This window comes from Magnolia sinica, chromosome 3 (genome assembly GCF_029962835.1).
Source record: "Magnolia sinica isolate HGM2019 chromosome 3, MsV1, whole genome shotgun sequence".
Classification (NCBI taxonomy): Eukaryota; Viridiplantae; Streptophyta; class Magnoliopsida; order Magnoliales; family Magnoliaceae; genus Magnolia; species Magnolia sinica.
In genome coordinates, this window is record NC_080575.1 from 82,181,291 (window position 1) to 82,253,379 (window position 72,089).

The window sequence follows — 72,089 nt, forward strand, 5'->3', positions numbered from 1 at the left end:
CTCTGATCTCTCTCTTGCGGACCGTTGTCGAATGCCCTACCCACACACAGATTTAGTTTGGTCCAGCACGAGGGCCATCTATGTGGAATCCCACCATGATGTATGGGTTTTAATCCTCACCGTCCATCTTCACATATTTAGTTTTGCGAGGCTTGTTGTGTCCCATAATGACTTGCTTTCTTCTACAGAACTCGTGTTGATTAGAACATATCAAATGTTAAACCCTGGGTCAGATGATGGTTTCTTCTACCATGTTAAACCCACGTTTTCTGTGGCTTTCAGATCTCCCATGTAATGTGTCTCACTTATATATGCATGAGAATTCATCTTTATATGCTGTATTTTTTTTATTCTCATGGATTGCATGATGAGGCATGCTCTTTTATCCATCAATGGATGGTAAATGAAAAATTTTATACTGCATTTGTCTGCTGGGCTATGATGTGTTGCCTCTGTAATTCATAGTTTCATTACTCACATCTACCAATGATGAGGTTATGTACTCATTGTGGTTAATTAGTGCTCTATTACCTTTGAACCATTTTTTATGAATTATGTTTTCTGATTTTTTCTTTTTATAAATGAAAATGGTCCAGCATATGAGATAATGACACTTATTTTTGAAGCAAATGAGAACTTAACTACTCTAGCTGCATCTATTGAAGAAATTCACCTTGAAACAAGGTCAAGAGATCCTTCAGCTGTTGCAGGAGCCTCGATATTGGCATATCTATCAAATCTTAGAGAAGATTTGAAAGTTCTTCCCTCAGAACCCACCCCAAACAATGAGGATTTCCAATAAGAATTGGAAAGGGCTTCCCTACCTTTCGCACGTATAGCATCAGATAGCTATATGAAAGCATCACTCAAGGAAGATAGCTATTTGATTCGTCGCTTAGCTTCTTCCCAAATTCTTCAACACATCATTTTTTATTAGATGACCATCACTTGCATTTTCAATGATTTATACATGCCTCTATGTTTAATGCCATGATGTCGCATCTTAGTGTTGAGATGAGATTCAATGATTTGATTTTGTCTTGAAATTGGATGCAATGCATGGGCACTTCAGCATATGGACATAAAATGATATCTCAAAATGATATCTCAGTTGGATGAAATGTTTTCACACAGACCTAGACCTGAAGGTTTTTAATGGTTGATGCTCATTCAACAGTGTTTCCTATAATGTGGTCCAGTTGAGGTTGGGATATACCTCAATTTTTTTCTCATACCATGAAATGATATGGAAAAATAGATGGACAGTAGGGATGAAACACATACATCAAGGTGGGGCCCACAGAGCACCGACCACCAGCCATTGGCTGGTGTGAGGACGAGTAGCCAATCCATTTCCATCATCAAGAGACTTCTTGTCTCCCTCTCTCTCTCTCTTTGTCCTCTCTCACTCTCGCGGCCTCTCTGTCTCTCTGTCTCTCTCGGTCCTCTCTCACTCTTGTGCATCCTCTCTCTCTCTCTAGGTCCTCTCTCTCGCGCATCCCCTCTCTCTGTCTCTTTGTCTCTCTTGGTCCTCTCTCTCTCTCATGCAGTTGAGATTTGGGGATTTGGGGATTTAAGGATTTAGGGATTTGGGGATTTAGAGAAAATTACACAACTGCATGCCACTTATATTCACTCATCATTTTCTTTATTTCAATACCCATATGGATTTTTTTTCCTTGCTTACTTGCACTTGCAATTGGTTAGGCTGGTAGCCATGTTTGTATGAGCCTTGTGTAGCAATGTTACATCTTTGCACAGAATACAACAATTTTGAGTTTCAGTTTTGAACAAGGATTATATTCGTAGCAAAAAAATTGTTACACCACTAGAAATTGACGGTCTTATAAGGGACGTTTTGAGGCCCACCACAATATATTTGTTCAATCTAAACCGTTTATCTATTTTGAAATATAATTGTAGAGTATCATCACAAAAAATTAGGTATATCAAAGGCTCAAGTGGACCACATGGTAGGAAACAATAGAGATTAAATCACACGTGATTCATATGGTGTGGTCCTGTTTGGTCTTTAATATACCTTATTTTTGACATCGTTCCCTAAATATATGTATAAAAATAAATGGACGGAGTGGATAAACCATATACATTCTGGTGGGCCCTACGTAGGTACCCAATCCATGCCCAAAATAATTGGGCGCGTCCTCAAAACAGAGCTGCGCGCCCAAATGTTCTTACGGCCTTTCTCACTGGCGCTCTCTCTCCGCCCAAAATGGACTGTCCCTCTTTGTGCCCAAAACCCTTTCTCCCTTGCTCCTTTTCTCTCTCAATCATCCTGTTTTCAAAGCCCTAGCATTTTCTCTCTCACCATCTTAACGCACTACAAGAAAACGAGGCATCCCTAACGCTTGGGGGAATTCTTTGCTAGTAGAATCATCTTCTCTAAAAAATCACTTTTTACTGCAACTCTAGCAGCTACCCACCGCAGTGCTCTCTCTTAATCGAGCGGCGAAGCAACCACCCTAGCGCAAGCATTCTCTCTCTCTCTCTCTCTCCCTCTCCTTCTCTTTGTCGATCTCGTGCTCAATCTCTCTCTTGAGATCGTGCATCTTCAATGTTGAAACCCTAATAAGGGTTTTACAATGGTGAATTCCTAATTAGAGATTTACAATGTTGAAATTCTAATTAGGGATTTAAAATGTTGAAACCCTAATACCCATTTTTTCTAGTGATGATAATCAGGATGTTGGTTCATCATGTGATTCTTTTTGGAAAATCCATCCTTTTGTTTAGTGTTAAAAATCCTATGATTTTTTTTTTCCAATTTTCATTATTGAAAGGTTCTTATATGAGGCACTCAGGAAATGGAATGACATAGGTTTTAGGTTTCATGACTGTTTAACGATCTTAAAGTTCATTGGATCTTATAGGCTACAGGGATATGATATTGAAACATATATTTATAAGTACCTTGTTCCATTGTCTGATTGGTTTGAACATTGGACAATTGACATGCTTTGGTATTGGAAATGCCTCCTGAGTGGTTTAATTATTATTAAAATTTAATTTGAATTATTTTTTTGATGAGGGTGGAATTTCTGGAACTATCGTTTTGATTCAAATGTTGTCTTCAAAACGTTGTCTTTTTGTAAATAATTTTTATTGAAATGTTTAAACAGTCTATCAATTAGCAACAATAGGTGTTATTGATATGCATCTTTCTTTTCTCTGTTTAATTATTTGGCATCTCCTCTCTTAGTATTTGGAGAAAAAAATGCAGACAAGTTGTTTGTTAAAATGCCAAAGAGATGTGATTTGTGGAAAATGGTATGCTTTCAGTTTGGTCTTTCTTTTTTCCATTGTTTATATGGCTGCTTGTATATATGCATGATCAACAATGTATGCATGCTTGTAAAATGATGGACAAATGTGTTAATGGGGTTTCTCTAAGCACACACGCAAGTGGGAAAAAAAAAACAGTGCTAGAAGACTGTCTTTGAAAATCGTATTGTTCCTCTCCCTCTAAATCCTCCATAGGATCCCAAAGAAAACCAATCCCCAAATGAGGCATTGAAGATCCAGTTGATTTCAAACCTTAGAAGCAATTCCAATCAGACTTGGCCATAGCACAGTGAATAAAAATATGATCAATTGATTCCAGTTTTGAATTGCATATAATGCATCTATCAGGAATCATCATGCTGCATTTTCTCATTGCGGTTTTTTTTTTCATAATAAGGACATTGGCATGTTATGCCAATGTTGTGAGTAATTGACGAGGGTCGAATATTGCATATCAAACCCCAATTATTACCTAATTTTACGTACATGATAATGTTTAACGGAGTATTTTAATTGTATTTTTGTTGCAGGATGAAATCAGGAGCGTTGATGGAAAAAGAATACTACAAGCATGAATTTGATACTCCGAAGTCACCAGAGTAAGGGATGCACTCCAGGGAACTAAGACTGAAGAATTTACATGCCAGGGACCCGAGAAAATCAAGCCGTTCATATTAAAAAGGCCCGAAAATGGTCCAGAATGCAAGATCACATGGTTTCCGCCATCCGATTGACTCGAAACTTCATACATGGGATGGGGGGCATAAATAAACCATACACATAAAATTTCAACCATTTCATATCTCGGGAAGTGGCCCAACGGTCAGATCAGCCCTTTAATTCCTTAAGTGGGGCCCACCTGATCCCTGGATATGGCTCATCTTTGGTATCAATGCTTTAAATTATATGGAGAACCATATGGATGGAGGAGATTTGGTGCATACATCATGATGGACCTCACATGTGCACTACATGCACATAGTGCGGACGCACACCAGCAGTGCATCCATACACTCAAGGTCGGTCAGGAGGCGCTGACCGACAAAATTTTTTTTAAAAAAGAAACTGCCGTTTTCGGCTTCGCAAAAACGGAAACAGGGACTTGCGGTCCCCTGTTGTGGGCCACCATCACGACTTGTAGGTCCAATTTGGACCGTCTATTAGACCATAATGGCCCATATTACCATCGCCTAGGTGGCGTTATTTCAAATGGCAGTAGAGATCGGTTTTCAACCATTCAAAAGCAGAATGGATGGCAAGAAGCGAAATCACGTGGGTCGCATCAGTAGATAGTGAAAACAGTCCATTCTCAACCAAAATTTTGTGCTGCATCCAATGGATGGCTTGGATTTATCTATATAGCAATGAAGTGGGCCCCACCAACGTCGCAGCGCGATCAGTGCAATCCCTATTTTCGCGTCCGCACGCAGACCGGCTTGCGGGCTGTTCTGTGATCTCAATGACGATCAGATGCATGATCCAGCCCGTTAAGAAGATTCATTAGGAGGCCAATACCGTATCCTAGGTGTCCAAATCAAGTTCGGAACGTGCACCATCTCGAAAACTCATTTCAAACAGAAACAGAAACTTTTTGCACACGGTTGCGGAAGACCTTCCGCTGTTGCTGCGAAGATAGCTGTCCAGTCCTCCACCAGTTGCTATTTTCATGCACAGTTCTCCACCGCACCTAAGAGCTATAAAGGAGGAAAGGCTCGTTTGAGAGAGGTAGCTCGTTTTGGGAGAGAAGAAAGCAAAAGAGAGAAAGCAAGAGGGAAGAAAGGCTGGTTTTTGGCTGGACGTGGAGCTGAGAACACAGAGAGAGGAGGGATTACAAGGAAGAGGCTCATTTTGAGGAAGAAGCTCAGAAAAAGAGAAGAAAGCAGGGAGAAAAGGATGGAGTTTTTCTTTTATAAATGTTATTTTTCCGTCTTCCTACTTGATTCCATGAGTTGCTAATCTTTTAGCTAGGGCTGAGATGAAGCCCATAATTTGAATAACTTTTGTATGTGTTGATTTTATCTGAATTTGATTGGATTGTTTCTTTCTCTAGTGTGATTAACCGAAATCTCCGTACTTCTCCATTCTACGAGCTTAACCAAAGTCTAGTTATGGATGTTGTTTGGAATATTATTCGAGGTGCTTGTGTCTGACCATGAACAGGTTCCTATAGAGGAAGAAACAGGAATCTACATCTCTCCATGCTTGACCATGGATGGAAAAATGTGTTCCATATGCTTTAAGGAATTATATATTCTGTTTCCCCGACCAAGGACATAGAGTGCGCTTTATTTATTTTGATATCAATCTAAATTAGGGTGAATCAACAGGTAAAACAAGGTTTATGATAATTAGGGGTGGATTCGAAAGTCCTAGTCTTCTCCTTGATTGAGTTTTCCTTATTGCTCTTGATTATTTTTCCATTGATTTTTATTTAGTTTACTCAATTACTATTGCAAATATTTGTTGGATTAGTTAAGAAGAGTCTTTAATTTTGAATTGTGACAACCAGTCCTCGTGGGAACGATCTCGTAATACGTACCATATTTACATTTGATTCGTATACTTGTGAGTTTAAAATCATTTAAATCAGGTTGATTTAAATAAAACATCAGTAATTCACTAGAGTACGGGTGTTGCTGGCTTGTTACCTGTTAGTAGTTAGTATGTAACATGAAGCTAAGTTAGGTTAGACACCACATATTATCTTCACCCGTAAGAGTGCATGTTGCTCTTTGGGCATGACACGGAAGAGGGGATTGATATTCATGAAAATTGCCCAGTGTTTTACACTTGATCCTAGGGAGGTGAATGAGGAGACCAATTACCTTACTAAAATGGGGGCTCTCAGCTCGTCTCTGGATATCTGTTATGAGATAGTTGTGTTACTTCTGTTTTGTTTGTCTTTCGGGCCTCTATGCTAGCCTTTGGTTTTATCTTGCTTTTGTATCTACAAGTCTGCGTAGTTGTCCCTGTTTGTGTTTTTTTTTTTTTCTCTCTTTAATAAATTTCCAATTCATAAAAAACGGTCACATTTATAATGGCTGTGATTGTCCATGATAATGTGTTTTAACAAGGTAGTTCTTTTATACCAAGGTGAGGATGTGCTGTGCAAACACATTCTTGTTAACGTTTGTGTTTATCCTGATTTTACTAGTTATTCCTAAGCACCTAATGTTTTTTTTTTTTTTAATTTAGAAAATTGGAAAAATGTGGTGCATAAAAAGAGTTTGCTAAAACTGAAGATGATTTGAAGTCTCTTCAGAGTGTTGGGCAGATCATTGGAGAAGTTCTTCGTCCTCTCGACAATGAGCGATGTAAATACTCTTCCAAATATTTCTGACTCACACCTTGAAATTCATTTGATCTCAACTGTGTATTTAAAAAACTGATGATTAATTGTCAAGATGAAGTTAGTTTTCTCTCATTTAGTTTTGTTATAAATTATACCATGTCACAAAGTGTTTAAAAGTTATATAGTGCACATTCTATACAGTGGTTCCTTGTTTGGAGTCAACTGCAATTCAATCTACCTTACTCAAAAAATTAAGAAGAGATTCATTTGAACTTGATGATGATCTGTATGTTTTAATTCCAGGTTGATCCAGTTGTGTACAACGTGCTTCATGAAGATCCTGGCAATGTTAGCTACTCTGTTGTGGGTGGCTTGTTTGATCAAATCTGGGAACTCAGGGAATCTATCAAGTTGCCTCTCATGAATCCTGAACTCTTCATTAGAGTAGGGATCAAACCGCCGAAGGTAACCTTTTGATGGTGACATTCTCTATAGATATGGTTTGTTAGTTCTTAGGTTGCACTGCCTAACTAAATCAGAGGTTAACCAATTTAAATTGAGATGAAATTATATGTATTTGTTTAGAGTCATAGACCATAGAAAGCATTCGGATAATCGATCTTAACCACTACTATTTTTTTAGGGTGTTCTCCTTTATGGCCCTCCTGGAACAGGCAAAACACTATTAGTTAGAGTCTTCAGTGCCCTTATCCTGTGGTTTTTAAGAATTACTTGCTTTAGATCAACATAAAGATATTAGAAAACATCGAAACAAACATATTTAATTGGAGAAGGGAGATAGTTGTTGTCTTTCTTATTTTCATTTTCATTTTCTTTTTAGTTCTGTCTGCAGAATTGAACTAAATATTTTCGTGGAAGTTAGGTTCTCTCATATTCATATGTTTTAGTTTTATTGTTGTTGCTGTTGGATTTCTTGTTCATGGATTTAAATTTTTGTGAGAATCTTTACTCAGAGCATTTATATGATCCTCATATGCATACTCTAATTTTGTTTTGAACAAGATGGTCCATTATCCAATGGTCTAGACCATTGGTACATGAGGTGCCAACATAGACATGAACCATGCCTTGGAAATGTCTTAGATTGGAAGACCCCAGCCATATGGAACCATTAATCATGCAAACAGTATCATAATTAGTTGTGTTTTCCCTTCATTCATGTCTGTGTGAGCTTATGAATGGAGCTAAGCTAATAGTTCTGTTTTCCCTTCATTCATGCTTATGTGAGCTTATGAACAAGTTAGATAAGAGATGCTATTAGCACACAGAAATATTAAAACAAGTTCCAGCCATATGGAACCATTAATCATGCAGTATGATACATTTCAAGTGATTTCTTCTTCTTCTTTGAATTTTGTCTTCTAAGTTGTAATTTTTAATTTTATAAATGTTGAATTCCTGTAGAATGGGTATTGTTTCTTGTGTGGATGGCCTGATGAATAGTTTGGAAGATTGGATTTCATTTGTTACTAAATAGTTGTATAGATGAAATATTCCATTGTAGGGGCTGCCTGATGAATAGTCTGGAAGATTGGTTCTCATCCAGAAAAAAAATAGATGCCTAGCTTGTTTTTAAATGTATTAGCTCGAAATTGATGGAGCAGACCCGGATGTCCGTTGGAGCTATCCGGATGTTGAGCGGGGGTCTGTGGAAGGTGGGAACCGCTGTTATGACCATGATGAAGCTGTCCATTTCCTATAAACAGCATTGGAGTGACCTGACCATTTGGACAGGCCCGTGTTTATGTATTAGTACGAAATTGATGGAGCAAACCCAAGTATAACCCTAAACCTAAACCTACACCTAAAACTAATACCTAAAACTAAACATCATGGTGGGGACAGTGCCCCCGACCGTTGATTCCTTCCTGGGACCCACCATGGTGGTTATTTGAGACCCAACTGGTTACTAAGGCCACACAGACCTAGACCTGAAGAAGGAATAACACAAATATCAGCTTGATCGAAAACATTTGTGGCCCCAATTCATTTCGAGGTCTACTTGAGCTTTGGATTTACCCTAAAACCTAAACCTAAACCTAAACCTATTCTCAAATCCCAAAACCTATAACCTAAACCTAAACCTTAACCTAAGCCTAAACCTATAACCTAAACTTAAACCTTAACCTATAACATAAACCTTAACCTATAACAAATAACTTATAACAAATAACCTATAACCTATAACCTAAACCCAAACATAAACCTATAACCTTAACCTAAACCTATAACTTAAACCTAAACCAAAACCTAAACCTTAACCTATAACCTAAACCTATAACCTAGAACCTAAAACCTAACCTCAAACCTAAACCCGATCCCGAACCCGAACCCGATTTCCTAAACCTAAACCTTAACCTATTCTCAATTCCCTAAAGCTATAACCTATAACCTAAACCTAAACCTATAACCCTAACCTAAACCTAAAACCTAAACCTAAACCTAAAACCTAAATGTATTCTCAAATCCCTAAACCTAAACCTACACCTAATCCGAATCTCAACTCCTTGACCTAAACCTAAACTTGAAAACCCCAACCTAAACCTGAACCCGAACCTGATTTCCTAAACCTAAACCTTAACCTATTCTCAATTCTCTAAACCTTAACCTATAACCTAACCTAAACCTAAACCTATAACCTAAACCTGTAACCTTAACCTAAACATAAAACCTAAACCTAAACCTAAAACCTAAACGTATTCTCAAATCCCTAAACCTAAACCTAAACCTAAACCTATAACCTACAACATTAACATAAACTTATAAACTAAACCTATAACCTACAACATTAAACTAAACCTATACTTATTAGCTAAACCTATTCTCAAATCCTAAAACCTATAACCTAAACCTAAACCTATAACCTATAACCTAAACTCAATTCCCTAAACCTTAAACTATAACCTAACCTAAACCTAAACCTAAACCTGTAACCTATAACCTTAACCTAAATGTAAAACCTAAACCTAAACCTAAGACATAAATGTATTCTCAAATACCTAAACCTAAACCTAAACCTAAACCTATAACCTAAACCTATAACCTACAACATTAACATAAACTTATAATCTACAACATTAACATAAACTTATAACCTACAACATTAACCTAAACCTATACTTATAAGCTAAACCTATTCTTAAATCCTAAAACCTATAACCTAAACCTAAACTTAAACCTATAACCTAAACATAAACCTTAACCTATAACCTAAACCTTAACCTATAATGTATAACCTATAACCTAAACCTATAACCTATAACCTAAACTCAATTTCCTAAACCTTAACCTATAACCTAACCTAAACCTAAACCAATAACCTACACTTACAACCTAAACCTAAACCTATAACCTAAACCTAAAACCTAAAACCTAAATGTGTTCTCAAATACTTAAACATAAACCTACACCTAATCCTAATCTCAACTCCTTACCCTAAACCTAAACTTGAATACCCAAACCTAAACCTGATCCCGAACCCGATTTCCTAAACCTAAACCTTAACCTATTCTCAATTCCCTAAAGCTATAACCTATAACCTAAAACCTAACCTAAACCTATAACCTTAACCTAAACTTAAAACCTAAATGTATTCTCAAATCCTTAAACCTAAACCTACACCTAATACCTCAACTCCTTAACCTAAACCTAAACTTGAAAACCCAAACCTAAACCCTATCCCGAACAAGAACCTAATTTCCTAAACCTAAACCTTAACCTATTCTCAATTCGCTAAAGCTATAACTTATAGCCTAAACCTAAACCTATAACCTTAACCTAAACCTAAACCCTAAACCTAAACCTAAAACCTAAATGTATTCTCAAATCCCTAAATCTAAACCTACACCTAATCCGAATCTCAACTCCTTAATCTAAACCTAAACTTGAAAACCCAAACCTGAACCCGAACCTGAACCCGATTTCCTAAACCTAAACCTTAACCTATTCTCAATTCCCTAAACCTTAACCTATAACCTAACGTGAACCTAAACCTATAACCTACACTTATAACCTAAACCTAAACCTATAACATAAACCTGTAACCTTAACCTAAACGTAAAACCTAAACCTAAACCTAAAACCTAAATATATTCTCAAATCCCTAAACCTAAACCTAAACCTATAACCTACAACATTAACATAAACTTATAACCTAAACCTATAACCTACAACATTAACTTAAACCTATACTTATAACCTAAACCTATTCTCAAATCCCAAAACCTATAACCTAAACCTAAACCTTAACCTAAACCTAAACCTATAACCTAAACCTAAACCTTAACTTATAACCTAAACCTTAACCTATAGCCTATAACCTATAACCTATAACCTAAACCTATAACCTATAACCTAAACTCAATTCCCTAAACCTTAACCTATAACCTAACCTAAACCTAAACCTATAACCTACACTTATAACCTAAACCTAAACCTAAACGTAAAACCTAAACCTAAACCTAAACCTAAAACATAAATGTATTCTCAAATCCCTAAACCTAAACCTAAACTTAAACCTATAACCTACAACATTAACATAAACTTATAACCTACAACATTAACCTAAACCTATACTTATAACCTAAACCTATGCTCAAATCCTAAAACCTATAACTTAAACCTTAACCTATAACGTATAACCTATATCCTAAACCTATAACCTAGAACCTAAACTTAATTCCCTAAACCTTAACCTATAACCTAACCTAAACCTAAACCTATAACTTACACTTATGACCTAAACCTAAACCTATAACCTAAACCTATAACCTAAAACTAAACCTAAAACCTAAATGTATTCTCAAATCCCTAAACTTAAACCTATACCTAATCCTAATCTCAACTCCCTAACCTAAACTTAAACCTAAACTTGAAAACCCAAACCTAAACCCGATCATGAACCCGAACCCGATTTTCTAAACCTAAACCTTAACCTATTCTCAATTCCCTAAAGCTGTAACCTATAACCTATAACCTAAACCTAAACCTTAACCTAAATCTAAACCTTAACCTATAACCTACAACCTATAACCTAAACTTATAACCTATAACCTAACCTTAACCTTAGCCTAAACCTAAACCTAAAACCTAAACCTAAAACCTAAAACCGAAAACCTAAAACCTAAATGTATTCTCAAATCCCTAAACCTGAACCTACACCTAATCCTAATCTCAACTCCCTAACCTAAACCTAAACCTAAACTTGAAAACCCAATCCTAAACCTGATCCCGAACCCGAACCCGATTTCCTAAACCTAAACCTTAACCTATTCTCAATTCCCTAAAGCTATAACCTATAACCGATAACCTATAACCTAAACCTAAACCTAAACCTATAACCTAAACCTAAACCTTAACCTAAACCTAAACCTATAACCTTAACCTAGACTAAAACCTATAACCTAAACCTTAACCTATAACCTATAACCTAAACTTATAACCTATAACTTAACCTTAACCAAAACCTAAAGCCTAAACCTAAACCTATAACCTAAACCTATAACCTAAAACCTAAACCTAAACCTAAGACCTAAATGTATTCTCAAATCCCTAAACCTAAACCTACACCTAATCTTAATCTCAACTCCCTAACCTAAACCTAAACCTAAACTGGAAAACCCAAACCTAAACTCGATCCCGAACCCGAACCCGATTGATGTAATAATGTATCCCAATCACATGGCAACAAACAAGAAAATCTTGCTTTGTTGGCAAGCATACTCGAACTCAAGCATCACAATGCATCTTTTTCCATCTCCACTATCTCTTATAGCATAGATTATTTGAGATTTGAATTTATCTCATTTTTTAGAGTCATGTCCTAACACAATATGATAATATTAATAGACAAGGTGGATTTGTCACCAACATTATTCTAAGACCCATATAACTTCTCCTTATAGGAAGTTGGGTAGGGCACATGCAGCTTGAATCCATCAAAGGACATAAGGATCACCTCTCATATGTTCTCTCTCTTTTCATTTATTTTTTTCCATAGGATTATTTATTTTATGGTGTCTGCTCAAATATAGGTACAACATTTTATCATGTTAATATAATTATAAGTGGCCTAATCTCTCCTTTCTAAAAACAACTGATAGAAATTTTTACCTAATGAGAAATCACCAAGTACCATTAGGCTCAACCCAAAAGATAAATCAGCATTTTCTTTCTTTCTTTTTCTTTTAACACACACTCACACACCAGAGTCACTTACGGCCACAATGGGTACTTGAACTCGTGACCTTGTATTGAAACTATTTTGAATCTACCATGAAGGCATGAGTAAGGACTTAGGTGTGTGTGCATAGTCGGCGATGTGTTCACCACACTGAATTTTGTGAGCCCCACCAGGAAATAGGCTCTGAATAATTTTTTGTATTTTATTTATGATGTTAAACTTATATGTATTTATGCATGGATGCTATGAATAATTTTTTGTATTTTATTTATGATATTAAGCTTATATTTATTTATGCATAGATGAATGTGTTGTGGATAAGATTGTTTGTGTTTAGATGGATGTAGTTTATGTTTGGATGAATGTAGTTTATGGTATAGATGGATTTACATAGTTTGGGTTTAGATGGATGTGAATGTGAATGTGAATATGACGAAATATATTATATAACAAGTGTAAATTAGCAAGAATATGATGAAATATATTGTAATAGGTGTATATTAGGAATTTTGTGTTGGAATATTAAAAAAAGAAGAAGAGACTTTTACCTATGAAATATTTTGTAGGTAAAAGTCTTTGAAAGTTTTTTACTTATTTTGTACCGACGAAACAATTCGTTGGTAAAAGTTTTGTAAATATTTTAACTACGAAAATTTTTGTCAGTAAAAGTTTTTTACTTATTTTTTATTGATGAAACAATTCGTTGGTAAAAAATTTTTAAATATTTTTACTTACGAAACAACTCGTCGGTAAAAGTTTTTTACTTATTTTTTACCTATTTTTTACAGATGAAACAATTCGTTGGTAAAAGTTTTTTAAATATTTTTACCTACGAAACAACTCGTCTATAAAAGTTTTTTACTTATTTTTTACCGACGAAATAATTCGTCGATAAAAGTTTTCTACATATTTTTACCTACGAAAAGAATCGTCGGTAAAAGTTTCGTACTTATTTTTTACCGAAGAAAAAATTCGTCGGTAAAAGTTTTATAAATATTTTTACCTACGAAAAAATCGTTGGTAAAAGTTTTTTTACTTATTTTTTACTGACGAAAATATTCGTCGGTAAAAGTTTTGTAAATATTTATACCTACGAAAAAAATCGTCGGTAAAAGTTTTTTACTTATTTTTTACTGACGAAAAAATTCGTTGGTAAAAATCTTGCCTTTGCCGATGAATCAAAAATTTCATCGGTAAAAGCCTTTTGTGACGATGTTTTATCGTTGAATTTGCTGGCAAAAATTTTCGTAGGTAAAACTTTTTACCTACGAATTTGGCTTTTAGCGACAAAAATTTTCGTCAGTAAAAGTGGGATTTCTTGTAGTGTGTAGAGAACAAAATCTCTCTGAATCAGATAATGTTGCCAATGTCGTAACACTTGAAACACTGCGTACAACTCAAGTTCATATGTTGACCACTTCTTTCGGGTTTCATTGAGCTTCTCGCTATAGAAGGCTATCTGCTTGCCTTCATGTGATAAGACTTCTCTAGTTCTGACATATGGGGCGTCAGACATAACTTGAAACATCTTATCAAAACTGAGAAGAACCAAGATTGGTGTAGTGTGTCATCAATGCATGATTTCACTAAAGCTCTAGTCGGCCTCATTGCTCCACTGAAACAGGCCTTTTTCATGCAATCTATAATGGGTGTGACTATAATGCTAAAATTCTACATGAATCGACGATAAAAGGTCGTCAACCCATGGAAACTCATTGATATCTTGCACCTTTCATCATCCACACAGATGCCCGTGGACGTCATAACAAATCAAAAGAACAACATGTCATCTATTAAAAAACTGCACTTCTTTAAAATGAGGTACAATTTTTTAATTAACAGGACTTAAGATATTCCATGTGCTCCGTCTCACCCTGGCTATACATGAGGATGTCATCAAAATATATTACCATAAACCGGATAGTGAACGTCTTCAACACTTGATTCATCAGAAGCATAAAAATGCTTGCTATGTTCGATAGATCAAAGGCCATGACCAGCCATTCATACAACCCTTCATTGGTCTTAAGTGTCATTTTTTCACTCATCACCTGGCCAAATACGAATCTGATGGTAACCGCTCCTCAGATCTATTATAGAGAACATCTTGACACCTTCTAACATATCGAGTACTTCGTTCAACCATGGTATTGACAACCAATATTTAATGGTAATCTTGTTAATTGCCTGGTTGTTGACACACATGCATCAGTTCCCATCTTTCTTAAACATCAAGAACGCTGGCACGACACAAGCTCATGCTCTCTTTTAGAATACCCTTACGGATCAATTCTTCTAACTGTCCCTAAAGTTTCTCACACTCTTTCGGAATCATCCGATAGTGGGGGTAGTTGGGCAAGCTATCCCTAAGGATGATGTATAAGTGATGTTGGATGTTCCGCATGGGAGCCAATCCATCGAGTAACTCTCTGGGCCAGATTTCTTTGAATTCATTCAGCATTGGCCTTAAACTTAGAGGAATGACTAAGGACTCTAATTCCTCTCCATTTACCACCATGGCAGACACCTTGTCGGTTTCCTTAAATTTTGTATCCTCCTTGATGGGTTGCATCATGGTCTGATTGTCATGGTCAACCAAATAACATATAACATGCTTCCATGTCCACCACGTCACAAAGTACTTGATCCTTATAATTCCTACAAATTGAAAATGAGATAGTGTATTATTTGGTTATCTTGTCTTGTTCACGGTTTTTATTCAGCCAATTGAGTAACGGGAATGACGCTTTGTCATATGTAGTCGCAACTTGTCCAGCATCACCTTCAAGACAATGTTCTCACTACTACCACTATTTATGATTACATCACATACCTTGTCATTAATGGTATACTGCATACGAAATATATTATGTCATTATGGGTGCACCTCCTTCCTTGGAGTGTACAATAATTGCCACTGCAATGTTGAATTCACTGAGCTCAAGTGCCTATTTCATGAGTCTCCTTGACACCTCGGGCTTTTGGAGCACATGGCAGACGGGTTGGTTGGTCGGGACTATAATTGTATGGGCCTAGAAGTAAGGTCAGAGGCGGCGTGATGACACAACGAAAGCTAGGGCGAGCTTCTCTACATCTGGATACCTGGTCTCAGCAGAGACCAAGGCTTTATAGATGTAGTACATTGGTAGTTGTTTCCCTTCATTATCCGAGATAAGGGTCGAGCTGACCGCTGCTGTCGAGATTGCCAAGTATAATAGTAGCGGCTCTCCTTGCTCGGGCTTTAAGAGTGGCAGGGGCGAACCTAAGTACTATTTGAGCTATTAGAAGGCAAGCTCACAGTCCTCGTTCCACTCTATCTTCTATTTTCCTTTCAACTATTTAAAGAAAGGGAGACACTTGTTAGTAGCTCGGGAGACGAAACTATTGAGGGCGGCAACTCTCCCTGTGAAGCACTGAATTTCCTTCATTGTTGTGGGAGAGCTCATGTCTAAAAGAGCTCGGATCTTGTCAAGGTTCACCTCTATCCTGATCTAGCTGACCAATAAGCCAAGAAATTTTCCTGAGCTGACGTCGAAGGTGCATTTGCTCAGATTCAGTTTCATCTGGTACTTTTGTAGGATTGTGAACATCTCCTCAAGGTTGGCGGTGTTCCCTATAGCTTTGATGCTCTTAACTAGCATGCCTTCAACGTAGACCTCCATGGAATGTCCGATCTGCTTAGCGAACATTCTATTGACAAGTCACTGGTATGTGGCCCAAACGTTCTTCAACTTAAATGGCATGACCTTGTAGCAGTTAAGCCCCTTGTTAGTGACAAAGGTCGTCTTCTATTTGTTGTAGGGATGCATGACGATTTAGTTATAGATCAAATAAGTATCCATGAAGCTTAAGAGCTCATGCTCGGTCGTGCTGCAGACTAGTTGGTCAATCCATTGAAGGGGAAAACTGTCCTTAGCGAAGGCTTTGTTCAGGTCGCTGTACTCAACATAAACCCGTCACTTCCCATTGAACTTTTCCATTAAGTGGATGTTGGTGATCCAGTTAGGATAGTAGATCTCTTCGATAAAACCTACTTCGAGGAGCTTGCTAACCTCTTCATCGATGATGGCGTAGCATTCTGGTTCAAACGCCAGTCGCTTCTGTTTCACTAGTCGGTGGTCGGGGTCAACATTCAGTTTATGGACCATCACTTTTAGGTTGATGCTGAGCATATCTCGATGGGACCAGGTGAATACATTGGTGTGTCGTCGGAGGAGGCCCATGATCTCATCCCGTAGAGCTAGAGCAAGTGATGAGCTGACCTATACTGTTCGGGTTAGTTCAGATTCACTGAGGGGGGATGGTGACAAGGTGCTCCATTGGAGACCCTCTCCCGATCGATTCTTCCCGAGGATTAAGGGAGGTGATGGCCATCATGGGGTGTTATGTCCTTAATGTCGTGGAGTAACACTGGCGAGCTTCCTGCTGATCTCCTCTGACCTTTTTGACTTCATGCTCGGTCTAAAATTTCATTGCGATGTGGTAAGTCAATACCATCGCTTGTAAAGCGTTGAGGGATGGTCATCCAAGTATGACATTGTAGATGAAAGGGTGGTCGAATATAAGGAAGTCAATCATGGTCATCATCTGGTTCTACCCTTCTCCCACTGTGACTGGAAGTTGTATGGATCCCTACGAGGTGATTTTGTCCCCTGTGAATCCAAGTAGAGGAGTTTTGATAGGTTGTAGTCGAGACCTTCTGACTCCCATTTTATCGAAGGTGTCGATGAAGAGGATGTCAGCTGAGTTGTTGGTGTCCACTAAGATTTGAAACACTTTACTATTGGCCATGGTCATGGCCACCACTAGTGAATCATCGTAGGGGTGGTGGACACGTCGGACGTCGTCCTCATTGAAGGTCAGTTCGCAGGAGGCCACTTTCTGTTCTTTTGAAAGTCTGCAGGTGAGGTAGATTTGATATTCTGAGCTATTGTGGTTAATGCTCTGGACATGGGCCCTGAGAGCTTGGTTTGAGTCTCTTTCTCTGGGAGGCCTGTCAAAGATGGTACAGATCTCTCCCATAGCCTCAGTGTTATTGTCGTTGATGGGCTGCTCGTTCTTCCGATCTGACCGTTCTCCTCTCTTACTGACATATTCTCCCAGATGTCCGTAGCAGATGCGTGCTTCAATTTCTTCCTTAAGGTCGAATCAATGGTTGGTGGAGTGGTCGTGGTGTCACGCCCCAAACTCGGAAACCGGGCTTTCAAAATTCACGATCGCTGAATCCGGTGCCAACAGCCTCCGTAGTACCCCATTCTCGGCTCTCAGCGTCTATATGCCAAATTTCGATCCCTACAAGGAGGATTTTTCAACGTACATTTCTCGTAATAAGCATAACCACAAGTTTACCTAAATCACAAAGGCAACATCATCATCACATATCCACTAATATAAACATTTGAATACAATTTTGAAAAGGAAATACATATGGAAATATCAAAGAAAACTCCAGAAGCTCAACTGCACGCTCCTACCTCAGCTCGGCTGCATCATAATGTCACCTGCACGCATCTATCATGCATAAGTTTATAGAAAGCTTAGAGGGTGGTGTAAGTGTGTGAGCAGTATATGCGTGCTCAAGATGTAATATCAGAGTAAACAGAGATACTGATAAGTCCACAAATCATACAATATTAGAGTAAGAAAAAATACTGACAAGTCCATGAGTCGTATAATATCAGAGTAAGCAGAAATACTGACAAGACCATGAGTCATATAATATCAGAGTAAGCAGAAATATTGACAAGTCCATGAGTCATATAATATCAGAGTACGCAATACAAATCAGCTATGGAAATGAGGAGTCAAAGGGAGCCAAATATTAGATGCCGAGGGTGCAATGCAATATGTAAATCCTGCTAAGTCCATCTAGGCCATATAAGTGTAGAAACATAGCAACCTAAAATTCCATATGTCTGTGGATATAATACATTATGCGATGCGAATGAAATGACCAAGATGGAGTATGAAGTCGGGATGATAATACGTAGTATCGCAGGCTATGGGGTCCATCACAAGGGACTTCTATCCAAACAAGTCTCATACCTAAATTTGGATAGTCTGAATCAATGTGGTAAACTCTTGATCTCAGGTTAGTCGCGCGCCCCAACTGAAATCCTGGCCATTGCGAAGGTACATGTAACGAATAGTTGCGCACTACTAGCCCGAGTGGATAGTGAATGAATGAATGAGTATGCAACTCCTGCTCAATAAGTCCACATATCAGTACCGTACATCTCTGGGATCATCACCGGGGTCTAGTACACTCTAAGCTAGCTATCGCCCTAGCTGGCCGCATAGCCCAGCGAGTGGAAAAGACCTCACTATCCGCCTGCCAGTAGTATACCAATGTCTACTCGGCTAGTCGATAGCAGACCCATTTGGGAGCTGGTCAAACTTAGTCTAGCTTACAGCCCCCTCACTCAGGTGGATAAGGCCACATCCCCTCCCAACTGACCACGACACAGTGGGAGAGGCGGCCAACTGGTATTCGGCACTCGGGCGCTCATGTATCCACTCGGTCTAAACGATGGGGCATCTCCTAGCCTTGGAGGTTTAGGGACTTTCACCCAAGGACATCCAACGTGCCCAGATGTTCGAACCAAACATTTTCGGTGTCCCATTTGGCCATCCACGACATGCCTGTGGAGGTCACAGCCCCGATGTCGATAGGGCGTACAGTAATCACAATCGCACAATGCAAGATGCATGAGTCATGTAGTCCAATCATGCATCAATCCTGCACATACCGTGCACTCGCGTGGGATAACTCCACTTATCAGGGAGTCCCATAAACCATCTGTACTATAGCATATGCAATGGTCAATCACATTTCATAATAAACATGCAGATGATGTGTATGGGCATGTATCATAATGTTATGCTGTCTCATACTCATAATCAGTATCAATAACTGACATCGACAATCGACCTCGACAATGTGGACATTTAACCAACATTACCCCCAAGGAATGGCCCACATAGAGCCTAACATATAGTGGACCCATGGCCTCACATAAGGGCCAAATATACAACACCATGGGCCTCACTCAAGAGCTTAATACACATCACGACATGGGCCTAACATCACAATGGGCTCCATCACCTGGCCCTCAAATGCGTCACAATGGGCCTCATCACATAGGTCTTATATACATTACATTGGGCCTTAAACATGGGCTGAATACACATCACAATGTGCCTCAAATATGGATCGCATATACATCACATTGGACCTCCAAAATCGGCCTCGATATCTGGCCTCGACAATCGGAATCGAGCTTGATAATTGACTTCGACAATCAGCCTATATAATCGGCTTCAATATTTAGAATTGACCTCGACAATCAGAATCAGAATTGACCTCAGCAATCGGCCTCGACAATCGGAATCGAATCGGCCTCAACAATCAACCTCGACAATCGGAATCGGTATCAATAATCAGAATCGGCCTTAATAATCGGTGTCAACAATCAAAATCAGCCTCGACAATCGAAATTGGAATCGGCCTCGACAATCGGCCTTGACAATCGGAATCGAAATTGACCTGAACAATCGGACTTGACAATCAGAATCAGATTTGGCCTCAACAATCGACCTCGACAATCGGAATCAACCTCGATGATCGACCTCAACAATCAGAATCAGAATCGAAATCGGCCTCAATAATTGGCCTCAACAATTGGAATCGGTATCGACAATCGGAATTAGCCTCGATGATCGGAATCGGCCTCGATAATCGGTGTCAACAATCAGAATCGTCCTCGATAATCGGAATCGGCTTCGACAATTAGAATCGGAATCAGCTTCAACGATTGGCCTCGACAATTGGAATCGAAATCGGCTTTAACAATCAGAATCGAAATCGGCCTCAACAATCGGCCTCGATAATCGGAATCGGTGTCGACAATCAGAATCGACTTCGATAATCGACGTCAACAATTGGAATCGACCTCGACAATCAGCGAGAATAGGCCTAACAAGGCCTAAGGGAAGGTCACAATGTGGACATCCAACCATTATTTCCCATCAATGTGGACATTTAACCAACATTGCTCCCAAGGAGTGGCCCACATAGGGTCAAACATATACTGGGCCCAAGGCCTCACACAAGGGCCTAATACACATCACAATGGGCCACATTCATGGGTCAAAAATACATCACAATGGGCCTCATCATATGGGCCGAAAATACATCATAATGGGCCTTACCAATTTGGATAAAAATACATCTCAATGGGCTCAATGGGCTACGACATATGGGCTGTAAATACATGATAGGTGGGCCTTAAATATCCAAAAGGTGGGCCTCAAATTACCAACAGGTGGGCCTTAAACATACATCACTGCAAGTGGGCCTACTCATCACAACTGGGCCTACCAGCGGTCCAGCCGAAGAACGGCCTGGATAACATACACATCATGGTGGGTCGCATCATTGAGTTGCACCAATGGGCCTCATATACAAAAAGTGGGCTCTATCAATGGGCTGCACAAATGGGCCTCATACACATCAAGTGGGCTCCATCAATGGGCTGCACTAATGGGCCTCATATACAACAAGTGGGCTCCATTAATGGGCCGCACTAATGGTCCTCATAGATGGGCTATAAATATATCAAGGTGGGCCTCACAGATGGGCTACAAGTATATCAAGGTGGGCCTCATAGATGGGCCACAAGTATATCAAGGTGGGCCTTACAGATGGGCCACAAGTATATCAAGGTGGGCCTCACATATGGGCCACAAGTATATCAAGGTGGGTCCCAAGTTGACAAAGCAGGTGGACGGCTATGGATATCAATCCCACAGGACTGTTGATGTCATCACAGCAGTGGGTCACACCGTTTGGATGTTTAGGATGAATCACATACATCAAGGTGGGGTCTCCACAGCCCGTCTAAATGTACGGCGTGGAATATAAAACATACATCAAGGTAGGGTGTGAGACCTGTCCTGAGTTCGCATGTGTGCATTTGTGTGTGTGAGTATGCATCTCATGTATTTTGGTCCCGCGGTCCTACCGGTCAAATTTCAACGACCCGCGACCTTCGGATAGTGATTGCGGTCACCCTCAAGTTTGGTCATGTAGACCCAACTCGGATTGACCCAAGACCTATGCCATTCCGACCGCATCGTCGCCGCGATTCCAGTGCCGCGTCTCATGCGTAAATCCGGCATGTCCATCAAAAGTTATGGGCCGCGCATTATTTGGACCGTTGATTGCATTTTTGGTGGGACCCACCTGATTGCACATTTCCCCATGTGCACTATTCCCAATGTAAGCCACCTTTAGCCTAGCAATGATGGCTTCTTTTCTCAAGAAAACCATGATGAGATTAGCTTCTCTAGGCAATGATGAGCCACCTTATCCCATGAGCAATGATTATTTCTCTTTTCAAAAATTCATCTTTTTCTAAGAAAGCAATCATTTCAACCTTAGAAACTCTCTCATCTCCCTCTCTCTTTCTTCATTTCTCTCTTCTCCTCTTTGCAAATGTCCTCCATTGCTGAATTTTTCCAGCCCTCTATCCTCTTCTTCTCCCCTAGATCTAACCATCAAAGATCCATCATCACCATTGAACCTCCTTCCTTGTAGCTTAAGGAGCATGGTGGTTGAAGAATCTTGAAGATCCAACAAGTGGGTGAGCATGTAGGATAGATTGCATGATTCTTATTGTCATAGATCTTTTGTTGCTTCATATGGAGAGTGTAGGACTCACCACATCAATGGTGAAGGTCCACCACTCCTTGGATAAGGTCTTTTTAGCCATCACTTGCATGCATGTGATCTTGATGGGGCCATTCTCCATGGACCCCATCTTGATGAGATTTCCTTTATTCTTCTCTTCTCCACTTTCTATGGTTTGGATGTAATGATTATGTGGCCCACCTGATGTGCCATGCAACCAGAATTTTTAAATTTTGGGACATCCAGGCCCAAGTTGTTGGACACCCAGGCCCAACTGTGCTGCCTAGTTTTGCTGCTTGATTTGGAAAGCCTTTGGGCCTGATTTTATGGATTTTCTTGGGGAGGTACTGGGCCTAGGAGTTGTGTGACACATCAGGGTGGAACCCACCTTATGGAATCTATGATTTATTTCCCATTTATTAAATTTTGGGGCTGATCTAGACAGCAACATGTTGCTGTCCAGATTGCTGGAATTTTTTTATGCTGTAATGTATGTGTTGTAGGCCTTGTTTGTGGTCTCATTTTTCCTGATTTCTTAGACTTCTCTTTGAGGTATGGACCCCACCTAAAAGTATGCTAAACCTCAACTTCAAATGTCCCTATTTGATCACCCAAAAGGGTGGGCCAAGGAGGGTGGACGGTCCAGATTTTTCTGGACTGTCCAGCTACACTGTTTGCTGGAGACTCATAAATATCAGCCTGATTTTAAAATGCTGGGCCACCTTTGTGGACCCCACCTTAATGTATACTTGTATAGGAAGGTTGTCCTTGTATTTTTCCAAACTTACATAGACCTGGGCCCACTCCAATGGGGTGCTAAAGTCAGGGACAGCAGCATTGCTGCAGCAGGAAAATAAAAATCTGGACCTTGCTGTCCATAAATTGCATGAGTTAAATAAAATATTTTTACTATCCCAAAAATCTTAAATTTTTGTAGGGAGGTGTCCCACCCATAGTAGGACCTATCCACAAAATTTCAGGGCCAAGGAATCCTATTTGGGCATCCAAAAGGGTGGGCCAACATACTGGACTGCCAGAAATTTCTGCTGTGCAGTCCAGCAGCATAGTCCCATAAAAATAATATTAAAAAAATAATTTCTAAGAAGGTGGGCCATATTTCTGGATGTCAACTTGTTTTATGCTTGATGAGGGACCTGGGGTCCAAATTTCAGGAATTTTGGAGGCCCAGAACCCACCCATTGGATGGCCCAAATTCAGGACAGTTATATTCCAGCAATATTTCACCCTGGATAGATTGTATTCTTTAAATTAATTTAAATACTTCTGAGTATCCTAAAATCATGAAAATTTACAGAGAGGTGGTCCACCCATGGTGGGACTCACCTAAAAATTTTTGGGGCCAATGGAGCCCTGTGTACACTGTGACAAGTGCTGGAATGGATCACCACGTCCAGGTGTCCCGATTCACCAGATTTTCTTAATGATCTGATTTATTTAAATTAATTAAAATACTTCTGATCGTCCAAAAATCACCAAATTTTGAGGATTCGTGGTCCACCTATGGGAGGACCATCTTGTAAATTTTCATGGCCATCGGGCCCCTGTACTGATCGTGGTGTGGCTGCAAACTTGGGTCAGTTTTGGGCCAGATACTCAGGCCTGTAGGACTACCCACCACGGGAAGCCCCTACCTTGGGCGGTCGTTGGGCCTGTATTCCAGCGGCATGGCCCACTTCTAATGTGTGTTGTGTATTCCCCTCTCATCTGGTGGGACCTACTGTGATATGTGTGGGTCACCATGGGCCAGTAACCCATCTGAATTAAATAAATTTCTGGATTCCAGTAGGCCCAGGAAGTGGGTGGGCTGGAATTCCAACAAGGGGCCCAAATTTGCTCCATAGTGGATTGTTTTGGAGTTGTTGTGGCCCACCAGATTTAAGGGAGTATTGCACACACTCCTTGCCTTATTTCCTTAGATATTTTTGGCCGTAATTAGTGGCTCTTAAGGCTCACCTTTGTGGTGATGTTGGGGTTTAGCCTTAACCAGATTTTTGGTAGTTTGTAGGCCCAATGGGCTGAAAACCTATTTCTTGAGCCCAAGATCGTGTAGGGCCTGACCTTATTGTTTCACGGGCCCAACGAGCCGTCTACAGGCTGACCGTGTGTATTTATTAGCCGTGATGCCCTCATGAAATGCTTAATTATGGGCTGACTTGCGGGGCCCACATAAATGTATAGTGTGGAGGGCCTTGCTAAGTCTTTGGGCTGATGTGGCAAGGCCCACACTGTCAGTATAGGCCTTGCCTATGTGTATTCTTGGGTTTATGGGCTGCCCTCAAGCCCACCATAATGTATGAATTGGATGACTTTTGTTTTGGGCTATTTCTTTAGGGCCCATTATGTGATATAGTATATGCATGTTTGTGTTAGCAAGTAGGCCTTGTGGACTCAGTTCTTTTGGATAGGCCCACTGATCTTGAGCCTATACTCTCCTATCTATTGTGAGGGGCTTAGGGGCAATGATACACAAGAAGTCGGGCCCTTGGCTGCCCATTAAACTGACCCTGTACTTAGGCCAAAAGTGAGGCCCAACTCACTTGTGTTAAATGTGAAACTTGCCCATGTAAATGAATTACTGGGCTGCCCATGAAGCCCACCACAATATGTGGAATTATGACCTTTGTGGTTGGGCCTAAACCTTACTTAAGGGCCCACTATATGGCTTATGATTTGGGCTTGGTGTATGGCCTACTAGTCCACGCATTGCTTAGGCCTTAGATCTTTCATTATATGGGTAGTGGTGAGCTACCTCTTGGAAACCAGTTGAGGTTGGATGTCCTCCTGGGTGATCCTAAGGTAAGCTCATAGGTTTCTCTATGGGTGGTTAAAGGCCCACCATAGACCTTAGGCTATTTATTTAAGGCTCAATATGCATGTATGTAGAACCTACCTTAATGCATGTTTGGTCCAGGCCGTCCAAGCCTTGGATCGCCCGATTGTGGAAGCACTCTCTGCCTTGGGTTGCTGCTGGACTCACAATCCAGTAGTAGGCCTACTTGATCTTTTCATGATATATACACACTCTCCATCTGGTGCGGTTCCCCTGGTGAGTATAGTTGGCCTTCATGAGATTATTTCCACATACTCAACTAATTTCTGGACCTTAGCAGGCCCAGGAAGTCAAATGAGCCAAAAGTTTATCAAAGGGCCTTCGATGTACAATTTTATGGTTACAACTTTATTTGGCTGTGGGGCTCACCATATTGAGAACTTGTGTACGTGTTACATGCTTATGCTTTCTTATAATCCTTGGGCTTAATCAGTGCATTCTTTTAGGTCACTTTTAGTGATCTTATGAGGACCCCATCTTAAGATCAGAATTTTGGGACATCTAATGAGCCCAGATTGGGCAGGGACATCCCAGTTTGGCCCAACCATACATTGGGCCGACTTCCACCATTTTGATGGACTTGTGGGCTAAGGTAAGGATAGTATTAGGCCCTTGGTTGCCCACTTAAATTGCTAGTTATTGAGCTGATGTAGTGGGGCCCATTTCATCTAAACTTAAACCTATTTTTGGGCCGTATATTGTGTACGCGGGTTGCCCACCAAGTCCAACTTAATGCATGGATTCTATGGCCATTGGGAATTGGGCCTTGGGCCTTAATTTCCCTCTTAGAGCCATGTTGTTAAAAGTGGTATTATATCTTTTTATGGCCTATTATGAGGAATATATGTATGTAATTACTTTTATTTTTATCTTAAATGTAGGCCTTGGGCCTTTTATCCATATAGTTCATGGTAGATATGCCTTTTTGGGGAATGGTGGTTAAATGTCCCTATTATGGACCCCTCTAGGTCCGGTTGTATTTAAAAGTGATTGGATACTTATCTTAGACAGTTGCTAAGCTCACTTCTATATTACTTAGACCCGTAGTTGTATGCTTAGTCTTATGGGCTACCCCAGGTAAATGGGCCCCCACTAGAGGTGGGATTCCTTATGGATATTGTCAAAGTACCTAGTCTTGGTTCCTTCTTGGATAGGAGGAATGTAATTTACTTTGTATATCGCCGCATAATGCGCCTAGACCCATCTTCATGACCCATGTGCATCATTGTATGCTTGGATGACACTGTGTGTGTGGTTATGATTGTGCCATTGGGCATTGAATGCTGTCTTCCCGAGGGACGTAATATTCCCTCTTGAGCATGTTGGATGCTTGGAATTGATGCATAGTTGATTGTGTGATTCATGCATCCAGCATTGCATAATATATGAGCATTATCACCCTTGCTTCATCAGGGTTGTAGCCTCCATAGATACATCATGGATGGCCATGTTTAGACACCGGAAATGTTACTTGAGCATACTGGGTGCATAGGATGCCCATGGGTGAAATTCCCAAAACTTCCATGGTACCAAGGATCTGCTCCAACGCCGTGACCGAGTGGAATATATGAGCGCACGAGGGCCTTATACTATTAGGCCGCGACTCCCACCTGTCGTGTAGTCGGTTGGATAGGGGTGTGGCCTTACTAGCCTTGATGTAAGAGGGCATTGCTAGGCCGAGTCGACCGGCTCGTGAATGGGTCCGCTACCGTCAGCCTTGCTGGTGATTGTTGTCCACACGCGGGTAGTGAGGTCTCTTACGCTCGTTTGCCTGTGCGGGGTCTGTAGAGCGTCAGTTTGGAGTGTAATGGACCCCGGTGATTTCCTTATGATTGGAAATATACTTGACATACGGTTTGGTTATGAACACTGGCATTACTTGCATCACATTAGTATTGGTTATGTAAGCCCCTTCATGCATTGCCTTGGTATGGCGTCCAGTACTCATTGCATCATATTCATGATAAGCCTTGGTAAGGCTAGTGATATTCTCATTGAGCATGTCTCCTTCCTGTATCTCCTATTATTCTTCTGTGCACTATTATCACACACTTACACCACCCTCTAAGCTTCTATAAGCTTATGCACGATTGATGCGTGCAGGAGATCCTAGGCAGTGTTGTAGCGGCAGAGCTTGGATTAGAGCTGAGCTTGAGGACCCAGTATTGCATCCTTCCTTTCTTTCTTCTATTATCTTATGTATGTCCTTTTGGACCTCATGTAAGCTTGTAAAAGTTCAAATTCTTAGTGGATTTTGTGATAAGTGCCTTTTTTATTCTCAGATTTACTTGTTGTGATCTTGGGTATGCTCGTATTGGAAATGGTTATATTGTTATGGAAATCCTCCTTGTAGGATCCCAGGATCGGAACCTGCTTCAGGAGCCGAGAATGGGGTACTACGGAGGCTGTTGCGGCCAGAACCGGCCATCGGGTTCCTTGTGAATCCGGTTACCGAGTCTGGGGCGTGACAGGAGTTGGTATCAGAGCATAGCAAGTAATTTTGGAATAACTAAGGATAACATCACATATCTGCTGCAATCTTAGGATAAGTAGTGTCCCGAGTGCATTTCCCTCATTCCGTTTGAGCCTTCAAGGATTCTAATTCCTAGGTTTCCATTACCTTTGTTCTTTCTGTAGACCATGTCGTCTAGTCGAGGTGCCCATGATTGTGACGCCCGTGGCCGTGGTGCCCATGGACATGGTTCTCATTCTGCTCCAGCGGTCCGAGTGACTTTTACTCCACCACCTGAGATTCCTGTTTCCCCTCTGAAGCCCATTGTACTTATTCTTGAGGCTCCCGCCATACCTGTGCCTCCGCCAGAGGCTAGTGCTACCCCCGCTTATTTGACGATTCCTGTAGGAGCTGAGCATCTCCAGCAGTTGATGCAGGTCGTCATTGATGTTCTTCAGACTCGTCAACCCGTTCCTGAGATGCCCAGTCAGGCGGAACAGGAGCGTGTGAGTCCCCTTTTGCGAGATTCGACTCTGCAGCGAGCTCTGTTAGCGATATTTCTACTTCAGGGCGAGGCCAAGTGGACTAGTTCGCAGAGGGATCGTGATCAGAGGAGAGGCCGGAAGAGGCAGGCCCCCTCCGGTAGCTCCCGGCAGCGTCGACAGCAGCAGAGGTGCATAGCCTATCGAGCCGCCAGAGCATCAGCATCGCATGCAGCAGCTTCTTCTTCTAGGGCATTTACTGGCATTTGCTATGGATGTGGGCAGATAGGGCATCAGAGGCGCGAGTGCCCTCTTCCCTTGCCGCAGCGACAGTGGCTCCCGCCACCGAGACCCCGACAACAGCAGAGACCGCAGATGCAGAGGGGACAGACACCTCCCCAGCCACCTCAACTTGATTTTGCGCGGCTTCGCAGGACCCTTAGTTATTAGGGGAGTCATTATGGGTATTTTTCTTGTCTCCGTATGTATGTCTTGTGTTTTGGTGCGTCGTACCCCTTTTGTATCCAAGGGCTTTTGTTTGATCAGATTGCTATTAGAGTCTGCCGTAGAGGATTCTCAGTATCGACTTTTTGGAAAGATCGCTGTGTTAGGCCGATGATATTATCATGTTCCATTTTGGTTGGTGAGATGTTCTTGCCCGCTGAATAGTTTTGTATTGCTGATGTTGAGCTTGTTGGCTTGTTTTGTTGTCAAGCCAGTATTTTTTTTCTTAGTTGCTAGTTTTGTGGCCTAGTGTGATGCTTGCCAGCGTGTTAAGGCCGATCATCTGAGACCCCTAGTCCCTTGCAGCTGTTGAGTGTTTCAGAATGGAATGGGAGCACATATCGATGGATTTCATCACAGGTTTGCCGAGGACTCAGCACGGGCACGATACCATCTAGGTTATCGTTGATCGTCTGATGAAGTCGGCTCATTTTATTCCAGTGTGTGCTTCTTGGTCTATGGATCGGCTTGCAAGGTGTTTATTGAGGAGATAGTGAGACTGCATGGCTCCTTTTGAGGCACGTTATGGTAGACCGTGTAGATCTCCTAGTTGTTAGGCCGAGATTAAAGAGCGTTATCCCTATTTGCTTGATGATTGATTGCTTGTATTTATTGCATTTCCTTCTTTTGATTGACGATTGATATATATGAGGAGGCTTATGCATTTTGTTGTCTCAGTTTTATCAATTTCGAGGATGAAATTTCTTTATTGGTGGGGAGGATTGTGAGACCTGTCCTGAGTTCGCATGTGTGCATTTGTGTGTGTGAGTATGCATCTCATGTATTTTGGTCCCGCGGTCCTACCGGTCAAATTTCAACGACCCGCGACCTTCGGATAGTGATTGCGGTCACCCTCGAGTTTGGTCATGTAGACCCAACTCGGATTGACCCAAGACCTATGCCATTCCGACCGCATCGTCGCCGCGATTCCAGTGCCGCGTCTCATGCGTAAATCCGGCATGTCCATCAAAAGTTATGGGCCGCGCATTATTTGGACCGTTGATTGCATTTTTGGTGGGACCCACCTGATTGCACATTTCCCCATGTGCACTATTCCCAATGTAAGCCACCTTTAGCCTAGCAATGATGGCTTCTTTTCTCAAGAAAACCATGATGAGATTAGCTTCTCTAGGCAATGATGAGCCACCTTATCCCATGAGCAATGATTATTTCTCTTTTCAAAAATTCATCTTTTTCTAAGAAAGCAATCATTTCAACCTTAGAAACTCTCTCATCTCCCTCTCTCTTTCTTCATTTCTCTCTTCTCCTCTTTGCAAATGTCCTCCATTGCTGAATTTTTCCAGCCCTCTATCCTCTTCTTCTCCCCTAGATCTAACCATCAAAGATCCATCATCACCATTGAACCTCCTTCCTTGTAGCTTAAGGAGCATGGTGGTTGAAGAATCTTGAAGATCCAACAAGTGGGTGAGCATGTAGGATAGATTGCATGATTCTTATTGTCATAGATCTTTTGTTGCTTCATATGGAGAGTGTAGGACTCACCACATCAATGGTGAAGGTCCACCACTCCTTGGATAAGGTCTTTTTAGCCATCACTTGCATGCATGTGATCTTGATGGGGCCATTCTCCATGGATCCCATCTTGATGAGATTTCTTTTATTCTTCTCTTCTCCACTTTCTATGGTTTGGATGTAATGATTATGTGGCCCACCTGATGTGCCATGCAACCAGAATTTTTAAATTTTGGGACATCCAGGCCCAAGTTGTTGGACACCCAGGCCCAACTGTGCTGCCTAGTTTTGCTGCTTGATTTGGAAAGCCTTTGGGCCTGATTTTATGGATTTTCTTGGGGAGGTACTGGGCCTAGGAGTTGTGTGACACATCAGGGTGGAACCCACCTTATGGAATCTATGATTTATTTCCCATTTATTAAATTTTGGGGCTGATCTAGACAGCAACATGTTGCTGTCCAGATTGCTGGAATTTTTTTATGCTGTAATGTATGTGTTGTAGGCCTTGTTTGTGGTCTCATTTTTCCTGATTTCTTAGAATTCTCTTTGAGGTATGGACCCCACCTAAAAGTATGCTAAACCTCAACTTCAAATGTCCCTATTTGATCACCCAAAAGGGTGGGCCAAGGAGGGTGGACGGTCCAGATTTTTCTGGACTGTCCAGCTACACTGTTTGCTGGAGACTCATAAATATCAGCCTGATGTTGAAATGCTGGGCCACCTTTGTGGACCCCACCTTAATGTATACTTGTATAGGAAGGTTGTCCTTGTATTTTTCCAAACTTACATAGACCTGGGCCCACTCCAATGGGGTGCTAAAGTCAGGGACAGCAGCATTGCTGCAGCAGGAAAATAAAAATCTGGACCTTGCTGTCCATAAATTGCATGAGTTAAATAAAATATTTTTACTATCCCAAAAATCTTAAATTTTTGTAGGGAGGTGTCCCACCCATAGTAGGACCTATCCACAAAATTTCAGGGCCAAGGAATCCTATTTGGGCATCCAAAAGGGTGGGCCAACATACTGGACTGCCAGAAATTTCTGCTGTGCAGTCCAGCAGCATAGTCCCATAAAAATAATATTAAAAAAATAATTTCTAAGAAGGTGGGCCATATTTCTGGATGTCAACTTGTTTTATGCTTGATGAGGGACCTTGGGTCCAAATTTCAGGAATTTTGGAGGCCCAGAACCCACCCATTGGATGGCCCAAATTCAGGACAGTTATATTCCAGCAATATTTCACCCTGGATAGATTGTATTCTTTAAATTAATTTAAATACTTCTGAGTATCCTAAAATCATGAAAATTTACATAGAGGTGGTCCACCCATGGTGGGACTCACCTAAAAATGTTTGGGGCCAATGGAGCCCTGTGTACACCGTGACAAGTGCTGGAATGGATCACCACGTCCAGGTGTCCCGATTCACCAGATTTTCTTAATGATCTGATTTATTTAAATTAATTAAAATACTTCTGATCGTCCAAAAATCACCAAATTTTGAGGATTCGTGGTCCACCTATGGGAGGACCATCTTGTAAATTTTCATGGCCATCGGGCCCCTGTACTGATCGTGGTGTGGCTGCAAACTTGGGTCAGTTTTGGGCCAGATACTCAGGCCCGTAGGACTACCCACCACGGGAAGCCCCTACCTTGGGCGGTTGCTGGGCCTGTATTCCAGCGGCATGGCCCACTTCTAATGTGTGTTGTGTATTCCCCTCTCATCTGGTGGGACCCACTGTGATATATGTGGGTCACCATTGGCCAGTAACCCATCTGAATTAAATAAATTTCTGGATTCCAGTAGGCCCAGGAAGTGGGTGGGCTGGAATTCCAACAAGGGGCCCAAATTTGCTCCATAGTGGATTGTTTTGGAGTTGTTGTGGCCCACCAGATTTAAGGGAGTATTGCACACACTCCTTGCCTTATTTCCTTAGATATTTTTGGCCGTAATTAGGGGCTCTTAAGGCTCACCTTTGTGGTGATGTTGGGGTTTAGCCTTAACCAGATTTTTGGTAGTTTGTAGGCCCAATGGGCTGGAAACCTATTTCTTGAGCCCAAGATCGTGTAGGGCCTGATCTTATTGTTTCACGGGCCCAACGAGCCGTCTACAGGCTGACCGTGTGTATTTATTAGCCGTGATGCCCTCATGAAATGCTTAATTATGGGCTGACTTGCGGGGCCCACATAAATGTATAGTGTGGAGGGCCTTGCTAAGTCTTTGGGCTGATGTGGCAAGGCCCACACTGTCAGTATAGGCCTTGCCTATGTGTATTCTTGGGTTTATGGGCTGCCCTCAAGCCCACCATAATGTATGAATTGGATGACTTTTGTTTTGGGCTATTTCTTTAGGGCCCATTATGTGATATAGTATATGCATGTTTGTGTTAGCAAGTAGGCCTTGTGGACTCAGTTCTTTTGGATAGGCCCACTGATCTTGAGCCTATACTCTCCTATCTATTGTGAGGGGCTTAGGGGCAATGATACACAAGAAGTCGGGCCCTTGGCTGCCCATTAAACTGACCCTGTACTTAGGCCAAAAGTGAGGTCCAACTCACTTGTGTTAAATGTGAAACTTGCCCATGTAAATGAATTACTGGGCTGCCCATGAAGCCCACCACAATATGTGGAATTATGACCTTTGTGGTTGGGCCCAAACCTTACTTAAGGGCCCACTATATGGCTTATGATTTGGGCTTGGTGTATGGCCTACTAGTCCACGCATTGCTTAGGCCTTAGATCTTTCATTATATGGGTAGTGGTGAGCTACCTCTTGGAAACCAGTTGAGGTTGGATGTCCTCCTGGGTGATCCTAAGATAAGCTCATAGGTTTCTCTATGGGTGGTTAAAGGCCCACCATAGACCTTAGGCTATTTATTTAAGGCTCAATATGCATGTATGTAGAACCTACCTTAATGCATGTTTGGTCCAGGCCGTCCAAGCCTTGGATCGCCCGATTGTGGAAGCACTCTCTGCCTTGGGTTGCTGCTGGACTCACAATCCAGTAGTAGGCCTACTTGATCTTTTCATGATATATACACACTCTCCATCTGGTGCGGTTCCCCAGTGAGTATAGTTGGCCTTCATGAGATTATTTCCACATACTCAACTAATTTCTGGACCTTAGCAGGCCCAGGAAGTCAAATGGGCCAAAAGTTTATTAAAGGGCCTTCGATGTACAATTTTATGGTTACAACTTTATTTGGCTGTGGGGCTCACCATATTGAGAACTTGTGTACGTGTTACATGCTTATGCTTTCTTATAATCCTTGGGCTTAATCAGTGCATTCTTTTGGGTCACTTTTAGTGATCTTATGAGGACCCCATCTTAAGATCAGAATTTTGGGACATCTAGTGAGCCCAGATTGGGCAGGGACATCCCAGCTTGGCCCAACCATACATTGGGCCGACTTCCACCATTTTGATGGACTTGTGGGCTAAGGTAAGGATAGTATTAGGCCCTTGGTTGCCCACTTAAATTGCTAGTTATTGAGCTGATGTAGTGGGGCCCATTTCATCTAAACTTAAACCTATTTTTGGGCCGTATATTGTGTACGCGGGTTGCCCACCAAGTCCAACTTAATGCATGGATTCTATGGCCATTGGGAATTGGGCCTTGGGCCTTAATTCTCCTCTTAGAGCCATGTTGTTAAAAGTGGTATTATATCTTTTTATGGCCTATTATGAGGAATATATGTATGTAATTACTTTTATTTTTATCTTAAATGTAGGCCTTGGGCCTTTTATCCATATAGTTCATGGTAGATATGCCTTTTTGGGGAATGATGGTTAAATGTCCCTATTATGGACCCCTCTAGGTCCGGTTGTATTTAAAAGTGATTGGATACTTATCTTAGACAGTTGCTAAGCTCATTTCTATATTACTTAGACCCGTAGTTGTATGCTTAGTCTTATGGGCTACCCCAGGTAAATGGGCCCCCACTAGAGGTGGGATTCCTTATGGATATTGTCAAAGTACCTAGTCTTGGTTCCTTCTTGGATAGGAGGAATGTAATTTACTTTGTATATCGCCGCATAATGCGCCTAGACCCATCTTCATGACCCATGTGCATCATTGTATGCTTGGATGACACTGTGTGTGTGGTTATGATTGTGCCATTGGGCATTGAATGCTGTCTTCCCGAGAGACGTAATATTCCCTCTTGAGCATGTTGGATGCTTGGAATTGATGCATAGTTGATTGTGTGATTCATGCATCTGGCATTGCATAATATGAGCATTATCACCCTTGCTTCATCAGGGTTGTAGCCTCCATAGATACATCATGGATGGCCATGTTTAGACACCGGAAATGTTACTTGAGCATACTGGGTGCATAGGATGCCCATGGGTGAAATTCCCAAAACTTCCATGGTACCAAGGATCTGCTCCAACGCCGTGACCGAGTGGAATATATGAGCGCACGAGGGCCTTATACTATTAGGCCGCGACTCCCACTGTCGTGTAGTCGGTTGGATAGGGGTGTGGCCTTACTCTGATGTAAGAGGGCATTGCTAGGCCGAGTCGACCGGCTCGTGAATGGGTCCGCTACCGTCAGGCCTTGCGGTGATTGGTTGTCCACAGGCGGGTAGTGAGGTCTCTTACGCTCGTTTGATGTGCGGGGTCTGTAAAAGCAGTCATCCAACAATGTAATGGACCCGGTGATTTCCTTATGATTGGAAATATACTTGACATACGGTTTGGTTATGAGCACTGGCATTACTTGCATCACATTAGTATTGGTTATGTAAGCCCCTTCATGCATTGCCTTGGTATGGCGTCCGACTCATTGCATCATATTCATGATAAGCCTTGGTAAGGCTAGTGATATTCTCATTGAGCATGTCTCCTTCCTGTATCTCCTATTATTCTTCTGTGCACTATTATCACACACTTACACCACCCTCTAAGCTTCTATAAGCTTATGCACGATTGATGCGTGCAGGAGATCCTAGGCAGGTGTCGCAGTGGCAGAGTTTGGATTAGAGCTGAGCTTGAGGACCCAGTATTGCATCCTTCCTTTCTTTCTTCTATTATCTTATGTATGTCCTTTTGGACCTCATGTAAGCTTGTAAAAGTTTAAATTCTTAGTGGATTTTGTGATAAGTGCCTTTTTTATTCTCAGATTTACTTGTTGTGATCTTGGGTATGCTCGTATTGGAAATGGTTATATTGTTATGGAAATCCTCCTTGTAGGATCCCAGGATCGGAACCTGCTTCAGGAGCCGAGAATGGGGTACTACGGAGGCTGTTGCGGCCAGAACCGGCCATCTGGTTCCTTGTGAATCCGGTTACCGAGTCTGGGGCGTGACATAGGGCCTTACATGGCACCGTCCAGCAATGGACAGTGCTAATGACCACATGGGTAAGACACATAAATCATGTGTGGGCCCCACAAAGTGCTGGCGTCATGGGCAGTGGTCGTCCAACAGATGGACAACCTAGATATAGAATATATACATGAGGTGGGTCCACATGTGTGAGACCCACCACCACTAGCTATATGGTGTATATAATAATATATATATATATATATATATATATATATTATTTAAATATCTCATATAGCGTCCATGAGTGTTGGACGGCTGGGATGTACAATACATCCTCCACTAATCACCGCCCAGGAGTGGACGGTGAGATATACAATGCATACATCTGTGAGCCCCACCTCCACACGTGTGAGGTGGCCCCACGTCCAAGGAAAAGTGGACGGAAGGTGTGGATGTACACATACATCTTGCTGGCCACACATCAATTGGATGGACGGTGTATATAAAGCGCATACATTAGGGTGGTGTTCCACCGTCCAATTGCTGAACGGCTAGGATAAAACATATAACATCAAGGTGGGCCCCCACCCCACACGTGCAGCACGTGTGGGTGGGTCCCACGTCAGATCACGTCCATCAAAGGGACGGACAGCATGCATAAAATGCATACATCACAATGGTGGTCCCCACCGTTTGGATCAAGCTGACATTTGTATTTTCTTCTATCTAGGTCTGTCCAAGTAGACAGGCAGGTGGCATGCCGCTGGACATCAGTAAGGTGGGCCCCACAAATGGGACAGCGTGGATAAGATCATGATGGGCCACATATCAAAAAGGGAGAGAGAGATGGAGATTGGAGAGATAGAGGGAGGGACCCCGCCACTATGGGCCCTCCCTATACGATGCATACATCAAGTGGGTCCCAAATCATGTGGTCCCTACATCAAAATCAAATGAAATGATCACCCACTGTTAGATCTTAGACTCTTCTTTCTCCCGCCAATGCATGTTTGAGCTCCAAGGGGTGGATTTTAACGGTTGAGATGGACTTTGGATGGTGGGATTGGGTGTAGGAAAGTAGGCCATACCAAGCTTCTCTATGGAAGCCATGGACGTTGGAGTTGCTTGGGAGATGGAGATTTGAAAATGAGAGAGAGAGAGATGAGAGAGAGAGAGAGAGAGAGAGAGGTGATGTAAGATGGTGATGGGTGAAAAGCTGAGTGATGGGAGTACTTGTGTAAGGGAGAGAGTTGACTTTGGGGATGGGTGGTTGTACTTAAGGATGGGTGTAACGCCCTGAAATTTGGGGGTCGAGCATAACTCAGCTCCCGAGTTCCAAAACATCACTTATGCAACATATTTAATGATGGATGTATGTTGGCTATATTAGTGCATAAAACATGGAATCGATTAAGCCAAAACATAGATATAATTCAGGGATAAGTGAAGAAAGCAAGCGGAAGACTTATAGAAATATATGTGTACAAGTGCAAATCCCTGAAGTACATATACATACCAGGTTGTAATGAAAGTATTACTTATCAAAATTACAAGTATCAAGTTACATCATTTAGTTTCCAAAAATAATCCCAGAATCCCGCGCATCAGAACAAGGCTCACTAGAACCCGTCTGAAAACTGCATATAAGAGAAAGCAGCCTCATCATCATCCATCTCCCACTCTGCCTCAGAAGTCGCATCAACATCTGCAACATCAGAACCTAAGACAGAGTCTGGTGGGTGTTTAACACCGCCCCAAAACGTGGGAGTGAGTGATCAACTCAGTGGAACAATAGGGCACTGGTTAACATGTTGTCAGTTCAATCAAGCAGTAATGATAAAGCAAAATAATTAAACAAGTCCTAAGTACTCTTGTTAATGTAAGGATGTATGCAAAATGATGCGTGCCCTCATGCGTACACCCTCAGCGTCTTCATCTTACGTTACGCATGACACCACCTCAAAGTGCGCCACATCTACAAAGCACATGCAAATGCGGTGCATGAACATGATTACCAAGTTGTTATTAGTCCTTTTCACACAGTAGGATTAGGAAGCTAAGATACCTTCCTCATATCACCATCCAAACAATGATCCATTCTAGGGTCGTCAATCCTAGACATCTCAAACGATCATATGTTTTGAGGTCGTTGCAAAGGGCTCGTCACCAATCAATGCACGCCTATTATACCTTCGCTACTACACTAAGGCTCGTCACCTTAATGCGGTATCTAGGCATGCTCGAGGACACTACAAAGGGCTCGTCACCAATCAATGTAGGCCGACAGCACAAATATAATGTCCCATACCACCATAATTGGCTCACGAGTTTAGTTGCTCACTGGTCACTACGGGGAGGCTCGTCACCCCAGCGTAGGCCGACAGCTCGACCATGGTGTCCCATACCACCATGTCTGGCTCATGAGTCTTTGCGGATCAAGGTACCATGGTTAATAGGATTTCATTGGTAAGTTCGGTACCCTAGATTCAAGCAGTAGTGTCCATACATGGTGAACATACATCGGACAATCGGGTTACTTGACGAACTTGACTAGCACGAGCGCACGTTGGGTTGAACGACAAAGAGTGCGCAAACACTCCACGTGGCCAAGCCACTGCCGCCAACTCTAATACGGCTCGAGTTCGTCTAATCACGTCCTTTGTGGCGAAAGCGATTTCAGCCACAACCTTAAGGTCGATTACCGATTTCCTGGACTAATGCATAGTCCCACACACATTACACTACAAAAGATATTCATATTGAATGTAGAACAGTAAAGGAACAACAACTCAAATCATGTGGTACTCAAGCATTTGAAGAATATCAACTTAACATAAATGTAAGCATAAGAAATGCTTGAATTTAAACAACAAGGAATGTAACTAGCAAGAAGGAAATCATGCACACTAGTGGGAGAGTCGAGAATCGCTTCTCAATGCCCATACTAGGTTCAAATATCACACCTTAGATCATTCAGACATTTCTATAAACACTTAGAATACATGAAACAACACACATGACGTATGTTAAAAAACAAGCATTTGGACAATTCCTTTTACCAAGGAGTTGTCATACACACATCTAACATGCATACATGACAAATGATCATGGCAAACACAAGTGCATAATTTATACATATACGGTACTTTATACATACACATATAATACACAAATCTCAATATAACACATGTATATCAGGAACACAAAGTAAATACAACATTTGGCATGTGAAATCTCATCCATAACAAGAATAAATCATTAACTGGCATTGAAAGCCTTAAAAACCATAACCTATACACTTAAAGTCCGCACCTTAAGCCAGAAAAGAACACTGAACTGATTTCAGACGAGTTGTCTTCGTCAACGGCGACAAGATAACCTAAAGCAAAGATAAAAATGAGATACAACAACACCAAGACTATTCTAAGCTCTAACACAGATTAGGGTTAGGTTAACTTACCCAAAGATTAACTCAAAATCGTCAGAATAACCATTCAAAGTGAAGGTTCAAAGATGTGGAAGAACGGGAAAGAATCCAAGATGATTCACCAAACTTCTCTCTCACTCTCTCTCTTTTCCACTCTCTTTCCAAGCTAGGGTTAGAGAAAATTCATATGGAAAAGAGAGCTAGGGTTTAAGGACTATAAATAGGCCTCAAATTGATGAAAATAACCCCAGGGCCAAGGTATACTTAGGGTATAACCAAAACCTGACTCTCGCGATCCAATGAAGCACTTCTGGTGGGCCAAATACCACGAAAGGTTGGACTTAAGCTCACTGACCATGGATCTAGGTCAAGCTGAGCTTCCGTACTGACCGGCTCTTCAGATCAGCCATGGCAGACCACACTCAATTCAACGGTCAAAGAATCTCGATCAGGTCCACAAGCACAAGGACATGCCTGGGCCACCTTCCCTGATCAGAGGGTGAAATTGGGTCAGAATCTAATGGTCAGATAGCTTAAAATCATCGCGCAAGCGACACGACTCAGATTTCATAAAAGCTTAATAAATTTCCAACCGTTCTCACACTCTTCACTCCGAACTCAATCAAATCTACCCAGAACATCACATGGACTTAATTTTCGAGGTAATGGTCAAGCACAACCTGGTGACCGCAACAACCTAAGATCATCACTATCAGACTTTCGACGCGCGGTCCAGGTCCGATCCAGAACTTCTAAAAATTCTCCAGAACAACTGGATTTAGCGATGGATCCCAGATTTTAGAGTAACATAGCGCTAACTAATCTACAAGTTTTGAGTCATGTAGATCGAATTTAAAGTGATTGATGTGAATTTCACAAGCAATCGAGTATAGCGCTAATTACCCTAAAACAACTACTTAAGGAAAGATTAGCACAAAATTTTCAGGGTCATTACAATGGGTGTGAGTGATGGGTTGTGTACTTAACATTTAATGTGATGGATTCTCTCAGGATTGCAATGTGCGGTGTTTTTCTCGAACTGAACGCAGGCCCACACTCCTCGCCCGAGCATCGCATCAGCGTGCGAGATGCGACGTTGGAAGGTCGAAAGGATACAAGTTTCGAGTTGAGCCGTCTATGATATACGGGACACGACTCAGCATTATGCATAAACACCGATAGCAGATCGCGGGTCACTGAAATTCAACCAGAAGGACCGTGGAAGCCTACAGAACAGTACAGACTAGGATACGGGTCTTACATGTAGTCGCAATGGGAGTGGCAATACTTCTATTTATCTCGCTTGTCAATGTCAGTCTTCATCCGGTTTAGCTATTTGAGAAGCCATTTGTCCCGAACTTCCATGAGGACCTGCTCGGCCATCGCGTTAAGGGGAGTGTAAGAGCTGAATCTTCTCTCGGGTCGTCTACTCAGACGTTGACCTCTGGTTAGATTATCATCTCTTCTTCATTTGTTGTTGGGAGTCGATGCTTGTTCTTTCTTAGGTTGTTTCTCCTTTGTCGAGCTCCCCCTATTTCAAGTAGCATTTTACAAACTAAAAAGCTCCTCGACATTAGAGTATTTTTGGGCTCGATTGAGGAGATCAGCCAATATCTTCGGAGGATTCTTACTAAGTGACCAGAGAAATCTCCCCTCCCTCAGGCTGGCCATCATGGTGGCCAGGGCAATCTGATCCGAATAGTCATCCACTTGCATCACTTCTAGGTTGAAATGTTTGATGTAATCCTTCAATAACTATCTTCATTCTAGATGATGGTGAGGAGGTGAGTTGTTAGCTTTAGCCTTTCTTTTCCTCAAATGAGGTTGGTACTAAAGGCCTTATTGAGTTGCATGAATGAATTGATGGACTGCGGTTTCAATTATCAAAACCATTTCTGAGCTGCCCCTGACATAGTTAAGGAGAATGCTCGGTGCATCACCACAATCGACGCACCATAAAGCTCCATCCATACCCTGAAAGACTCTAGATGCTCGACCGGGTCAGTGGCCACGGATAAGGGGTGATCTGTGGCATTCGAAATTTAGGTAGGAGTTGAGCTTGTATGATGTCGGCGATGAACGGTGGCTTAGTTTCCTCCAACATGGCTTCTATCGAGGTTGGAACGTGTGTGCGATAAGTCTGTCGTATGTCGCCGGTCTGACCTCATAGTTCGTCGAGCTCATCCTCCTAGGGGTCCTCGTTTTCGGCCACTATCTCAAGAGCTTTTCTACGCCCTTTCTTCTCCAAATCATGACATAAGTCGGAGGCAGCAAGAATGGCATTTCCCAAGGCATGAGAGGTCGCATGTCTTGCTACTTCACAGGCCAGTTTGCTCATCCGAGAGTCGAAGGGTGCTTGAGATGGTGCTGAAACTTCGGTGGCTGGTGGAGCAATAACCTCCTCAGCCCCCTGTTCGAGAGGAGGGATTCATCACTTTAGCATTTGCCTTATCAGATCGATGTTGCTAGTTATGGCTTCAACCTGATGCTCCAGAGAGATGAGCCAACCTCCCCGGTTCCGGGATCATTGCGCTGGGCCTACAGGTGCAGAATCAGCTTGAGGCTGGGAAGATTAGTATCGATGATCTACGGACTATTCTAGCAGAGAACGACTTTCGATGTCGTTCTCACAGTTGGCGCCAAACTGTTGATGCGGAGATTTAGGCGTCCTCCTTAGACCACTTGGTACTTGCAATAGAAGACAGAAGGAGACCCTGGTTGTAGCAGGGGACTCTCCGATACCAAAGTCAGACAGGCAAGCTTGGTCTAGTAGAACGTAAGACTTTTGGGTGTGTTTTCTAAGTTGGATTGTGCATACCTTTCACCATTAGGGATGCTTGTATTTATAGGTGAGAGATGGTGGTAGCGTAGGGGATGATCTCCCTATTTAGTAGGGACGTGTCATGGAGGGATTTAGATCTAGGGCATATCGCAGTGATCATCTTAGATATTCACCGAAAATCTCGAACAGACCCATGTTGTAGTTATTTCCTGAGATCCTCGACTGAGACGTCGGACGAGTAACTTTGGTAAGATCTGGACAGTTGGTACCAAGTCGGAACTAGTAGAAGCGTGCGACAGGAAGCCGAGTTGAAGAGTTCGAGGTGACTTATACGGCTGTTCTAGAGAGTGGTTTGTCGACCTAAATTCTCTAGTGAGCTGGGGTCGAGCCTTCCTTTAATATTAAGCAGATGGTCAACTTGCTGACCTTCCCTCGTCCGAGCATGAAGATCGAGGTCATTTCCTTAGAGAAATGTGGACAGAATTGGGGATGACCATCCTCTTCATCTTATCACTTGGGTAGGAGCTGTTCTCAAGAAATAACCCAAGCGGTAGCTCGAAAATGTATGAGACCATGGAAGAGGTCAATGTCTAATGGAAGTGGGTACTTCATCTTCTTGCGACTAAGCTCGTAACATGCACAGATGTTGGACCTGACCTCGTCTTATTGATTAGTCCATTTTTACCCATAATAGATTTCATTCCCTATTAAGGACATTCAATGCTTCCTATCTGATCAGTGGTTTAGATCAAGATCACATGGGTCTCACATGAACAAAAAATGATATCATGTTTGTTTATGAGATGGACCGTGTTCAATTCTAGATGCAAGTTAGCATTATGTGGAGGAATAAACTAACGAGAAGGGCACCACAATCGTTCATTACCTTGGAGTATAGGTTCCATATACAATTAATCCATCAAAAAGGATATTATTATGTAGATTCCCTATCCTAAGAATCATGTCCGTCCACTGGTCAAGTGGGCCACAATTAATTGAAAATGTATGGTTGTAAACGAAATCAGCCAAAGTTTTATACTCCCAAATAATTTATGACACATGGAAGGATATGATGAGGTCGATCACAGCCTTCCTCAGGGGATAACTACTCAGAATCAATGGAGCTCTTTAGACTCCTCAAAGAGCCTCCTCGAATTTATGAGTGATAAAATTAGTAATAGTTTCTAATAACACAGAGCTTCCCCGAATTTATGAGGGACAAATTTTGAAATAATTACTAATAAAATAAAAATAAATTAATTGATGAATAAAAATGAAATTACAATCCTCCAATTAGTAAGCTCAAACCTAGGACCAAGCTTTAGACTCAAACTCCCTAAAACATGACTTACTAAAAATAGTAAACTTACTACACTACAAGAAATTGGCCTTTTACCAATGAACTTATTTTCGACGAAATCAATTTCGTCGGTAAACATGACTTTCCGCCACGACCAAATATGTTCCTGCCACCATTTACAATGATGGCCTGGAAATTTTTCCCGACGACATTATGTATCGTCGGTGAAAACTATTTTCCCGACGATTATTTCGTCGGGAAATGTAATTTTTCCCGATGAACCAAATAGTTTGTCAGCAAAAGATCCATTAGTATCCTTTCCGATGACAGAGAGGCTATTTTTACCGACGTTATACAATATTGAAAAGGCCTAGCTATATGTCCTAGAGGGGGGGGGGGGGGGGGGGGAATAGGACAATGCTAAATAAAACTTATAACAGTGGAATTAAAAAGAATATGATAGCCAAAGTAAATCACAATGCAGGAAAGTAAAATAACCTCAAAATTCAGATCTTGAGAGGTTGATACAAATGTTGTTCTAAGGACAACCTTACACCAAAAACCAGAGTTTAAGGTAGGACAACCTTATTTCTAGAAAGATCTTTGTATCAAATCTCAAACCAAAGAGGAATACAGAAATAAATACAAACTGAATTGAAATAAATTGTAATCACAAATGTATTGTTCTAGGGACAGCCATACACCATAAAAATGGCAGGGCAACCTTGCTGGAACAACTTTTAAAAGAAATTGAATATCAAACCGATAAAGGAATAGCAGAAAATAAATTCCAAACTATTACAACATTCTCACAATGCTTGAATTAAATGATTACAACATTCACCACCATACATACATCCCACAAAAGAATAATTAAAGATCAGAAGTATAAATCATTCAACCACAACACAAGGGATTATAGTGGTTTGCCTGTGTGTTCACCAACTGTTAAACAACAGCCACACAGAATGCTACTCCACTCCTAATATCCTCACACAGGGGATATTAGTGTTCATTAACAAAATAGGTTTTCCCAGGTTCACCCAAAACCTTTACAATTGTGTCTTTGTCTGTGGGCTTACACAATTAAAAAAACCCCACTTCTGAGTTTTCCTGACTCTCCTCAGATAACCAATATAACAAGATTTTTCTGGCAAATTTTAAAAGAAATCAAAACAGAAAGGAATTTACAATTAAATGTAAAATACCTGATTATCTCCTTCGTTGTAGCAGCCCGGTAGAACCAAATCAGAGTAGATGATTGAATGTCCAAGTTCAATGTCCAGTACTCAATTACAATGGTTCTAATTCTAATAGATTTTAAATTAAACCGAATAAGGCTTGCCTTAATTGATTTTGATTCCAAAGAAAGGGAATAACAATTCCTCTTATCAAATTAGATTGGAATAACAGAAAAAAAAAATCAATTAAATAAAGCTAAGGAAAGAGAATATTAAATAAGCACACTTAGCTTAGATGGAGCACAGAATTATCTCTCAGAAGTTCGACGAAGATTGGCTTGAATGGATTAATTAATTCAATGATTTCTTCTGAGATTCGTGCACTATTTATCAGTGAGCAGATCGCGTCTTCGACTGGTCTAGGGAGCTCTTCGACTAGTCGAAGCAATAACAGATATTTAAAAGATCCGGTGGGATAAGCTCTGACCGTTCTACGACTGGTCGAAGGTCTTCTTCGACTGGTCGTAGGTCACCTTCGACTGGTCGTAGGTTTCCTTCGACTGGTCGAATAACCTAAAAACATCGCTGGATTTCGAGTCGAAGATTTTCGACAGGTCGAAGATGCAGTCGACACTGTTCCTTCGACTGGTCGAACAGATTCCTGGACTAGTCGAAGCCTAACAGATTTTACCCGAAAATTGTAACAAACTCACGACTAATCGAGGAATTTCTTAGACTGGTCGAAGCAACTCTAGGACTAGTCGAAGAAGGCCTAGGACTAGTCGAAGAATAGACCAAACTTATGTAAAATAAACATTCGACTTATGTATCCAAAATGACCTACTTCTAAGGTCAACCTATGGTCAGTCAAACCTCAACCATGAAGTATGGACATTGAAACATTAGGAACTAGTGACCTTGAAGTATGAGCCTTGAAGCTTGATGTAAATCGATCTTGAAATCTTGATGTAGCTCAATCTTGAAAGTGTCTTGAGTTCTTTACAAACTGCCTTGAACTCTTCATGAAGTCTTGCAGCTTGAGTCTTGTCTTGTGAGCAGCTTGCATTCAAGATTGATCCTTGTACTTGTGAGCTTTACTTGTTATGAGCTTAGCTTGTTCATGAATGTTGATCCTTGAGAGAGCTTCACTTATGCAAGTTATATATAACAGTGATTTTGGCACCACAAATTTGACAACAGACAGGGATATAAGCTATAGCACTTACAATCTCCCCCTTTGTCAAATTAGTGATAAAACACATAACCAAGATAAACATAAAGTAAAACAACTGGTTAAAGAGTTATGAACCAGGTCATATAAACTGGCTTACCTGCAAATCAATATTCAGTCTTCAACATTCAACATTCAAACAGTTTCATTCAACTAGTTTCAAGCATACTCCCCCTGAGTAACATAACCAATGCTACTCCTCTCACAATCACATCGTTAAGAACAAACCATTCTCCCCCTTTTTGTCACAATATGACAAAGGAAACAACAATAAAGGAGAACTAAATAAAGGGATATATGAGAGTAAACATGAGGAGTTATGAGAGTATAACAAAACAGAGATAGAGATACTTAGCATAGCTTCACATAGAATAAATATCCAGCATAAAACATAGATAGTATCCAAATCAAAATCAGTCAACCAAGTGCTAAGTTATAAAGTTATTACAGACCAGAAGTCTCATATAAACTAGTCAGAACCAGAACCAGATGACGGAGCAGGAATAGAGGGATCAAGTTGGTGCATGCCTTTGTTCAATCGCCTAAGATATTTGCGCATGTACTTGAATTCTAAATCATGAGCAACAGACATGTTTTTCAACTTTACATTTATATTCTCAACTTTACCCTCTAATGCACTCAGACGAGCATCAACATCAGATGGTTCAAAATTTGGATCATTTATTGAGTCAGAATCCAGTTCCTCAAAAATGTCATCCATATTAGTGTAATCACCAGCTTCTTCATGACCACCACCACCACCACTACCTTGTTCAGGAAGCAGATCCAGCTTCATCTTATTGATATTAGTATTATTGAAAATCAGATGATAGATAGGTGCTTCATCAACTGGCATACCGACTAACATATGTGTAGCCAATACAGTCATTAAATAGGCAAAAGGAATGTCACTATGACCAGGATGGAGTCTAAACTAAAGAATGAAATGACAGATTAATGATGGTAAACAAATCTGAGTACCATTGAAAATAGCATGGATAACACGAACCATAAACGAAGTCAAGTCAGTTTTATTACTCGAATGAGGATACAAATTAGACATAAATATTTTGTGGAGAATTCTGTACTTAGGTAATAAATACCTTGCAGGAAGCGCTTTCCCTTTTTGAGTCCATTGAACATCCATGTTGTACAAGTCTCTAGTGAGCATGCGTTTTTCAGACATTGAGGGTTTTTCAGTTAAGTTATGGATAGGAATACCCTCATCATTCACAGGAATGTCCATAAGGGCTGAAATTAAATGACGATCAACGTCAAAAGGCCCTTCTCTAGTAGATATTTTAAAAATTAAATTATCCTGTGAGAAAGCACTAATACATGTAAACATGGATTGGGCAATGGACCGGTATGCAGGCCCACCCCAATGTAATAAGTTAACCCAACCTACAGCTTCAAGCATAGGAAGGATGTCAAAAGGTGTAATATGATTAACATCAACAGGATGTTCAACAATAACATTACGTAATCTAATGTCCCTAACATATGATGGATCATCATTGGGAACAAGAAGATGACGTTTAGAGATAGCGGTCGATCTGGAGGAAGAAGAAGGACCACGAGAAGTAGTTTTTCTGCCTTTAGAAGCCATTTGCAAAAAGGATTTCAAGGAATAAAGAAGTTACAAAAGATTGAGAAGTGGGTTTACTCAAAACAGATTTTTCAAAATCCAAACCCCAAATCTCAATGAAATTCAAAATAGAAAGCTTAAAGCTTGAAAAGAAAACAATCTAGACACAAATCTGCAAGAAAAAGCGATTTAGAACACTTAACCTTGAAGAACAAGAAAGATGGGTTCGACAAGTCGAAGCACGGCACCTTAGAGAAGAAAACCGAAATGAGGAAGAAAGTAAAAATCCCCAATTTTAAGTGATTCCCAAGTTCTACGACTGGTCGTGGGTATCTACGACCGGTCGTAGGACGACTGGTCGTGTACACTCACGACTGGTCAAAGAATGCCCAAAAATCCATATTTGTTTTAAATTATACAAAAATTGGAATTCAATCTAGCAAATATATACACTATAATATAAGTATGCATAAATAATCATTTTAAAATGCACATGCCAAGATCAAATTTCATCTTTTTGAACCTGCTTTTATTGAGAGGTTTTGTGAAAATGTCAGCTCGTTGATCTTCGGTAGGAATATATTCTAGAGATATAACTTTTTCTTCTACTAATTCCCTTATATAATGAAATCTAATGTCAATGTGCTTAGTACGAGAATGCTGAATAGGATTTTTTGAAATATTTATCGCACTGGAATTATCACAATGTAATAACATAGAATCCTGTTTAATTCCATAATCACTTAGCATTCGTTGCATCCAAACAAGCTGTGTACATGCATTACCAGCTGCGATATACTCAGCTTCAGCTGTTGAAAGTGATATAGAATTTTGTTTCTTACTAAACCAGGAAACTAGACAATTTCCAATAAAAAAACAACCACCACTGGTTGATTTTCTATCATCTAGATTACCAGCCCAGTCAGCATCCGAGTACCCAGCTAATTGGACACTAGTCTCATGAGGATACCAGAGACCGAGATTTATAGTACTTGCGACATATCTAATAATTCGCTTGACAACAATCAAGTGAGATTCTTTTGGATCAGATTGATATCTTGCGCAAATACCAACACTTAGAGAAATATCAGGTCTACTAGCAGTTAAATATAACAAACTACCAATCATACTCCGATAAAGTTTTGAGTCAACATTTTTACCATTAGAGTCTTTTGAGAGTTTCAAGGTAGTACTCATAGGAGTATCAAAATTCTTGCCATTCTCAAATCCAAATCTCTTGATTAGATTTAAAGCATACTTAGATTGAGAAATGAATATTCCTTCAGGTTGTTGCTTTACTTGCAATCCAAGAAAATAAGTCAATTCCCCAACCATGCTCATTTCGAACGGTGATTTCATCAAATCTGCAAACTCAGTAGTCAAGTTAGTACAAGTTGATCCATAAATGATATCATCAACATAAATCTGCACCATTAAGATATAATCATTATGTTTTTTAACAAACAGAGTTTTATCAACAGATCCCATTTGAAAATTATGACTTAAAAGAAATTTCGTTAGTTTCTCATACCATGCCCTAGGTGCTTGTTTTAATCCATAAAGTGCCTTTTTAAGCTGATATACATAATCAGTATTTTTGGAATCTTCAAAACCCATTGGCTGTTCAATATAGACTTCTTCATGTAAATCGCCATTTAGAAAAACACTTTTCACATCCATTTGATAGATCTTTATCTTTCTAAAACATGCAATGGATATAAATAGTCTGATAGATTCAAGACGTGCTACTGGTGCAAAAGTTTCATCGAAATCAATCCCTTCAATTTGAGTATAACATTGTACCACTAGTCTAGCCTTGTTTCTAATTATATTTCCAAACTCGTCAGACTTATTTTTGAAAATCCATTTTATTCCAATGATGTGTTTATCTTTAGGTCTTGGTTCGAGATACCAAACATCATTTCTTACGAATTGGTTGAGTTCTTCTTACATCGCAACAATCCAGTTCTCATCAGCAAAAGCTTCTTTTACGTTAGATGGTTCTATTTGGGATGTAAAACATACATAATTACATATATCCTCAAGTTGTCTACGAGTGTGAACACCGGTGAGAGGGTTTCCAAGAATTTGTGTGGTTGGATGATCTTTAACAGTCCTCAATTCAGAATTAGTCTGATTCGATGAAGTATCGGGTTTATCGATGATTAGTACTTCATCATTATCTGAATTAGAAATTGGTGTGTTTAAGTGATCATCAATGACAACATTAATGGATTCTTGAATCACACCAGTCCTTTTGTTCAGAACCCTATAAGCTCGACTGTTTAAGGAATATCCTAGAAAAATACCTTCATCACTCTTCGTATCGAATTTTCCCAAATTTTCACGATCACGTAAAATATAGCACTTCGACTGATCGAGAGTATTTAACAGTAGGCTTTTTATTGAACCACAATTCGTAAGCCGTTTTATTATTATCTTTGCTAGTGTAGACTCGGTTAATAATATAGCAAGCTGTGTTGACTGCTTCAGCCCAAAGATTTTTAGAGAGCTTCATGCTATTCAACATGACATTAGCCATTTCTTGAAGCACCTTATTCTTTCTTTCTACAATTCCATTTTGTTGTGGAGTTTTGGGAGCAGAGAATTCATGTAATATTCCTTGGTCGGTATAAAACTTCGCAAAATTGTTATTCTCAAATTCAGATCCATGATCACTACGAATTTTATTGATTTGAGAGGATTTTTCAGTTTGAATCCTTTTGAAAACTTTTCTTACTTCTTCAAGGGTTTTAGATTTATCCCTTAAGAAGACTACCCAAGTGAATCTGGTAAAGTCATAACTATTACCAAGATATACTTTTTCCCATCATGGCTTTCTGTTCTGGTAGGTCCTATCAGATCCATGTGGAGAAGTTCGAGTGGTCTTGATGTGGTATTTGAATTCACCTTTTTGTGTGAGTTCTTTGTTTGTTTGCCTATCTGGCACTCACCACATATTTTATCTAATTTCTGAAGTTTGGGTAAACCTCTTATAAGTTCTCGTTTGCTCAATCTATATAAATTTCGATAATGTACATGTCCAAGACGTTTGTGCCATAAATCAGTCTCGTCTGTATGGACCATGTAACATGTTTGATTAGATGAGCTGGATTCGCTAATAATATAGCAATTTTCAGACGTTCTACGTCCAGTTAATATTACAGAACCCTTATTATTTAGTATCTCACAGCTTTGATTAGAAAGCCGAACATTATGGTTATTATCACATATTTGAGATATACTAAGCAAGTTATGTTTTAAGCCTTCAATATATAAAACATTTTTAAACACAGGAAGATTAAAAAGTTAAACCGTACCTTGGCCTATAATCTTGCAGTTGCTACCATCACCAAATGTGACTGAACCATCAGTCATATCTTTCAGATCCATGAATAAAGCTTTGTCACCTGTCATATGCCTGGAGCATCCACTGTCTAAGTACCACTTTAAATAACTTGTTGCTTTGAAAGCAGTGTGAGCAACTAAGCAGGTAACTTTAGGAACTCATTTCATAACTGTTTTGGGTTTAGGGAACATAGTTGGTCTTCTTTTGTGTATAGTTGTAGGAATGACCTATAGAGTTAGATTTTAAGAGCTCCTTGAGTAAATCAACTATCTTTTTAGCTAGTGGATTTCATTTCTTATTAAAGTTGACATGGCTGTTTCTAGGTTTTTGAAAAGTTTTTGAATTTCTGGAAAAATCTTGATAAGTACTTTTCCCTTTTGAGTTTGAGGACTCTCCTTTAACAAACATAGGAGGAGTATACTTTTATTTAGGAGGTAGATTTTTATCATAGCCCAACCCGGATCGATCGCCACATTTTCTTGATCTGGATAATAGTTTTTCTAACTTTGGATCACTTTGGGCATATTTCCATGTGTCCTTTAGACTCAGAAGAGAAGATACTTCAGTTTTAAGTTTCTCAATTTCATATTTTAAATCAATAATTAAGGAGTTTTTGAATTCCAAATCGCATTTTGATTTTTCAAAACAATCTGAAATTTGTGATTTTTCTAAGACAAGTGATTCAAAACATTTTTTCAGTTTAGAAAACTTTTCTTTTTGAAGTTTAAGTTTGACAGCAATTTTACAACTTTCCTTATATAGGGCATTGTAAGCGTCTTGAAGATCATCTTCATTTTCACATTCACTATTCAGATTTTCTTCACTTGTTGAGTCATTATCTGAAAATGTGAATTTGGCTAGAGTCATAAGAGCTTTAACCTCATTGCCCGACTCAGTTTCAGAATCTTCTGATTGAGAAGAACCTTCAGAATCAGATGATTCATCCCATGTAGCCAACATACCCTTCTTCTTGGGTTTGTCCCTTTTAGGATATCTATTTGCTAAGTGCCCATATTCTTGACAATTGTAACATTAACTATCTTTCAAAGATTTTCGAGATTTGGGTCTAAACTTCTTTTTATCATTTGATTTTTAAAAATCAACCCTTTTCTTGCTTTTGAAAATCTTATAAAATTTCTTAGCTAAAAGAGCCATATCATCTTCTGAATCAGAATTTTCTTCTGAATTACATTTAGAAGATTTTAGTGCGATAGATTTACCTTTAGGAGCTTTAAAGTTTAACTTGTAGGTTTGTAAAGAACCAACTAGTTCTTCTACCCTCATATTATCCATATCACGAAGTTCTTGGATCGCGGTTACTTTAGAGTTGAACCGTTTAGGAAGTGAGCATAATATTTTTGCACACACTGTACTTTCTGGGATTTTATCGCCAAGACCCCACATTGAGTTTACAATGTCATTCAATATAGTGTAAAAGTCCATAAACATTTCATTTTCCTCCATATGAATTTCTTCAAATCTGGTTGTGAGGAGTTGGACTTTAGATTTTTTGACAATTATAGTACCCTCGTGTGTCATTTCTAATATATCCCAAGCTTGCTTTGCAGTATCATAGGAAATGATTCTTTTGAACTCATCCGGTGATAGTGCGTAAGTAATTGCATTTAGTGCTTTAGCATTTGCACTACTCTCACTTTTCTGAAGAGTGGTCCATTGGTAATATGGTGTGACTTTCATAGATTTTGAACCATTAACCCCAGTAACTTCCATGATAGGAGGATTCCATTCAGTCACTGTGGCTTGCCACACATTTTCATCCATTGATTTGAGGAAGATCCTTATTCTGGCTTTCCAATAGGCATAGTTGGAGCCATCAAAGGGTGGAGGCCTTGTGACTGAAAGGCTATCAAAGTTTGACATCTTAAATAGCTTAAATCGTTAGCTCAGGAATTAAATCCAAGAATAAAAAAGAGCTATTAGGCTTTGATACTACTTGAAAAGGCCTGACTATATGTCCTAGAGGGGGGGGGGGGGGGGGTGAATAAGACAATGCCAAATAAAACTTATAACAGCGGAATTAAAAAGAATATGATAGCCAAAGTAAATCACAATGTAGGAAAGTAAAATAACCTCAAAATTCAGATCTTAAGAGGTTGATACAAATGTTGTTCTAAGGACAACCTTACACCAAAAACCAGAGTTTAAGGTAGGACAACCTTATTTCTAGAAAGATCTTTGTATCAAATCTCAAACCAAAGAGGATTACAGAAATAAATACAAACTGAATTGAAATAAATTGTAATTACAAATGTATTGTTCTAGGGACAGCCATACACCATAAAAATGGCAGGGCAACCTTGTTGGAACAACTTTTAAAAGAAATTGAATATCAAGCCGATAAAGGAATAGCAGAAAATAAATTCTAAACTATTACAACATTCTCACAATGCTTGAATTAAATGATTACAACATTCACCACCATACATACATCCCACAAAAGAATAATTAAAGATTAGAAGTATAAATCATTCAACCACAACATAAGGGATTATAGTGGTTCGCCTGTGTGTTCACCAACTGTTAAACAACAGCCACACAGAATGCTACTCCACTCCTAATATCCTCACACAGGGGATATTAGCGTTCACTAACAAAATAGGTTTTCCCAGGTTCACCCAAAACCTTTACAATTGTGTCTTTGTCTGTGGGCTTACACAATTAAAAAAACCCCACTTCTGAGTTTTCCTGTCTCTCCTCAGAAAACCAATACAACAAGATTTTTCTGGCAAATCTTGAAAGAAACCAAAACAGAAAGGAATTTACAATTAAATGTAAAATACCTGATTATCTCCTTCATTGTAGCAGCCAGAACTAAGTCGAGTAGATGATTGAATGTCCAAGTTCAATGTCCAAGACTTAATTACAATGGTTCTAATTCTAATAGATTTTAAAGTAAACCAAATAGGGCTTGCCTTGATTTTGATTCCAAAGAAAGGGAATAACAATTCCTCTTATGCAAATTAGATTGGAATAGCAGAAACAAAATCAATTTAAATAAAGCTAAGGAAAGAGAATATTAAATATAGCACACGTTAGACTTAGATGGAGCACAGATTATCTCTCAAGTTCGACGCAAGATTGGCTTAAATGGATTAATTAATTCAATGATTTCAATTAACCGAGATTGGCATGCTACTATTTTATCAAGAAGTGAGACGATCGCGTCTTGATCAATCTAGATTCGACTAGTCGAAGCAAATAACAAATATTTAGAAAGAATCCATGGATAAGCCACGTTCTTAGATGGAGGTCTCCTTCGACTGGTCGTAGGTCACCTTCGATTGGTCGTAGGTTTCCTTCGACTGGTCGAAGAACCTAAAAACATCGCTGGATTTCGAGTCGAAGATTTTCGACAGGTCGAAGATGCAGTCGACACTGTTCCTTCGACTGGTCGTAGGTCACCTACGACTGGTCGTAGGTTTCCTTCGACTGGTCGAAGAACCTAAAAACATCGCTAGATTTCGAGTCGAAGATTTTCGACAGGTCGACGATGCAGTCGACATTGTTCCTTCGACTGGTCGAACAGATTCCTGGATTAGTCGAAGCCTAACAGATTTTATCTGAAAATTGTAACAAACTCACGACTGATCGAGGAATTTCTTAGACTGTTTGAAGCAACTCTAGGACTAGTCGAAGAAGGCCTAGGACTAGTCGAAGAACAGACCAAACTCATGTAAAATAAACATTCGACTCATGTATCCAAAATGACCTACTTCTAAGGTCAACCTATGATCAGTCAAACCTCAACCATGAAGTATGGACATTGAAACATTAGGGACTAGTGACCTTGAAGTATGAGCCTTGAAGTCTTGATGTAGATCGATCTTGAATCTTGATGTAGCTCAATCTTGAAAGTGTCTTGAGTTCTTTACAAACTGCCTTGAACTCTTCATGAAGTCTTGCAGCTTAAGTCTTGTCTTGTGAGCAGATTGCATTCAAGATTGATCCTTGTACTTGTGAGCTTTGCTTGTTATGAGCATAGCTTGTTCATGAATGTTGATCCTTGAGAGAGCTTCACTTATGCAAGTTATATATAATAGTGATTTTGGCACCACAAATTTGACAACAGACAGGGATATAAACTATAGCACTTACAAATATCATCGGTAAATGAACTTTTTACCAACAAAAAAAAAATCGTTGGTAAATCAGATTTTTACCGACAAAATAGATACATCGTCGGAAAAAATGAACGGTGGACATATTATTTCACTTTGTGTGGTTGATCATGGATGTTGAGTTGTAATTTTTGTTTTTGGTGTAGCTAATAAGTATATTTAAAAACATATGTATAGAGTGGATGGGGCTGATAGAGCACGGGTGAGCCAAATATTTTTGAATCCTTTTACCGACGAATTGTGAAAACTATCACCGACGAAAATTTTTATCAGTAATAATGTTATATTTTAAGTTAAAAATATTTTTTACCCTTCCCTCTTCTTACCCTACCCCCTCTCCTACCCGAACGAGCACTACTGCCTGCCTGACGACCCTATTACGGTCACCCTAAACCCTAACTCCTTGCTGCCTGCCCAATGCCCGATTGTCTCCCTCTCTGTCTCTCTCATCTCAAATCTCTCTTACATTGGTCGAACCGGTAATCTGTATATTTTTTCTCTCATCGATTTCTTCTCTTTAACTTTTTTTTTCTAATTGTACTTTCTACCGATTTGATCTATTCTGTATATATTACCATCATTGGATGGATATCTATTGTACATTTTCCTGTTTTTATCTTTCGATTTGATGATCGATGGAAGATTCTAGGCTCAGATGGTATTTTATTTCGTTCTTATGATTCCAGTCTTTTTGAAATGAGAGTAAATCAATTTTCGTTTGGATGCCTGTAAGTGGTTTAGGTGGTAATTAATCATTTACAACATGTCCTGTTTTGGCTGCAAGGTGTAAATGATTGTCTGTCTTTAGATAACTTGTAAATTTTTTAAGTCCTGTAAATGGAGAGCCAATCTTTCCATTTGGAGAGCTTGTAAATGAAATCTGACCTTTTCTCCTGTAAATGAAATGGGGGTAAATGTTGTACCCACAACACATGTCAAAAGTTTTTACGAAATTCCCATCTTAGGAGAGCATTTTGGTATATATGTGTGTGCCCATGGATACACACACATTAGTGGCATCCCCTCCCATGTTTAGTGTTAGACGGATTTTTGGTCTCTGTTGAATAGGGATGGAGCAACTAGAAGGGGCTTTCAGGAGCCCATGTAACGCAATGCTTGGTTAGGCCCATCACAATGTCCTTATAACATCCATTCCATCCATCGGTCTCTTTAGCTCACATTTATCCCATGCACGGGGCAAATGTAAAACTCAGGTGGGCCCCATCACAAGAAATAATATATATTATATGCTTGGGGCTGGCAGAAGTTTTGGATCTTGTTGATATCTCGTTTTCCCTTCATCCTGGTGAAAATCACCTTGTGAATGGGTCAGATGACATATAAACATCACGGTGGACCCCACATCATGGATGGCATATAAATATCATGGTCAGCTCATCACATTTCTTTTCTATTATTTCACAGCTCAACAAAGGAATCCACTTGGCTGCCATTTTCAAAAATGATCCATGCCTTGTTCTGCCTTTAAAATAAGGAAAAATCCCCTTATGCTTTGTTGCATGTAGATGTTTGCTAGAATACTTGGGTGCATTTTAACGGTATATGTCTAGAATCTATCCTTTGTATCCGGGGTTATTTCTAATGATCCAAACCTTTCATCTATTGGGTCTACTGTCCATAGTCCATATGGCCTACCCCAAAAAATCACATCACTCAAGTGATTCTAGCTATTAGCAGGCTCTCGAGGATTACAAAATCCTCGGACCAGTGGCTAGGATCATCTGATTGGTGTGATTTTGGCATATGCTCCATCCATGCTTGGGTACAATATATGAACAGTCTGGATCTCATGTATGCTACTGGACAGAGATTGAGTGCTTGACAACAAATGTAGATATTAGTATGTAGCACTAGAATTTGGATGCTTAAAGTAAGAGAAATATTAAAATGTCTAAAAAAAATCTCCAGTAAGAACACTATTAGAAAAGTTGGCATGATGTGTATCGAACATCAACATCGTGCATTTGATGTGTCCCCTTTAGGTTATGAGATATCTCAAAAATCATCCATATACAAAACTCAGGTGGGCCATACCATCTAAAACTATACGAAGACATACTAAAATATATAAAAGCACTTGGAGGGGCCCACATGAGTTTTGGATGTGCTGAAACTTGGTTTGCCCCCTCATCCAAGTGGGAAATGAATGGGCTGGATATGTGAATCACATCTAGGTGGGCCCAATATATGATTATGAATGAGACAAGTCCAAGGCTTAAGTGGAGCACAAAGTGGGGATTGAATGTCCACCGTTAATAACCTCATGGGAGCTGGAGAAGTTTCGGATTAAGCTGATATTTGTGTTTTCACTTCATCCACGTCCACATGACATTATGAATAGGTTGGATGGTAAAAAAAAAACATCACGGTAGCCCTTGGAAATGTTTCAATGGTGGGTGTCGTTATCACTGCAGCTTCCTTTTGTGTGGTCCACAGGAGCTGTGAACCTGCTTCATTTTTAGGATCATACCTTAAAATGATCTGAGAAAAGTGATGAATGTAGTGGATAAAACAGTTACATCATGATGGGCCCAACAGAGCCCTGCCCGGACAGATTATCATCCGGGCGGGGTAGGACGCAATCCCCTTCGAATAAGGTGCGCCGGCCCAACCACTCTCTCTGTTTCTCTCTCTCTGTCTCATACGCACCCCTCTCTCTTCTCTTCCTACGGATCTCTCCCTCCTCTCTCTACCTATCGATCTCTCTTCCTCCTTTCTCTCTTTATCTTCCTTGCTCGATCTCTCTTCCCACCTTTTAAGAGCTATCTCTGCAGATAAGAAACTGTATCATAATTCGGGTAGAAACATACGGTATCTGGTTCTATCTGTGGAACTTGCATCTATAAACTGAGTTGGTTTAAACCATACCCACAATCTATAAGGTTACAGCTATGTATATAGCTTTTCAGGAAAGATGCAGTTTTAGTAGTATAAAATTCTAGATATTCTCGTTTCTTTTTCACAGAGGAGCTTTAGAGAAATTTGTTGTTACCAACTTAGAAATAGATAGTAGAGACTGATTATCCTTCTCATCTCCAGGTCAATTTATTTCTTAAATCATAAGCTTCTTCAGCGTTTGATAAGGATCCTTATGTGATGGTTTTGTTAAGAAAACATAATTCATTTGCAGCTGAAACATTTATATGCTGAGTGTAAATTAGAATCCCTCATCAGGTACCTGTAGTATTCAAGCATTTAAACTTGACCTTTTTCAATGATGGATGGTGTAGTTATTTGCAAAATTATATCTGTATAGTTGATTGTTTGTTTTTCATTTCTAATCAATTACTTTCACAATGAAGAATTTTCGGTAAATCTTTAGCTATACAAGCTGTTTTATCTATGACTTCTTTTCAAATGCAGACGGATTGTATAACTGAAGAAGTTGAACGTCAGAAATCTACTAATGATATGGCATGATTAGCTTGGCAGGAATTTGTGAAGGCAGTGATAGCATATCAATAGAAAGTCAATAGCTCAGCACGTATAGCAAATAGACTAAAGCTGGATCAAGAAATGGAGAAGAAGAGGAAGATATTATCCAAAGTTTCTCAATTGCGAGAGACATGTATGCATATGGGCTTGAAATGCCCCAATCTAAGAGTCAGATCTTGAGGCGGAAGCTGAATTCCTGGAGGTATTACCATTAGACATATTCATTTAGCAGAATTATACTTTGAGACACCTAAAAACATGTTGTGGATTTAGCTTATCACCATCCAGTGAGGATTGGATTTGAATCAAAGTAGGCCCCAATTTCTTTGACTTTGTTAGGATCAAGTGCCACTTCACATCGTGGTCAGATCCTTGATTGGAGGCATTAGTATTAAATGGATACACATACATGAACTATCTGTTGTGAAACTCACTCATTGGGAGTTTTTTGAACGTGAGTCTTCTTATCACCACCCCACCAACATATGGTGGCAAGGGAAGTGGGTCTCACTTGCTTGCTTTGGACTCTTAAGGTATAGGTATGTAAAGTGGAATCCACTTCAAATCATGTCTTGTGTTTGAGATTGTGGTCCGGTGTTTTATTCATGAGTGTAAGATGTTTCACCATTCATGTTTCATAGCAGATAGTTTTGTGAATTGTGTGTTGGACCTACTTGAAAATCTAGACAGATAGACAGATAGACTATTGAAGTGTACCACTACAACTCAGAGCACTGAAACTTATAGTGATCTAAAAGCATTGTAACATCTCCCAATAATCTGTTTGACAAATGCTTTAGGGATAAAATTACTGTCAATGGGCCGTGTTTGAGCTGGCCAAAATCAAAATTTTGAATAGGACTGGCCCATTAGGCCTAGCTCAAACAATTCAAAATCCATGAAGAAGCCAACCCCAAGTCCCTAAATTAGACATCCAAATCCCAACAATTGTATAATTAACTAATTGTATTACATTACTTCTTCACTTTTTTCATTATTGTGTATTGTATATAGTTAGCTTAATATGTATTATATTTTTTTCTTAAATTATTATTGTGACTTGTTAGTTTATAGTTGTGAATTGTGAGGCAGTTTTTTTTCCTCAAAAGTCAGGCAGTTTTACTCCTCGGTGGGCCACAATATGTAAAGTGAACTGACAATCAAATGGATGCTTTCTATCCATCCATTTGTTCTATATGCTTTAGCCCACCTAAGTTTTGAAAGAGCAGGACCCACCTGATGGAGCATACCTGGATGTGTGTCGGAGCTATCCGGATGTTGAGCGGTGGTCTTTGGAAGGTGGGAACTGCTATTATGACCATGAAGAAGCTGCCCATTTTTTATAGACAGCAATATGGGTGGCCTGGCCATTTGGACAGACCCGTATTTATGTATTAGCTCGAAATTGATGGAGGAGACCTGGATGTGCATCGGAGCTATCCGGATGTTGAGCCGGGGTCTCTGGAAGTTAGGAATCACTGATATTTATTTTTTTCCTTCATCAATGTCTGTGTGATCTTGTGAACAGGTTGGATGATAAATAAATATCACTACAGGCCCTAGAAAGGTTTCAATGATGGAAATCATTATACCCACTGTTTCTTGTGGTATGGTCCACCTGAGTTTTGGATATGATTCAATTTTGGTTTCAACCCCTTAAATGATCTGGAAAAGCAGATGGATGGTGTAGATAAACTACATATATTTACAGTGGGCCTAACTAAGCGTACTGAGTAAGTCAGGACGCAATCCGATTTCAGGTGTAACTAGCTTAGTGGGTTAGGCCTTGATTGTGGGACCCAACTCGATCTATGTGTTGTACATCTACGTCATCCATTTACATTCGTTGCAACTCATTTTAGAGGATGTCCCAAATTGAGGCACATTCAAAGATCAAGTGTGGATCACACCACAAGAAAACAATGGTGATTGAATGCCCAGCGTTAAAAACTTCGTCGAGCCCACTATAACGTTTATTTAGCATCAAACATGTTGATAAGGTCAAACAGATCCCTAATCTAAACCTAAACCTAAACCTGATCCCGAACCCTAATTCCTAAACCTAAACCTAAACCTATTCTCAAATCCTTAAACCTAAACCTACACCTAAACCTAAACCTATAACCCTAACCTAAACCTAAACCTAAACTCGAAAACCTAAACATAAACCCGATCCTGAACATGAACCTAAACCCAAATTCCTAAGGGCCCGTTTGGCCGGGTGAAGGGATTGAATGATATTAGGGTGGATAGCATGGATTTCTAGGTAATGATGATGTTGTCAGTGGATTGTCTTGAGATCAATGGGATTGCTATATCCAGTCTGTTTGGCACGCCCAGCCAATCCCAGGATTAAACCTTCACAACCCTTTCAATCCCTCGAACCAAACATGTCCCAGGTAAATTTGGAAAGATTAGGGTGGATTGGATGTGATTTAAAGGTAATGATGGTGTTGTTAGTGGATTGTATTAAGATCCATGTGATTGGGATCAGATCACCGACTTTGTTTGGCACGCCCAGCCAATCCTGGGATTTAACTTCCAATCCCTTCTAATACCATTCAGTCCCTTCCAATCCGACCGGCCAAACGGGCCCTAAACCTAAACCTAAACCGAAACTCAAATTCCTAAACCTAAACATACACCTAATCCTAATCTCAACTCCTAAACCTAAACCTAAACCCGATCTCGAACCCGAACTTGAATCTGAATCCCTAAACCCTAAGCCTAAACTTAAACCAAAACCTATTCTCAAATCCCTAAACCTAAACCTACACCTACACCTAAACCTAAACCTATAACCTAAACCTAAACCTAAAATTGAAAACCTAAACCTAGACCTGATCTCGAACTTGAACCCGAACCCGAATTCCTAAACCTAAACATAAACCTAAACCTAATCTCAAATCCCTAAACCTAAATGTAAACCTATAACCCCACCTAAACCTAAGCCTAAGCCTAAACCTAAACCTATTCTCAAATCCCTAAACCTAAACCTATAACCTAAACCTAAACCTAAACTCGAAAACCTAAACCTAAACTCGAACCCGAATTCCTAAACCTAAACCTAAACCTGATCTCAAATCCCTAAACCTAAACCTACACTTAAACCTAAACCTATAACCCTAACCTAAACCTAAACCTAAACCTATTCTCAAATCCCTAAACCTAAACCTAAACCTAAACTTAAACCTATAACCTTAACCTAAACCTAAACCTAAACTTAGTTCACTTAACTTAAACCTACACCTAAACCCAAACCCATAACCCTAACCTAAACCTAAACCTAAACCCGATCCCGAACCTAAAACCGAACCGGAATTCCTAAACCTAAATTTAAACCTAAACCTAAACTCAAATCTCTAAACCTAAACCTACACCTAATCCTAAACCTATAACCATAACCATAACCTAAATTTAAACTTGAAAACCTAATCTTAAACCCGATCCTGAACCTGAAACTGAACCTGAATCCCTAAGCCTAAACTTAAATCTGAACCTAAACCTACACCTAATCCTAAACCTATAACCCTAACCCAATCTTAAACCTATTTCGGTAAACTGACTCTAATATTTCATTGTAGAGATGGATAAGAGTTGGATGCAAGCTAAGAACAGTTTTGGCCTAGAGTATAAACAAGGGGTTCAATAGTTCATGGAATTTGTGCGATATCGGGCAGATTCAGGCAATAGGATTAGGTGTCCATGTCGAAAATAGAAGAACATGGTTTATAAGACTTTAGATAAAGTACAAGATGATTTGTTCATAATTGGAATTGACCAGGGTTACACTTGGTGGATCCATCATGGTGAAGAGTTCCACCAAATAGTTTAGGCCACTGAAGTCTTTGCTGACCCAATAGTGCCGGATGACGAGGATGAAGATGTTGATGAAATGCAAGATATCATAGGGGATGTGTTTATGAGAATAATTGGGGATATGGATTTTGCAGCGACAATTAGTATTTGTCTATTTTATATACGAATGTTAAACTTATATGTATTTGTGCATGGATGAATGTGGGTTGTATGTGGATGTGGATATGATTTTTTTTTTTAATTTATGATTTATTTTATATACGAATGTTAAACTTATATATATTTGTGCATGTATGTGGATAGGATTGTTTGTGTATGAATGGATGTGGTTTGTGTTTGGATGAATGTAGTTTGTGTTTGGATGGATGTGGATGTGAATATGATGAAAATGTATTGTAATAGGTGTATTTACAGGTATGTATTAGGAATTTTTTCCCGAATTTTAAAAATAAATAAAACCATGAAGAAGCGGACTATTGCCGACGAAATATTTCATTGGTAATAGTAGGTTGAAAACTTATACCGATGAAATATTTCGTAGGTACAAATTAATAGAAAAATTTATACCAACGATCTATAAATGAGATATACTGATGAATTATTTTTTCGGTAATAGCGGGCTTATGCCAACGAACATACTCGTTGGTATTATTGTTTTACCGACGAATGTACTTGTCGGTAATGTCATTTATCTGGGCTTATGCCGACAAACATACTCGTCGGTATTATTGTTTTACCGACAAACGTACTCGTCGGTAATGTCGTCTATCCACAGTTTTACCGACGAAGATATTCGTCAGTATAAGCTGTGTTTACCGACGAAATATATTGTTTTTTCCTACTAAAAGTAACATGTTTGGCTAATGATTTTAGTCATCGGTAATTGTTTTATCATTGTCGACGAAGTCATATTTTGTCGGGAAAAGCCTTTAGCCACGGTCTTATTGCAACGATTTTAGCGACGACATATTTCATCGGTAATAATCATTATCGATAAAAAAAGATAAAATAATGACAAATTATGTCGTCGGTAAAAGAGCAATTTCCTGTAGTGCTATTTATAGATGTTCACCATTCCTACTATATAGATGGTTACCATTCCTACTAAACGTCATGGTTTTCATCCAAAAATAGTGAATGCTCAGTTTAGCCTAACCATGTTGTTCTCCGAACTTCTCTAAGCCTTTTTCATATTGGTCAGACTCTTACAACTTGGGGGATCAAAAGTTACTATTTATAGTAAAAATAAAAATAAAATAGACATTTAACCATCGATTTGATGGAATCTTGAAAATTCGGTGTGGGCAACTTGATGTAACGGGGTTGGTTGGGTAAAGTAGCTTCTCATATCCCCAAAATCATATATGGTATGTTCAAAAATTCATTATGGTTTGTGAGATACGACTGTTTTAAGGTTCTAATGGTTCTAAACATTTACGCCTATGATCAGGCCTTATCTGGTACATCTTTGCCATGAACGTGTCCACAACTTGCTCTACATTAGTCCCTTCCACTTCAAAAGAACTTGTCCTCGAGTTCTCGTCCTGCTTCGGTTCATGATACTCGACTAGGTCCGCAATGTTAAAAGTATGCGAGATCTCCATGTCATAAGGAAGATCAACAAAGTAAGCATTGTTGTTGATCTTTTGGAGATTTGGTATCGGTCAAATCTTCTTGTTCTTCAACTTGTTGTAAGTGTCGGTCAAAAAGCTCCCCTTGCATAGATGGACCATAACATAATCGCCCACCTTGAACACCTTTTATCGTTGATGCCTGTCGACTTGCTCCTTGTACTTGTCATTCGAGGCATGCGATTTGGCATCTGCATGAATGCCCACAATTCAGTCCACCATATGTTCTTCTACAATGCTCATGCCTGTGAGCTTGGATAACGGATCCAAGTTAAGTGCGTGTTGGGGCACTCGACCATAAACAATTTGGAATGAGGACTTCCCTGTCGAGCGGCTCACCATGTTGCGGAATGCAGACTCCAGTTAAGACAAGGCCAAATCCCATTACTTTTGTTTATCACCTGAAATACACCAGGAAGAGGTTTTCCAACGTGTGATTCACAACTTCAGTTTATCCATCGATCTGTTGGTGGTAAGCATTAATAAATTGAATTTGTATACCCAACTGATTCCACAAAGTCCACCATAAGTGGTTAAGAAACTTCGAGTCAAGGTCAAAAGTAATGGTTTTGGGAATCCAGTATAGTCGCATGACCTCTCTAAAGAATGGATTCGCCATGTGTGTTGCATCGATTGTCTTCTTACATGGGATACCGTGCATGATCTTCGAGAAACGATCTTCTACCACAAACACTAAATCCATGCCGCGTTATGTTTGTGGGAGACCAAGCATAAAATTTATAGATAAGTCCTCCCAAGGATCGTCATTTACGAATAATGGGATGTGGAGGCCCATATTATGATAATTCCCCTTGGAGGTCTGATAAACATGACAACACTACACCGCTCTACCCACATCACATACTAATTGCGTCTAGTATACCATTCCTCAATAAGAGCTCGTGTCTTGTCTTACCCAAAGTGTCCACCAAGGCCACCTCTATGTATCTCTTAGATAATTTGCTCCCTTAGAAAACTTTTAGGGATTCATAATTGATTACCTTTGAAGAGAAAATCATCTTGTATATATATGTTACTGGGATGACCCTCTTGACATCTAATCCATGCGTCCTTGAAGTCGTCATCATCGGCATATATATTTTTAAGGCATTTAAACTTGACAAGCTCATTACCTATGGTGACTAACAAAATTACAAGTCGGCTAAGTGCATTAGCCATTTTGTTCTATTGTCTAAACTTATGCTTTAACATTGAAAAGGAAAGCTTAAGATGTCCTATAGGGGGGGTGAATAGGACAATGCCAAATAATCAAACTAAGTGCTGAATATGTAAATAAAGCAAAGGTCCTAATTTCTTAAGTATTGAAACGTTGATTCCAAATAATTTATAGGACAACTTTCACCTAAAGTTTTAGGCATGACCACCTTATTTCACGAATTTCTTTAAAATCAAAATCTCAAACTTGTAGGAGTAACAAAAACATTATTACATTCACCACTCAAATGAAATTAATACAATCATTTACCACAAATAAAATAAAGTCATTCACCACATAATACAAATGATTATAGTGGTTCGGTGCTCTAAAAACAGTCACACCTACTCTACTCCCAAAATTACTTCCTACGTAATTTTGCCTTTTACTATAAAAAGGTTTTCCCAGATTCACCTTAACAACCTTATACAATTCTTATGATTTTCATGGGCTATCACAATCAAACCCACACAGATTTTAAGGCTATCTCAGAGAAAACCTAAACTGAGATTTTCAGGCTATCTCAAACAAAACCTTAACTAAGATTTTAATTGACTATCTTAGAAAAATTAAAAAGATTTTAGGAGGTATACTTATTTCACTGTAGAAGACGTATCAGAAGCTTGTAGCAGTAGAACTTCTTTCTTGAATGCAGATTGTTTCTAGTTCAGTCAGATAGAAAGGGTCTAGGGTTCTATTAATTTTAATTAAGTTAAACCCATTAAACTACTTAAATCAATTCTCTTAAATATCAAAAGAAGAGTATAATTTACTCTCTTTAGAATCAAACTTGAAAGATTTAAGATTAAGGGAATTGAAAGAAAAAGCTATAAATTAAATTATAAATACCGTTCAATAGCTTGATAATAACTTGAGCTTCTCTCTCTCTCTCTCTCTCTCTCTCTCTCTCTCTCTCTCTCTCTCTCTCTTAGAAGGATTTTGATAATTAACTTGTGTAATTCGAAATGAGAGAAGAACTCAATTTATATGCAAAGAAGTTGAATCTTCAGCTAGCCCGAGATAGTCTTCGACTATCCCGAGTAGACCGGATTCAGTTCAATGGACTTCGGATCGTGCGGGATAAGATTTATCCAAATTTTGGTTGGCCCGATGTCAACTTCAGTTGGCCGAACACCCCAGTTCGGTTAGCTAAATTCGTCTGAATTCTAAAAGATGTAGTTGCTGGAATTTAACCCGAAATTTGTCGGGCTAGCCAAATTTTAAGGGGTAGTTGAATCAAAACTCAGGCCAGCCAAATTTGTAACAAAAAATCACTTTTGCTTTGGGCTTGAACTTGGGCTAGCCTAGAAAACTTAGGGTAGCCAAACCAAAAGTTAGGTTGGCCGAATTCCAAGCAAAATAAGTATAAAAAACTAAATTTTAAACATTTTTAAAAGCACCTAGTCCTAAGGTCTTTTTAGGATTTTCTACCACCTGAGATATATCAAATATTTATTCTTCATTAACTTGAAATAAGTCTTGGAGTTCATCTTGACTTTGAGCATGATGTTTTCTTAATCTTGAGCTTGATCTTTTCTAGATCTTGAGCTTGATTTTCTCTTGATTTTGAAGATCTATTGTCATGTTGTTTTAGCTATATGAAATTTGACAACTAAAGTGTGCTCAAACAATTTAGCACTTACAATCTCCCCATTTGTCAATTTTATGACAAAATAATTAACATCACAAAGATGTAATCACTGAAGTCTTGTAAAGTATCTTCTTGAAATCTTCAGCTTACCAACCAATGAAGTTCAACTCGCACTCCCCCTGTGGTGTAAGACCCTACCCCGAGAATCCATTCCATTCCCCAAGGTCTCGCGGTCCTACCGGTCGAATCTGGGTAACCCGCGACTAATAAATAGTATTTGCAGTCATCCTTAAGTCCGGTCACGTAGATCCGACTCGGATCGACTCGAAACCTATTCTATTGCAACCGCATCAGCATCGTGGTTCTTACACTGCGTCTCATGCATAAATTCGATGGAACCAAATTAATGAAAGAAACAACATTTACTTTTTGGACCATGGTTGAGAAAAATGAAAGCAGTGCTACTGTAAAAACCTTAAATGTTTTAACTTGTGCTCAATCAGCTGATGGATTCAAAAGAATCATTTCTTGTGATATAATTAAACAAGCATGGGATATTCTAGAAATGACACATGAAGGAACTACTATTGTCAAAAAATTGAAAATTTAAATACTCACAACCAAATTTGGGGAGATTCATATGAAAGAAAATGAGTCTTTTATAGACTTTATACGAAACTAAATGACATAGTAAATTCCATGTGGGGTCTTGGAGATAGAATCCCTAAAGGCAAGGTTTGTGTAAAAATACTGTAATCACTTCCTGATAGGTACAATTCAAAAGTTACTCATTTACAGGAGTCACTACAAGAAATCCCACCTTTAGCGACGAAAATTTTTGTCGCTAAAAGACAAATTTTCGTAGCTAAAAACTTTTAGCGACGAAAATTTTCATCGCTAAATTCATTGCTAAAAGACTGAAGCAAGAGGTTTTTATCGACGAAAAATTTGAATCGTCGGCAAAGGCAAATTTTTAGCGACGAAAATTTTCGTCACTAAAAAAACTTCCAAAACTTTTAGCGACAAAAATTTTTGTCACTAAACATGCATAAAAACTTTTAGCTACGAATATTTTTGTTGCTAAAAATAATTATAAAACTTTTAGCGACGAATAATTTCCTTGCTAAAAAATATTTGCAAAACTTTTAGCTACGCAAATTTTCGTCGCTAAAAATAATCATAAAACTTTTAGCGACGAACATTTTCGTCACTAAAAAATACACAAAAACTTTTAGTGACGAATATTTTCGTCTTTAAAAAATATTTACAAAACTATTAGCTACAAAAAGTTTCGTCGCTAAAACATAATACAAAACTTTTAGCGACGAATAGTTTCCTCGCTAAAAAATATTTGCAAAACTTTCAGCTACGCAAAGTTTCATCGCTAAAAATAATTACCAAACTTTTAGCGACGATAAGTTTCGTCGCTAAAAAATATTTCCCAAGCTTTTAGCTACGAAAATTTTCGCCGCTAAAGATACTTACAGAACTTTTAGCGACGAAAACTTTCGTCACTAAAAAATATTTGCAAAACTTTTTAGCGACGAAAAGTTTCATCGCTAAAGATAAATATTTCAAAAACTTTTAGCTACGAAAAGTTTCATCGCTAAAAGTCTCTTTTTTTTTAAAAAAAAATATTCCAGTACAAAATTCTACACAAAATTCCTAATATACACCTGTTAACAATATATTTCGTCATATTCATCCTGACATACACCTGTTATATAATATATTTCATCATATTCACATTCACATCCATCTAAACCCAAACTAGTAAATCCATCCAAACATAAACTACATTCATCCAAATGCAAACAATCTTATCCACATCACATTCATTCACGCATAAATACATATAAACTTAACATCATAAAAAAATATACAAAAAATCACAAAGATGAATGCGGAGGTGGTGGGGCATCGGTGGTTAAGTGTGCAGCGAGAGCCTGAAATATCTCCGTCATCCATCGCTCATGCTCTAACCGCATCTCTTCCATCCTCTTCTCTTGCTCCTTCCTCTGCCTCGTCATCTGATCCTCCTTCCTCCTCTCCTGCTCCTCCCTCTGCCTCCCCAGCTCCTCCTCCATCCTCCTCTCCAGCTCCTCCCTTTACCTCGCTAACTCCTCCCTCTGCCTATCCAGCTGATCTCTGATGTCATCGATGACGACCCGTAGCTCTAGCGTACGACGCACGGCGCTACGGCGTACGGCATATGGCGCTATCGCCAAGGACGATGGATCGGCTAGAGGTAGCTCTAGCCGGTGCCATGAGCTTGGCACCATGGCCAAGCCACGCACATATCCAGAACGGGTCCCAAGCACCTGACTTAAGATCTCTAGCTCACTTCGTTGAGTACTATCGAGAGTGGGCTGATTGCGTAAGGTGTTTATTTTCTCATGGAATGAAAACATATGAATTTTCATAATAAATGACATTATTATAATTTAATGCAATTAAATTTTACAATGTAAGGATTTTTACCCAAATCTCGTTGGCTTTGGGATGTACCCAAGATCCCGTCGCCTGCCGACAGTGAGTCCCTCTATAAAAGTCTACTGGTCCGAGCTCCTGGCCAGTGACAGAATCTCGCTGCACAATCGAAAGGACAATAAAGTTAATATAAATGCATAAAAAGAATATATAAACATATTCTTACTATGTCATGACGAAGTCGTACAAATGATTTTGAACCAGCTACGTGGTTCAATTCTAACTTTCTCTTGTTGTAAGAATTTATTTTGCTCTTCTTCTAAACACATTATTCATAATACATTGTTATTAATTATAAATTTAATTATTATGTTAAGATATTGTAAATGTGTAAATATTATCTGAAAAGAATCATACGAAAACCTATCGCAGAGTATCCGCCAGTCCTCATCGGTCACGTGTGCTGGTGCGGACTATACGGCCTCGTCATAGCTCGTGCACTGCTTGTACCGCTGGTGTAACTTACCGCGGTAATCCTTGAATCGCTCCTTGATCGTGTCGTCGACGGCATGGGAGATGTGCAGAACACTTAAATCCAAGTCAAATTTATCCTGCAGTTTCGTAAATAATAAATTAAAACAATAAACTTATTAAGAAAATAACTTGACCGTAAATGAACTTTTATAAAATAAATTTTAATTTACTAAAATTTACTTGAAGGCACTAACGGATGAGCTGTCGCACATCATCTGTCACGTCTCCCTAACGGGGGGTGGGGGGATTAGAGATCGGCATAAGATACCAACCTCTGATGTAAACAACATGACATTGTTCCCAATAGGTCTAATGCAGTCCTATGGGAACTCTACCGTCACCCTACCCTCATGCGTTAGTCACTCTAAAAGTAACCCACACGTGGTCCACGTCCTCGTCGACTGGTCGACGACGCTGTTGCAAAAGAAATATGTAAATCTAAACATAAATAAAAATCATTAAAAGAAATATATGTCTAGACCTACATGTAGTGCTCAGTGTATGCGCGACTGAGGGATCAGACGTCTGCGATGCAACATGTGACGACGATGCTGGCTCCGTCGCATCATGGGTAGAAGGGGAAGATCCAGTGCGCGAACGACGTCTCCCACCCGGTGCCATCATTGAATATGTGCGAGCTACGAACTTAGAAATTTAAATAATGTTAATACAAGTGGAATATACTAAACCATTATACAAGTAGTGTTGACGGGACAATGCATTTGTGCTTATGCTTAGAGAGATGATTAAAATATGATTAGACCATTATACTATAATGCAAGTAAAATATAATAAAACTGTAAACTTTAATCTATAACCCGTGGAAATTCCATTACATATTATCATTCTACATTAAATACACATATTCGTTGTAATATAAAACAACTTTGAGGTAAACTATTCGAAGTACTCCCTGCGTAAGTTATCGTATGCTTTAGAAGTATATGTCATGTTGTGTGAAGCACTCAACATTTTTATATCCAACATGCCAGTCACAATAGGAGAAATCTGGTCTCTCGGGACTCCATTCAAATGTGCAAGTGACACAATCGCATCTTTCATATCTCATTTTTCACGGTTATATATCTCCATTAGCTCCCGAATTTCTTTGAGATGGTATAATTGTTTCTCTGAGTCATCGTTGATATATTCCGCTCTACACTCATCGACCAGACCAGGTATCTCTATGGCCCTACCAGAAGAAGATAGGGCCGAAACGTCTATCTGCAACAGCTGATGAAGTATGTTGTATGCTTCTGCTACACTCTGGTTTGAGGAAGACATTATCAGAAATTGACTCAACTGCAAATGTGGATTATAAATAAGTCAATAAAAGGAATTAATCATGACTTGTAATTTTCACTTATACATGGAATACATAAATTATTCGAATTGAAAAATGACATGTAAATCATGTGTACATTTCATAATCGTCGTCTATATCACTATTGCTCAGGGCTATTTCTTCTTCACCATCACTATCGCTAATCAGTATTTCCTCCTCATCGTCTGTAACGTCGTCATCAATAACAATGTCATGTATTATTGAGGCATCAACATGATTAGGTGGCACATCATCTCTGTCTAATTAGACCACATCAATACAACACTTGAATCAGTCCCTGTATCCCTAGATGGCATGTCTTCTTGATTGCTTGTTCAACCCTAGACGTGTCATTTCTCCCATCCTCGCTATCTTCAACTTCTGCTAAGGAAACGTCAAATACGTTCCTAGGCTTTATTTTCTGCACCACGTGCTAAGAGCCGCCTAACTTGGTGCCAGCGAGGTAAAATACTTGTTCGGCTTGACTGGTGAGGACAAATGGGTCATCTTTAAACCACTTCTGAGATAAATTTACGCTCATAAAGTAGTTGTCAGTCTGTATTTCCAACTTCTTATTTCCAATGTCCCACCAATCACATTTAAATAAGTACACGCGTTTTCTCAAACAATAACTCAGCTCAATAATATTCGTCAAAATGCTATAAAAGTCAATTTCATCCTCCTCATTTGTTCCCTTCACAATCACCCCACTATTTTGTGTGGTCTTGTACTTGTCACGTTCTTCGGTGGAAAACTGAATTCCGTTTATAATACAACCTATATATCTAGATACACATCTATCAGGGCTACACGCTAGTGGGTATAGTGCATCAGACGCATCAGCAGAGTTGCTCGTGCGCAACGTCTTCATCTATTATCATTTATAGAATATAATTGTTTAGGGATTTTCTTATGTTGAAATAATGTGGAATATAACAAAAATTCTAAGTGCGGTGAGATACAATGTAAAATCTTACACGTTTGGCGAACCATTCTGAAAACTGATCCTAATACATTCGATCATAATTTGTGAGAAATTTGGACTTCATCTCGTCTATGTGTTCGCTACATATAAATGGCACATCATCAGCAAGAAACATTAAGATCATCAATGTAGAGAAAACAATAATCGAGGGAAGACTTACTCTAAGTACGACTCTATTTCTTCATAATTATGCAACACATACCATTGCGCCTTTGCTAGATCCCCAAGGTCCATATCCTAAAATGTCGGGGATCGTAAAGAACGAACGTTATGTGCAAATACAGATATGAGTCCTTGTTCATGCTCCTGCCCTTCATCGGCATTCCGATCTTCTCGGTTGAATCTAGTCTCCATGCCACGAAGATACATGGAGAAAAATGTAAGGCACTTATTATCAATGTACGCTTTAGCTATCGACCCCTCCGGTCGTGCCTTATTCCTCACAAATCGTTTGAGTGTGTGAAGGTATCTGTACACAAAACCACTATGTTATACGTATGAAAACATGGATATATGTAGTTTATGGAATGAATAAAAATTTTAATAGGTTCTACCACCTTTTGATTGGATACATCCAACGATAT

General features: G+C 39.7%; 1 protein-coding gene across 1 annotated transcript; it reads left to right on the forward strand.

Annotated features, from left to right (window-relative positions):
- Window positions 1-607: 607 nt before the first annotated feature.
- Window positions 608-28,689, forward strand: LOC131238956 (uncharacterized). The gene is made up of 4 exons (XM_058236531.1): window positions 608-757; window positions 6,899-7,060; window positions 28,112-28,409; window positions 28,559-28,689. The coding sequence occupies exons 1-4, from the start codon at window positions 608-610 to the stop codon at window positions 28,687-28,689; spliced, it is 741 nt and encodes a 246-aa protein (XP_058092514.1).
- The last annotated feature ends 43,400 nt before the right edge of the window (window positions 28,690-72,089 follow it).

Excerpts from the sequence above, each read along its gene's own strand:
- LOC131238956 (XM_058236531.1), top strand. The coding sequence starts at position 608 with ATGACACTTATTTTTGAAGCAAATGAGAACTTAACTACTCTAGCTGCA. Across the intron at positions 758-6,898 it reads ATCTTAGAGAAGATTTGAAA|GTTGATCCAGTTGTGTACAA; the intron begins GTTCTTCCCTCA and ends TTTTAATTCCAG. Across the intron at positions 7,061-28,111 it reads TAGGGATCAAACCGCCGAAG|CCCATTGTACTTATTCTTGA; the intron begins GTAACCTTTTGA and ends TCCCCTCTGAAG.